Source organism: Carassius gibelio, chromosome A2 (assembly GCF_023724105.1).
Source record: "Carassius gibelio isolate Cgi1373 ecotype wild population from Czech Republic chromosome A2, carGib1.2-hapl.c, whole genome shotgun sequence".
Taxonomy (NCBI): domain Eukaryota; kingdom Metazoa; phylum Chordata; class Actinopteri; order Cypriniformes; family Cyprinidae; genus Carassius; species Carassius gibelio.
In genome coordinates this window covers 18,086,553-18,158,641 of record NC_068372.1, presented here as the reverse complement: position 1 = coordinate 18,158,641, position 72,089 = coordinate 18,086,553, and the positions used below count along the sequence as shown (strand labels likewise).

The 72,089-nt window shown below is 37.0% G+C and overlaps 1 protein-coding gene across 1 annotated transcript; it reads left to right on the top strand.

The window, feature by feature from the left end:
• Positions 1-13,885: 13,885 nt before the first annotated feature.
• On the top strand, positions 13,886-42,627 carry LOC128029378 (cadherin-6). The gene is made up of 12 exons (XM_052617140.1): positions 13,886-14,018; positions 27,371-27,703; positions 29,849-30,143; positions 30,723-30,842; positions 32,076-32,249; positions 32,934-33,121; positions 33,320-33,570; positions 34,899-35,035; positions 35,283-35,413; positions 38,297-38,414; positions 38,654-38,905; positions 40,353-42,627. The coding sequence occupies exons 2-12, from the start codon at positions 27,491-27,493 to the stop codon at positions 40,856-40,858; spliced, it is 2,385 nt and encodes a 794-aa protein (XP_052473100.1). The 5' UTR covers positions 13,886-14,018; positions 27,371-27,490; the 3' UTR covers positions 40,859-42,627.
• Positions 42,628-72,089: the final 29,462 nt, after the last annotated feature.

The following is a 72,089-nucleotide window of genomic DNA, read 5'->3' as shown; positions in this document are numbered from 1 at the left end:
TATAACTGTGCCCTGAAACATGGCATATTCTTTCACAGTCGTGTTCTCACTATAATTTTATGTACCTTATATGACAGCTTTGTTCTGCACATGATGCCCTTAATGGTACCTTTCTTTTCAAAGTGATTCAAGCAATTCAAGACCATCATGGGCGAACACATTTGAAGTGTCATCAATGGTAGGCCAAGAGAGTATCGCAGTGCATACAATGGGTGGTGTATCGTGGCTATTCGGTTCGGTTTGAATATCATTACACCCCTAATATTGAAAAATGTGTTCATCGTTTTTATGTGTGCGTGTGTGTTGGTAAATATTTTTATCCACATTATAATAAGATCTCTTCATTTATATGAATATTGTCAAGTCCGTTTCACAGTCAGCATTAATTTTGTCTTGAACCTGTTTTATTTATAAGATGGAACGTTAAATTAGAAGTAAAGCTGACATGAGAACAACAACAGTAACAACTGAAAAGGGGTGCAAATGAGTGCTGTTCCAAAGGGAACCCTCCAATCAGGAGCTTGCGCAACTTATTAATGCAAACATTAAAGCAGGAGTGAGAGGCAGAATTCATTTCATCCCTATGCTTCACCAAGACCCTGAGCAAAACCCTAGTGTTTGCACACATATCTGTCTCCACTAAATGACAGGAGACAGCTGACGTGCTCGCCGAATGTATCTATGCCTTTCGTGTACAGGAAGTAATGGCTCGGGCTGAGACAGGTTTCTTAACTTCACCTCCGCCTCCACCCACAAGCAGCACCACTGATCAATTCTGCTTATACTTCTACAAAATTGTTACCAGGCCTAATCCCATTTGAGGTTTTTGGGGGGAAATTGACGTTCGCTGTGGTGTTTTCATGGATGGAGGAGAATAGATGGACCTCACCTGTGGTTCTGGGCCACTGGTGCATACTGTGGATAATGGCACAATGTGCATGACTGGAACAATGGGATCAGAGAGTTGAGCACATGAGTCGACAGAAGGAAGTGTGATAATTCTCTCTTGCTCTCTTTCACTCTATATCCAGCTATGACGTGTCCTCTCTCTTTCTTTCGCACACACCTTTCCTTTGCATGTAGGTCAGTGTCTCATCTTCAGGAATTTGATATGTCCTGGGTAATGGATTATGGCTTAAATTGGGCCGGAACGATCTGGAATAGTGTACCAGCACCTTAGATTCAATTTGTTTGTCAATCAATTCCATTTCCCGTATGCTCCTGCACATTTTTTGTAGATTCATTATCGCTCCATTTAGTAAGTGTACTTGGTCAAAACCTTTAAAGTTTACTAGACTAAGCATTATGTTCCCTTTAAATCGGTAACTCTGACAGAGACAAGATTAATGTCAAGACACAGTTCTGTGATATATAGCAGCATGGGGCATCTCGCCCCTCTCTAAAACCCTATTCATAGAGCCAATGTCTTTGTCTCTGCATGTCACCAGTCTCAGTAGTGGTTGGTCATCTGTAGGCATTCTTAGTACTGGTTGCCCTAGAAACAGTAAAGGAGTAAGTTTATTCAGATCTCAAGTATGTTTTTTTCATGTGTCATTTTTTTTTTATTATTATTAAATTGGCTGACATAATTGTGTGAGGTTTATTGTTTTCTTTTTACATTGAATTTGTCTTTGCATAAATGTAGATATATTTTGTTGTTGGATATGCCCACATCGATTCACCAATGGTCTGTGCTACTCATGTCACTGCATCTCGCCAACGGTCATTGAAAATGAATGTAACAATAACAATGTAAACATATAAAGTTTACATGTCATATTATTTCACATTATTTGCACAACAAAATGATTCAGTAATCCCTAATTAAGGCTCCCAATGTTCACCTCATTAAGTAACTACATAAATATGCAACCTTTCATTGTAGGTAGTTACAGCTTGCTACATCAAGCTCAAGCAGCTGTTATCCATGCAACAGTGGAGCAGCTACTTTCAGCAATTAAACCACTATGGTTACTGTAATCCAAGAATAGACATGAAGAAATGTAAGAGAGGGGGGAAAAATCCAATCAATGTGCCATTTAGCACTTAGCTCCTCAGTGGTATATCATTATTTCATCAGAATTATCACTCTTTTACCATGCCTGATATGACAGCAGATTTGTGTTGAAGGTGTCATCATTGCAACTGTAGCTCCACAAATGATGAGCAGATAAGTGGAGGTTGGGAGGACATGTTCTCTGCGACTGTATGTCAGAACCTGCTTTGTGTGCAGCTTTATCAGCCACAATGTGATCCCTCTGGCAAGAGAAGACACACAATCACAGAGTACTGACAGTTCAATTTCACACTTCATTATTGGGCTGCAGAGTGGTTGGAGTCACTCAGAGAACTAGCATTGTTTTGCTTCAGTTCTGTGATGCTGTTCATTTTTCTCTCCAAATTGATCTGGAACACAGTATTATCCACAAGGCTTTGAAGAATATATTCTAAAAATAGAGCACCTGTGCTTTTATTTACGGTATATGCATTGTACACCTCAGTGACATTAATGGCATTGTATATATTTGCGCCAAAGAAACAAACACATTGTCATCTTTTCCCAGCTGGTGAAGTGGATTTAGTTATTGTACAGTTAACAAAAGTTATCCTGAGTACTGTAATGACTGAATTGAATATACATATATAATGAATATACATAACAAATGTCAGTAGACCAGAAAGATTTAAAAATGGCCTGATAATTCATAAATCCATACGATCTTACCTTCATGCTGTGGAAGTATTGGTGTTAGGACAAATCCAGAGGCCAGGCGAGGGGGCCCAGAATGTGATTTAAACACACACTTATATCAAACTATTAGTTTATTACTTTAACTATTAGTTTATTATTTTACTTCCATGCCAAACAATTTTACTTACATTAAGCTTTTAATTAATAATATATATATTTTTTATTTTATTTATTTTTTATGTGGGAAGACAAATTGTTTTGAAAATGTACACATATTTTCCTTAAATTTCATAAATCTGCATGTAGAATAAAAAAAGTTCCAAATTTTATGTCATTTACAAGTGAAAATTAACATTTCACAAATAAATACATGTTTAAAGACAAGGAAAGGGAACCCAATATATAGTCCAGTACACATGAGGATCAGGTGAAAACAAATCAAGCTGACAAAGGCTAAACAAGGGGGCGTGACCAGGGGTAACAAGGAGGTGGGACAAAAGGAGCATGTACTGTAGCAGAATATATATATATATATATATATATATATATATATATATATATATATATATATATATATATATATATATATATATATATAAAAGGGCTGTCAATCGATTAATCTAATTAATCACACCCTTTTTTTCTGTGATGAATCGCTATTAATCGCACAGTTCATGAAATTAAGAATAAACCAAATATCTTGTTTCAAATATTTATTTTGTCATAATTTGCCATATCCTGCGAATTAAACCAAAATATTTAATGGTGATTCTCAAAATTCAGCATTTTTGCTTTTTCAAAATGAATTCAGGATAAGGATATACTGTATGTTTTTTCAAAAAAGGACACTTAGAAACTCCAACAGGACACAAAAGAACCAGATGATATAAGGAGTCCATGTAAACAAATATGAAAAAAATTATGTGTATGTTTTATACTATGTGTACAGTGAGCAAAGAGCTTTTTTACATTTTTGAGAGGTCAAGTTGCAATACCGAACAGGACCACATGGAGATGGCAAAAAAAAAAAAAAAAAAAAAAAAAACTAAAGGCACTCTGCATATATCTATTATAGTATATGGACCCATTCAGAAAAAACTAAACACAGCAACATAAACAACAAATCAAAACATTATCGTGAATGTGTGTGGAAACAATGTGAATGTACAGAAATGTCTGTGCTGTGCATAAATACAATGTGCGATCAGTGCGTCAAGAGCACTCATGCATTATTATAACAAACTCGCACTTACTGTACGACTCCTTTACGCCACCGCAATCGTCTTTACCTTGATTGCAGTCTTCTCCATCAAAACTCTACTAGCGAGACTGGTTATCCAGTCGAGAAACTGTAGTTTGCGTCTCATCTGGCCATATACAATCCGTTCAGTCTGTACTTAACACGACGTGTGAGGCACAGCAATACGTGAGAGACAATCACAGAATATTACAGAACTCGTGTTTAAAAGCCAAACACACTGGAATGAATAATTCACTGAAATGCAATGCAAGTCTCTGCTCTCTCTGCAATCTCTGATGTAATCAGCCTGGTTTCCTTTATATTAGCACTGTTTTGGACAGATTAAAAAGAACTGATAACAAGCAGAGAAGCAAAATTTGGGTTAAATGGTTAGAATATAATTTGTTCATCAGTAATTTTGTGTTAACTGTGTTAAATTATTTAAATACATTAAGAATTGTAAAATTAATAACATGCGTTAAAGATGACAGCCCTGATATATACATATACATATACAGTAAGAGTGAAATACTTAATTGTAACCAATTTATTTATTTTGTATTAATAATATCACATTAAATTTTCTTAGTAAAATGTGCCTAGGACAATGGGCGCCTCTTTTAACATATTATGCTAATACTAATTTTGTGCTACTGCTATTACTGCCACTAATACTTTTAGAATTACCTCTTTTTGCCACAAAATCTTGTTAGTTTTAATGGGCATCTGATGTAAAATATTGACATAAAATTAACATCAGTAAAGTTTATCTCCTGACAAACTGCTTCCTAAGAGATGTGCTTGATTAAAGCAAACTCTCATTGAACTGTCTTTTTGAAGTTCCTTAAAAGTGCCGGCTCCATTTCTGATGCTGTTGGTGATTGGCCAGAGAACCCAGCTTAGATCTACCAGGACCAGCTAAATCAAACTTGCTGCAGTGAATACTTTGACAGAAAAAATCTGAGACATTGCTCCAAAAATCTGCTGCTGGCTATTTGCATTCATCTCTAAAGGATTTATTAGAGTTAAAGGTTTATTTGGTACAAATGTATAATCATAAGTCAGAGCTAGAAACATGAATTGCTTTTAACATTAGGGGATATCTGGTTGTTTGTTTTTACTAGTAAGTAATGCTAAACTAGCTTTTTTTTTTTGGGCCTAAATGGCTAATAAAGTAGCATTGCATAGCTAATGTTTAAGTCTTCTAGAAGAGTTACTCTTTAAACCATACCAAACAGTTAAATTTAGCTTAGGATTCATTTAGATAGTGGAGAACCCCCTGTAGTCCTAACTGTGTTCCCCATTTTAGGGCCCTATTGTTTAGTCATCAAGTGAAGATAAGTGAAACAATGCTAATCACCTGTCAGAGAACAAAAGTACACAGACATCAGAAAGCCACTACTGATAATGGTAGACATCAGACACGTAGTGTCCTCACCCAGCCTGTCTCCTGGCCTCCATATCTACATGTGTGCAGGTGGAGGGAAACAAGAGAATCTTTATCTGGCTTTTCCTAAACCACATAACAGCAGATTAATCAACCTGTCTCAACCTGGTAAACAGAAGAAAAAACAAGTTCAGGTTCCAAGGTAACATCAAGAAAAAAAGAATACTGTTGTCAACAAAGGGAAGGTCCATTGCATTTCAATTTATGTAAAGCACAGTCTGTACAGGAGAGAAAAACTTTGAACTGTTGAGCAGTAAATGTGTTGAACCATATACAAAGAATTACTGTAAAATGTTACCAAATTATTAATGCACAGGTTATCAAGTTATACTAGTTATATGTTTGAATGTTTTAAAATACAGTAAAACCTGTAATGTTTTAAGTAATGTTTAATAATGCTTAATACTATTTCAATTTTAAACAATGTTTCTATTGTAATGTGTTTTAAATAAATTGTAATTCTGTGATGGCAAAGTTGAATTGAATTGTTTTATTAAATTATTTTACATTTTTTATATGTATTTATTATTATTATTATTATTATTATTATTATTATTATTATTATTATTATTATTATATTTTGAATTGTGATGTGTTTTTGTCATTTTTGATGAATACAAAGTTCAAAAAACCATCATTCATTTAAAATAGGAATATTTTGTAGCATTATAAATGACAACCATTTGATGTTAATTTAATGTGTCATTGCTAAATAAAAAGAATATACATTTCTTTAAAAAAATAAATAAATAAATAAAATCTTGCAGAGCCTAAACTTTGGAACAGCAGTGTATATGTTTATTTTCCACATTATATTGCCTTTTCTTAAGAAAATACCTCTACAAAACTCTAAATCACTCGAGTTTAAATCATGAATACTGTAGTGAGACTTTTTACATCGCCATCCTCATAAATGCCTGCCAGAAACAGATATCAACAGATGTTACAAAGTGGTATGAAGAAATCAATCCTCAGATGTCTTAAATTTTTTATGTTTATATGTCTTTTCCATCTTAGGCGGTTTTCTGCTATCTTTTGCATATAATGAAAGCCCTACATCTCACAATCCCCTCTTGTCTTTTTTCAGGCCCTAAAGCCCTTTTCAACAGAGAGGCACATGAGAGCGATTGTCTGCAGTGTGGTAACTGCTCCTAAACTAGTGCTCATTTGTAAGATGGTTGGCTCGGTATTGTTGATCACACTCCCACTAATGAGCAGAGCCACAAGGAAACTGTGGACTTACTTTGTATTTTCCATGTTGATTTGAGTGGTTGATTGGGGGGGAGGGGGGGTCATGGGGTGTATTTAAACATGGTAAAATCTGTTAAACAGTTGAGAATATTAGACATGTTTTGCTAGCTCCAAGCATAATCAAATTAGCCAAACTCGTTCATAAACAAACAGGGACGTGAAGAGCTTTGTGTACGCCGGCTTTCCACATCTACAGATATTTTTGTGGAGTTCTGCACGATCACATTCCTGCCGGCCTGCTAATGAGGTACCATTCAAAGGAGAAATCCTTCAAACAGAATCAAACTTCTGTATTATTTAAAATCAGACTATAACATGAAATTAAAATTGAGTCAAATATATACACATATGTGTGTGTATATCACAGTATTAACAAAAATATTAAGCAGTTTTCTGTTTTCAACTTTGATAATAGTATGTTTCTTTAGCATAAAATTAGCATATTCAAATGATTTCATGAACTCTCTCTCTCTCTCTCTCTCTCTCTCTCTCTCATATGGGTTATAATAATGAGAAATAAAGGAGAACCCACAGAATATAGCCTCAAAAGACTAAATCACTCAGCATGAGAGAATATAGCTCTTAGACAAAATCATCTTTCGATGAAGCAATCTATAGTTCAAGGAACAGAAAATACTGTAAATGAATTAGCTAAAGCTACTTTTCCTCTTAAGAGACTGCATGTAGCATTGTTTAAATGCTCATCTTTGTATAAATTGAATGTGTTGTAGATATGAGTTGTGTGCTACAAATTGCATGGACAAGTGTGGTTAGTTTGTATAAAAGCATTACTGCTGAAGGTCTAGTCAGAGGCAGCTGCTGAAGTGCGGTGGCAAAAGAATTGCAGGGTCGAGTGCACTCTCCAACCAAAGGTTGCAACAAAGTTAATTACCGTAGACTGAAGTTATTTTGTGTTCCCCATGGGATTTCCTCAGAGCAAAAATAAAGTAGTTACTTGTGAATTCATGCCATTTCCTGGAGCCTTCCGCCTCATTTTAAGAGGAACAACCTCCAGTGAATGTTACCTCGGGTTTTCAGCAGTCCCTGCTCCTGCTTATTGTAGTCCTATACCTGAACAGTATTTTTGACTAATCCTTTTATTATGTTCTCTTCTGTCAAGACAAAGGCTCTGTGGGTCATCATAACCCTTTGGCTCTTTTAAACCTCAGACCTGGTCTTTACCAGTTGGAAAAAGCAGATTCCGGGGCACTTAAAAAAAAAAGAGGATTACGTCCATTGGCTTTGTAAACCACCAGCACCTGGTAAAGCCTTTTAATGGGCCACACTCAAGTTTTCCTAGATTTTCTCATTTTTGCCTTGCTAATTTGAAGATGGATTTAAACAGACTTCTTGGATTAATCGACTGAACAGTCTCTAAAGCCTTAAAAATGCCAAGTGCTTAAGGGTAGTCTTCAGACAGCCGGAACCACACAAGTGTGAAAAGTGATTTTCCTGAGGGACGGAACGGAAATATCCTTATTTGCATTTAGAGAATGCATCAACTTTATGAAATGTTTAGCAACTGTGAAGCAGAGCTTGTGTTGATGTCACAGCACTATTTGGCTTTTAATAGGACCAGAGGCTTAAGCGCGGCATTACATCTTTCCTTCCTCTTGAAATTGTCACTCTGTAATCCCTTGGCAAAGAGTAATGCAGCTAGATTAGTGGGCCAACCCCAGATTTCTGAGCGATCGTCAGAGAACCCACAAAGAGATCACTGGACCATCTAGCTCACAGTATATATGTTGCTCTGTGTTTTTCCATTTGACATCAACAGAATGCATTGTGATGCTATATGTATGTGATCTGATGACGATGGGGGTTTTGAAATGTGTTCATGATTTGAGCACAAAACACTCCGGATTTAATAAGAGTGAACAGGCTCTGTCCATCTGGGCCAGCGAGGGGCGAGGTGGGGGGGTTGATTAATCCATAGCTCTGTGCAGTATGAGGGATATTAATAATGGACAGTTGAAAAAGTACCTGTCTAAATACAATGAAAGCCGAGAGAACTGTTTCTATTTCACGTGAAACAGCTTACATCTTAAAATATGATGGATTTGATTGCCTTCCGCCCTTCAAATGGTAATTTCCTCAACCCTCCTGAGATGCCTTTTCAGAATATAAACAAGATTAGATTAGCTCAACACCTCAGAAGAAAATCTCATTCAAATACTAATGTAATTGTCTGTTAATTCGCTTTTCAGCAGCTTTTATCACCTGTCAGCATCTTTAACAGCGTAAGGCAATCAAGGGGTAATTGACACTAATGTTACATAGAAATCCAACATATTAAATGAACAATGAGAATCATTTTGACTGTGATCAGCACTAATCGTCATAAGAACTGTTTATATATTTATATTGCTTTGTGATGTATGCGAGCTGAAAATTATGATATGTAAATTAATCTTTGTGAACTTCATTTTACTCTTACTCTTTAGGTAAAACTTTGAAATAAGGATTAATTCATTAATATTAGTTAATGCATTATGTAAAAAAAATAACTATCGCTTCACCATAATAGTTCAAATATTCGCCATTTAAATACTTATTTGTAATATATATATATATATATATATATATATATATATATATATATATATATATATATGTTTTTTTTTATGATTATACATTTAATTATTATTGATTTATGTTTGGTTATAATACATTTTAGTTTTTTTATACATTATATTTTATACATCTTGAAAAGTGAAAAAAAAAATGTAAAAAAAAAATGCATTAGTATGTAGATACCTTGAACCTAAAATGCTGTAAAATACTGTTCGTTTTATTATACAATGAAAAAGAAAACAAAAAATGGTGTAGAAACAATTTCACTTAAAAATTGCTAGAATTATTTCATGAGGAATTGCATATAGCACATTGAATTAAACATGAAAAAGATGTGTTCTAGTAAAGCATACTATTATAATCTTTGTTTTATTTACAACTTAGAAAAAAATAATTTTATAGTGTGCCCAATGTATTAATTAATGTTAGGGAATTGTACATTATTGCAAAGTTACTCTCTTTTTTGTAGTTTTACTTAAAAGCGCACACACATGATTGTATGTTCTCCTAGAATTCTTTAGGCCAGTGTTTGTCTCTTTCAGTCTTGTTTCCCCATGACAGTAGCCCTACAAATGCAACATGACAAAGTCTATTGAGAAGCACGTCTAATAAATGTTTCCCCCTGCTGTAGTGATGTTGCCCTGGGTCCTTGGGATCTGCTCTCTTGCTGAGGGGTGGAAATCACATTCCAGTGGCGGAGACGACGGGTCAACCCCTGCGATTTTCCATGCTCAGCAAGAGTGCACGGGACTACTCTCTTAGGCCCCAATGACTCACATTTGAATCCTCAGGGAATAGATACTTTACAGCACACCACACACCAGCCTACAGGTCATGAAAATACAGTAGGATGCCCTTGAAGTTTCCACATTCAATAAGAGAAAATCAAACATTTGCATTAAGAAGCATGGAGATAGGAAGACTCGGATGTGACAAGAAGTCATCAGCATAATTACGTATGTAATACAAACTGACATTTGCTCCATGCACTTTTTCCCCCTTTGAAATATTGAAGGCTTTGCGTGACATATTTGGGCTGCTTATTATTTTACATTGCACCCATTGCTCCTTGACTCTGTCTTGGGTAGTGTAAGGTATAAGCCTGAGCCAATATGCTGTTACTGATTTAAAGCGGATTATCGTTTGCTGTCCTAAGCCTCAGTGAAATCCTTTAAAATATTCATATTGGCAGACCTGGATTAGAAAACGAAACAACATAGCCTTTTTTATTTTTTACAATTGTAGATGGGGTATATGTTTTTTTCAAAATTCATATGAACACAATAGTTTGGATTAATCTCAGCTTCTTTACATTCACCTTAATGGTATTTTCACAGTGTGATGGAGTGTGTGTTGTATCCATGTTAGTTTAGATAGACCTTAATGCAACATAAACATAAACATCTGCTGAGTGATTGGCTGTTAACATAAATCATGTGAGCTATCGTTCTGTACTCCGTCACCACATTTATACTCATTTCACATTACAAACATAATCTCTGCTAGCATGAGACTGGAGACAGCAAGGATGAGAATTTTCAGTATCACTTTTTTTAACTCACATGCTTGGCCTGCTTTATCAGTGTAGGACAACGTATATGCTTTTTTCCCATTTTTCCATTTTTTTTACACACATACTTGTAAAAGCATTTGTAGATTTATTCACGCTGACTTGAGCAAGACTTTCTGCTTTGTCAGCAGTCAAGTAGAATGTGCATCAGCCATGTCAAAGAATACATTTAGGTCATGTCAGGATTTCATCAGTTGGAATTCAGCTGGTGTGTCTAAACGCGTGGCATTTCCAGAGTTGAGCATCATGCCTGTGAGCACAATTGTCACACTCCTGGTAACTCGAATGCAATGTGGTTTTGGTGATTCCTTAAAAAAATAATAATAATAAAGTTGTGAAGACAATGTTTTAGAATTTGTTCTGATGTTGTGAAATGTCTCAGGGTCTTGTGAGCAAAGCAATACAAATTTCACAGCAGCCAAGACTGCTCCTCAATGCTGAGTCATATATCTGCTAAAACAATAGCTTTGTGCTCGCACTAACAGACCCACTAATGAGGCATCATCAGGTCTAAAGGAATTCCCATTGTGTTTAGGAGTAGTTGGATTTGACAGGAAGGGGGCTTGCTTAGTTAAAGTGTGACCAGATTTAATTAGGTGTCTGTCTGATAACTGAAAATGGCATGTGGCTTTTGACTTTAGGGCTTGACTTTTAATACATAGCTTACTATTTAAGTTATCACAACAAACTCAACTGACGAGTTCTATCTCATTCAAGAGTTTCAGGCTACTGGTCCCTTCAAGTTTTAATGGTTTATTACTCAATACAGCCTGCAAATCAGTTTTCACTCTGCATTTAAGTTTGCCATCTAATGTTATCGAAAGTTGTCTTAAGGTTTGTTAAGATGAAACCTATAGAAAATTTAAAGTAGAAGTCACAGTTACGTCACTTGCCACATGTTGTATTAGCCCTACAGTTAAAGCAGGAAATACTGTTTAAATCTATAACATTTTATATAGCATTTACCTATTTTATCTCACAATTGGGACTTTTCTTTTTTCTTGCAAATGCAAGTTTATCTCCTAGTTTGAATATAATAACTTAATTCAACTCAACAATTGAGAGTTTGTCAATTCTGAGGGAAAAAAAAAGTCGAAGGAAAAAAGAGAGAATGACGAGTTGATTTTTCTTTCCAGAATTGTGAGATGTAATCCGAAGAAGGAATTTGAAGAAAAAAAAAGACAGAATTTTGAAAAATAAACTTTTTAATTATTTTATTAAATGGTTTGCATAGACATGCTATGTTAAAACACTAAAATTGGTCTATGCCTCTGATCAGCAGTATACTGAAAAACAATGGTGTGTTTACTTTGGGGAAAAGAAAATCATTCAGAAATTGCTAGTAAATTTCACAAATAATTACAAAGATAAAAGTATAATTGAAATATCACAACATTTGGAGTAGACATACTCCAATAATCTTTGTTTTATTTACATCTTTGAAATGTTGTTTTCCAACATGTATTTATTCTATTGATAAATATCTATTATATCTATAAATGTTTACTTAGAACATAAAATCCAATATTTTCTGAACAGTGAATTTCAGATTACGTATACTGTATATGTGACTTTTACAGACTTAAAAATACATTGTGGCACCTGGAATCTAAAAAAAAAAAAAAAAAAACACTGTACCCAATAGGCCTATGACAGTTTGTAAGCTAAATGTATTGAGTCAGTAACTTTAGATACAATTCATGGTTGTGTAACATTAGTCTCCTGGTGGAGAACAGTATCCAGCTCTTTTGAGTTTGTGGCCCCTGATCCTTGATAGTTGTACTGATAGAGTAAACTGACTTGGCTTTCTGTCCATAATGGAGGGCTAAAGTGCTGTTTCCCTCTAAATAATGTAATTATCAGTAAAGTTACAACAAAATAAAAGATGCCGGAGAACAATTGTCATGGGAGTGAGCTGAGCAGCTGTTTATATATTCGTATGACTGACAGGAGTAGAAAAACATGCACCTCCTGAAATTTCATTTAGAGCTCCATGTAATGCAAGAATGCCAAGAACATGACATAATATTTAAATTGCTTCTGATGTAGGAGGCCTGATGCATTCCCCTTGGTTGTGGAGAATAACTGTACAGCAGCTTCTATAACCAGGTATCATACATCAGTAATTCTTTTATCACTAGTCAGAAAAGTGCTAAAGCATCATAGTGTAAAAGAAGTCAGACAGGGTTCTTGAGGGGGTTTTGATTCTTAGCAGAAAAATATGGACAGTAAAACTTCAGTGTGAAATAGTAGGCCTCATGTCCACAACAGCTACCGGGTCAATAGATTTACGACACCAAGTCTTTGAAAAATGAACTAAAAACCTTGTTCTCCATCTTGCATAACATGTTCAGGACTCTGAAGACTTAAAGGGGAAAGTTCACCCCCAAAAAAAGAAAGAAAGAAAGAAAGAAAGATAACCCTGTCTTGTGGGTCTACCCATCCTGATGTTATTCCAAACCCGTATTAGTGTCTTTCTTCAGTGGAACACAAAAGAAAATGTAAATATGACTGCTTCAGCAGGGGCGCTACTATGGTCTCTGGGCCCCCTGAACAGCATATTGACCCGGGCCCCCTCCGTGATTGTGTTTTTGTATTTTATTTTATTTTTTTACCCCCTTAAAAATCACTTTATGGGTCCCCTCTCCCTTGTCGGACCTTTGGATTTGTCCTAACCTTCCCCCAATTACAGCTTCACTTTCATTAAAAAGCTCCTCTAAAAAAAAAAAAAAAAGAAAAGAAAAGAAAGGTTTAAAATAACACGAATGTGGGTGAGTAAATTAATTGTCATTTGGTTTGAAATATCTCTTTAAAAGCCACATGAACACAAGTATTTATTATTTTATTTATATATTTTTATCTTATCTTCGCCTTTTCATCCCACGGCCAAAAATAGATGAATGATAAACTGAATCAAAGTAGAAGACCCAAATATAGGTGAATAGTAGTGACCCAAATATCTAAACAGACGCGACATATCATATAACGCAGGCTTAATTTTCAAACTACTTTCGCATCCCTTAATGTTGATGATCCCTCTCAGTCACCGCGCTACGAGTGACAGCCAATCAGCGGCTCTGTCGCTTAGACCGCATGAGATTTCAGAGAGAGAGAGAGAGAGAGAGAGAGCGGTGATGCTGCGCACAAGGGAGGGCAGAGAGAGAGTCCAAACAGTACAGTGTCTTCACAGCGCTCAGCGGATACACATCGAAAGCAGGACTACTCTCGACTCCTCAGCATTGAGGTGAGTGGGGGAAATTAACTACACTTATCTAATTTCTACGTTTAATTGAACAGATCTGCATTGAATGTGCACGCGCTATTTGACCCCTACAGACTTAAGCGGTAGACTGACTTTCGTGGATGCGCGTGGATGATGGTTGAAAAAATTGGCCCGGATACTTTTTTTTAACTATTAAGCAACATTTATTTATTTATTTATTTATTTATTTATTTATTTATTTATTTATTTATGTATCTATCTATCTATCTATCTATCTATCTATCTATGCGAAACATTTTTAGGCTATGTTATCTCTTACATCTACGCGTGAGTTTTCTTTGGCTCGTTATAATACTGCATGCGATAGTGTTGTTCATTATTGTTTTTTAATGCTTAACGTAATTTTCGAATTCAAGATGTTAATAAAATTTATTGAGGAATGTTTAAGTTTTGCAATTGCCATTTAAGCTGCAAAAACCTACTGTTAAAAAGTTTTAATCTGTTTCCATCTATACATATAACTTGCGAATATATATATATATATATATATATATGTGTGTGTGTGTGTGTGTGTGTGTGTGTGTGTGTGTGTGTGTGTGTGTGTGTGTGTGTGTGTGTGTGTGTGTGTGTGTGTGTTTCAGCTTAATTGTCTCCATCGGTAATTTAATTCAAATGAGTGAAAAGTGTAATGACCCCTTCACTGCAGGTTGTGATGTGGTGATTTTACATAATTTAAAGTAGCAATTATACTTAATTTTTCAGTTTAAGTAAGTTGACATTTTGTGCAGTGCTCACTGTCCATCTGTTTTGTGGAGTGGCTGAATGTCCTTAGTTATTTACATTTCAAGGCCTTTTTTTTCCAGAGATAACCCTGAACAAAGATTTCCAGCATGCATATGCAACATCTAATTTTAGCAGTACTTGTTATATCAGAGGTTATATGACGGAGACTTTCTTTGTTGCTTTGTTGCACCTTACCTTCGTACCTTTTTACAGAATCCACTGTATTTTGGTGTCAGGACTTTTAAAACTGAGATGTTAACTTTAATATTTGTGGATATAAACTGACCAGATCTGTAAAAGTCATGCAAGATAATAAAATCATTTTTTTTCAAGCTATGTATAAGAGAAAAATCTATTTTATATATATATATATATATATATATATATATATATATATATAATTTTTTTTTTTTTTTTTTTTTTTTTTTTTTTGTGAGCACAGTCTCTATAAAATTATTAATTAAATCCTTATCCAGTGATCAAGGATGACTGAAAAAGTAATGGAGAAGTCATGGAAATTCAATGATCAAAATGTGTGGGAACATGTTCAGACTGTGGCTCTGTGTGAGCCCTTTTTATGTCAGGCACCTGTAGATTTCTGAGTGGATTGATTAAAGTTGTTGTACATTATGTAAATTATTCAGACATTTTTGACTTTCACAATTGTTGTAAGGGTTTCTAAAATGAAATGTGTGAGATGGTATTTTATGTTCTTTGACTGTGTGTTCTTACCCGTCTTTGCAGTCTTTTCCAGGATATGCAGTTTTTAATCCAGAACATTTCTGTAATATATCGTAGTCTGGCAAATATTGGTTGAGCAGCTGTGGTCTTAGGTGTATGGATTGTCTTGTGGTGTTCTGCTTGTACTTTGATTGGAGTTTTAGGCCATATACATAACAAACAGTAGACCTCTTATGTGATCTTTTTTGAAAATTCTGATGTTAGGACCTTTTTTTTTTTTTTTTTTTTTTTTTTTGATAAATGAAACTGGAAGTTGGGTGTTTTCAAGTTTAAAGATTCAAGCAAAGATGTGCCATTTTCAGTTCTCCTTTTTAAAGGAATAACACTTTTTGTGGTTCACTATAGATTATACTGGATTCTGAACACTTGGGTTCATACATTACCCTCATCCATTGTCTCTAAACTATGGCGCAAAACATGGATTTTCCAAAAGGTAATTGAAGGAAATGGGTGCCCACCACTTACAACGTGTTTTAAAACACAAACATATCATTTAAATGTTTACATGTTGAGAAATATGTCGCCTCATAATCGGAGTAGTTTGCCAAAGTCTACATGATAGTAAGGCTTCATGACCTTTGACATGCTGAAATTCTTTGACCACAAGCCACATCACCATTGAATGGAGAATATGCCATTCATGTTGATGATTTTATCATGGGCATTTTAATTAAACTGGAGAGGCTGCCTGGGAGTTTTTTTTTTTTTTTTTTTAAACATAAAACAAAAAAAGCCTTTTAATGGCAGTTGTCATAGTTGTCTTGTTACATTCAAACAAACAGATCTGAGTGGATTGATTAAAGTTGTTGTGCATTATGTAAATTAGTCTGACATTTTTGACTTCTCCTTCAGATTTAATTCTGAGGAAGAACCACAATTGTTGTAAGGGTTTCTAAAATGAAATGTGTGAGATGGTATTTTATGTTCTTTGACTGTGTGTTCTTACCAGTCTTTATAGTCTTTTCCAGGATATGCAGTTTTTAATCCAGTACATTTCTGGATTTGACACACTGTAATATATCTTAGTCTGGCAAATATTGGGTGAGCAGCTGTGGTCTTCGCTGTATGGATTGTCTTGTGGTGTTCAGGAGTTTTAGGCCATATACATAACAAACAGTAGACCTCTTATGTGATCTTTTTTGACAATTCTGATGTTGTTGTTTTTTGTTTTGTTTTTTTTTCAAAAAATGAAACTGGAAGATGGATGTGTTCAAGTTTAAAGATTCAAGCAAAGATGTGCAATTTTCAGTTTTCCTTTTTAAAGGAATAACACTTTTTGTGGTTCACTATGGATTTATATTCTGAACACTTGGGTTCATACATTACCCTCATGCATTATCTCTAAACATGGATTTGATGCAAAACATGGATTTTCCAAAAGGTAATTGAAGGAAATGGGTGCCCACCGCTTATAATGTGTTTTAAAACACAAACATATCATTTAAATGTTAACATGTTGAGAAATATGTCGCCTCATAATCAGAGTAGTTTGCCAAAGTCTACATGATAGTAAGGCTTCATGACCTTTGACATGCTGAAATTCTTTGACCACAAGCCACATCACCATTGAATGGAGAATATGCCATTCATGTTGTTGATTTTATCATGGGCATTTTAATTAAACTGGAGAGGCTGCCTGGGAGTTTTTATTTTATTTTTTATTATTATTTATTTAAAAACATAAAACAATAAAAGCCTTTTAATGGCAGTTGTCATAGTTGTCTTGTTACATCCAAACAAACAGATTTTAAAATATGTTATAGCAAACAATAGACTTTCCTTTTTTTTATCAAAAGTTTCACACTTTTTAGACAGTTTTAATAGTTTGAGTTTTGAGTTCTCAGATCGAGGATGCCTTTATGCAAATGTTTCAGTAGGCTCTGTATGATAATTAGATCAGAGCTATCTGTCACCTGACACAACAATGGCCCAGTAAAAGATGTATTTGCTCGCAGGAGATAAAGCAGGATAACATTGATTAGCCCATGCATATGATTAATTTCACCCAAGAGTGATTTATGGAGCTCCATCTTGCTTTTACCTCAATAATGGAACCCCTCACAAATATCACCAACAATTAAGCACTTTCAGACAGTTGGAATGCAAAATAACTTAATCAAGGAAAGCGGAGATTATTATTCCAAGATTTTTCCAAGATATGGATCATGCGCTGTTCTGATGTGTAGAACACTTCCAAAATCAATAGAATGGTGTTTATCTACACCCGCTTTAGTCCAATTCGAGGCAATTGATTTTCTTTACCAATTCATCGTCCGCTATCTCTTTTCAGTTTCCTGGCTTGTTCGTGTTCGTTCTTGTTGTTTACTAATTCGTAAAGATGGGGATGGAGGGAGGCAAACGAATAAAACAGTGTCTCAAGTGAATCTTTAAATGGGCTCACAAAGGAAAATACATTCTCCTCGCTTGCTGTCTATGATAATAAGTTTACATCTTACAGCAGGTTATTGTTATTTTCTTTCATCCACACATCCCTATAGGAAATAGCCTTGGTGTATGAAAGCTCTGGATGTCCTCCATAGCATACTCCTCACATCTTTCAGTGTGTAAGATGACAGGGCAGATCACAGAGAGTGCGAGTTGGAGGGAATTTGGGGGAAAAAATAGCATTGATGATGAAAAACAAACTTGAAACAGAATTCGCTATACACAATGAATATTTCTATCATTAAGGCTGGTGCTTTAGAATAAATAAGGATCGCTTGCTCTCTTTGTGCTGAGTGTTAAATAAGAATGCTGATGACAGAGACAACATGCTGGCGGTCCTGGCATGGCTAAGTTTATGTAAGATGATTTATTCAGTCAGCATATGACTGCTCTGATCTGTGGCTCTCCTCCATCTTAATCATCGTGACCCTGGTGATTTCGGTAAAGTTCAGTTCAACTCAGATTCTGAGTGTGTACGGTTAGTCTAAAGGGTGGGCTATGGTTTGAATCGAATGTTTATGGTGTTTATGGATCCTTTAGCTATGGATGCTGAGATTTTAAGATGATTGCTTTTACAGAACTTTCACTCTAAAAAGAAATCTGTGAAATATGGTGGCAACATTTTGTGTTACACAGATTGAACTTAACTTTAAAGTTCAAAAAAGGTTATATTTAATTAATTTAAATACTGTTCATATCAAAATACAAAAATTTGCATTTACCTTTATAATATACTGACCACCTTCCATTGGTTAAGAGAAAGCCACTTGATGAATCATAAGAAAACTTTTTTCACAAGTTGAGGTAAATACTAATATATAGAAAGTGCTCAGTATCAAAGTTATTTATTATTATTATTATTATTATTATTATTATTATTATTATTATTATTTTGTTAAAAAAAAACACAAAAAAACAACACACATAAAACTGAGCACAAATGCCAAGTAAGAACAAGGAAACTAAACCAAGACTTTAACATAAAAGTCCTAAATGGGGAATATGTGACAGTAGCACGCTACACTTAAAAATGCTATTAACATTTATGAACATAAATTATAAGAAAAAAGCTAAAAAGCATAGTTGTTTCAATGAAAATCCATCAAATGTAAAACATTACAAAAATTGTGAACGTCAATTTTTGTTATTAGCACAGAAATGCCGCTCGAAACTGTTTTCGTGAGACTGGAGTCCCTTTAATCGAAAATCTTCCTCAAAGTTTTTGATTCGTGTTTGAAGGGACTTTTGATTCATGTTTGCAGTGACTTGCTCAGCTCAGCTGTCTCTGCTGATATGATCTGCTCTGGTTCATGTTGAAGCCAAGTTCTCCACCCATGTACGCAGGGATACACGAGTCCTCTCGATCAATTTTTCATAGTCATATATAAGACATCTCTAACTGTCTCCAGATGTCCACCATGTTACACTAGGAGAGTACAAGTCCCAGTTGCATGGAAAATTTGCGTGTGGCTAATTATCTGGTGGCTGTTGTTTGAAATATAGCCCATTGAACTCTAATGCATATGTATCTCCTTCAGCATAGCCTCTTGTAATACGCTCTAGATTTGCATAACTGAGGAGCTTCCTCCCTTTGTAAGTTGAAACTGTGTCCACAATGTGTGGCGGTGGCACCTAATTACTCACCAGCGCCGAATCGTCAGAAATTTGCTATCTGTGCAGGCAGCATCCAATCATGTAGTCCACTTTCAGGCACAATAATAGGCCTAATGTCATTAATGTTCCTCTCAGTTGTCATGGTTCTTTCAGTTGATTGCTTTCTCCTATTACGTACGAGTCAGTCCAAAATGAGGCAGAATGTGTTACAGCTCTCCAATTTTCAAACCTGTCCTGGACGTGTGCGATATAAATTACACCAGCATCCATTCTGTTAAAGAATCACGGTTGTCTCAAACATAGATTGGTCAGACAATCTAGCCTGGAAATTTCAGGCGTTGACATCTTGCACTGAAACTGTGATACTGATATATTTACCCTTGGAAAAACAAACTATCATACAAGCAGCATGCCCTAAAAGCAAATAGTTATTACCTGGAAGACGACACAGTCAGAATGTGGTCACAGAAAGGGCACAAGCCCTAAGAGCAAAGTGCAAGAAATACAAACCACATATAGATTACTGTATAGCTGATGTATTAAATGGTAAATGCGATGCAGTCTGTTATGGAAAAGATAAACAAATTTGTTTATATTAGTTGTTATTGCATATTTAATTGTAAATGCTCATTCATGCTGATTCTCATAGAGTATTTATAATCTCAGTTAAAATTATTTTAGTTTTTAGTTTAGCATATCATTTTTAGTTTATCAGTTCCATCATTTAACACTCACTTGAAGTTAATCTTAAAAAAATTTTAATATCTTGACAAAATTGTTAAATGTCTTCTTTAGCGAATCTAAAAGTGTATTTTCATTTTTCGTTGTAATATGCAATACTGATAAATTCACTTGTAGCATTACAACTATTTATTTTTGTTTATAATTTATTTTGACAATATGTGGTAGCATTTTTATTTTTATTTATTTATTTTTTTTGGTTTGTTTGCTTATTGTCCATGCCATATATATATATATATATATATATATATATATATATATATATATATATATATATATATATATATATATATATATATATATATATATATATATATATATTATTGGCTTATCTTATCGGCATTGAAAAATCCAGGGTCTTTTATAGCCAAGTGCAAAAAAATAAAATGAAAATGAAAAAAAAAGTAAGTTTTAATCAACAGCCTTTAACCTTTGCTCTTTGTTTGCCTTTGGCATATACAGTGTCTTTTAATGCGAATAATTTTCCAGTTGCCGCTCACAGGGTTTATTTATTTGTGGTCACAGAGCGTTGGGATTTTCAGTTGAATTGCTGCGCTTGTTAATGTCAATAAATGTCATTATCGATTATTTCCATTGATATATACTTTTTTCTTTCCTTGCCGTGTGGGGCCAGAACTGTAATATCAACAAAGGAGCAGAATCAAATGTCACAGTTTGTTGTGATCGCAATCAAGATGACTTCTTGTGACCTTTTGAAATGGAAGCATTGTTACCTTGATTGTAAAATCCTGTCTTTAAGGCTTCTTCTACAAAGCAAGGGTTAGAGGCATAAAACATCACAATGAATTACGACCTAAGCCAGGAACGGTTCCATTTAGATACCTTCATGTAAATCCCAGCCGTAAGTCTGGAGGTTAAACAACCATGTCACAGTTTGTCTGGAACACAAGTCTTGTGTTTACCAAGGTAAAGGTGCCATACTTACAAGATATCGAGAGTCTGAGGATGAATTAATGGCATTTTCAAATTGTAAAAGGGCCTTTAGGGTAGAACACGCAATAAATATCAACTGTGGTGTGAGAAACAGTCTTTGACTTTGACAGCCTCTGCAAACTCTGTTAGCACAGTGTTTGTGATTTGCGTATTTGACGGCCGTGGAAGTGACAAGTAAACAAGCACGCACGTAAACGCGCGAGCACAAAACAACCAGACTTGGAGACATTTGCATTGCAATGGGAGCTGCATTCCAGGGCTCAATCACAATGCTGAAGGGAGACTGCTGTCTCACAGGCTCCCGCGGAGCTCTTTACACAGGCCGTAAAACTGCGGTTCCCACGGCTTCTCCTGTGCCTCATGAGAGGAACCCTAAACAAACACCCCACAATGCTGTTATGGGATTACAGGGAAACCTTTCCAGCTCCATTGTAAATGCTAGGGCCACACTGACACAAAGGTTAACAGGTGTTTTGTGCTATATATTTGAACAGTCTCCACAAATCGACAAAGCAAGGGCAAGCTGCAGTCTATCATGCGACGCTCTCGTGAGCAAATGAATGGCATGCAGCTAAATGGCGATTTGAGGAACATTTGATTTTAGCGGGTTTGGCTAAATTGCTTTAATTCACCACACAGTGCGGGCTGCTCCAGGCAGTTTGTGTGGCAAAAGCACACGCTTTCACCATCATTATGGCTGACCAGGAAAAGCAGATTCGAAAGTCAGTGGCACAACATTGCTTCCAGATCACATTATGGCCTCTTTCGTTACGTAATTAAGAGGACCCATCTGGTACGGGCAGCACTCCCTGACACTAATTGTGTTGGTGTGCACATGGCCGTCCCATTGAGCAAAAAAAGACCTTCAACATTTGAAACCATTATCTCCTGCTGTTCAGATTAAGGCACACATGTTGCCGGGGAGATTATGAGGGACGCTTGTATCTTGTAGGGTCGAGGCTTGAGGATTAAGTCTGTGGTTCGTTAACCACATTGGTTAAGTACTTCCAGCAATATAGTCACATGCCGGGTGTGCTGTGTCTTAACAAGTGACTCTTTATGTGTAGAGACTTTATGTGTAAAACTAATCGGTTTTGACCGATACTTATACTTTTCATACTTTTTAACTTTCTTTAACAATGGATCTATTTGGCAAGAATAGCACCCAACAGTAGGTAAAGAATTAGAATTTATTATTTGGATAATTGATCACATTTTTTTCAAATAACAGCCATTAATTCTTCAAGTATTTGCAAGTATTTGCCAAGTTAGAAATATCCCAGTGAATAATATCAATGAAAAATTAAATAAAATATAAATGTATAATAATAAATCTAAATATTAAAATGGATTATAACTATCCTTTTTAACAATTATTATCACCAAAAAAAAAAAAATATATATATATATAATATATATATATATATATATATATATATATGTATATATATATATATATATATATATATATATATATATATATATATATATTATAGCAAATTTATATTTTATTATATTAATATCATTAATGATAATAATAATAGTGCATATGTTGCAATTGTGTCAAATAGCTGAAATAAAACAATAATTTACATTTAGTTTTGAATTTCAGTTATTTGATACTTTATTCTTAACATTAAAATAATCCCTCACTATTGATCATAAAAACATTATATCAATCGATTGTGTGCTGTAATATTATACTCCACTTCTTTTGGTTGCGTCAGCTGCAAAAACAGCACAGTATTATACCTTCTCAGAACCGATTTATTCCACATCTTAGCCTTCTTGCTGTCAGGTAAGTGTGTTATTGCATTTAAACCTCAAGTGATGTGTATAAATAGCCCTGGCAAAATGTAGGGTAGGTCAGAGTTGGGAAAAAAATGTATGTCTAAAATGAATAAATCAATCATCGCTTACAGCCAAGCTAGAGTGTTGCAGGAAAAGTGATACCTTAGCATTCGAAAACCCAGCTGTCTAGACAGCCCTTTTCCCCCCAAACAGACAAATCAATATATATTGATTACCCACAATGCCCTCGGGAATGACACGGATATGCTGCTTGGCAGGCAAGTGCACCCGGACGGACCGAAGAGGAGCTCGATTCTGTTCAAGTGTGCCACCCTGACTGAATTTGTGTTCACCTGATCTCGACTTTGCCTCTCAAGCACTGTTGCTCAGTGGTAGGAAGAGAACCCACAATCAAACATGGCACATGTCTCCTACCATTTGCTCGAGCGAGATGAGTACTAGCTGGAGAGTTTTCTCTTAGTGTTTTCACTAAGATGTGATGTAGCCAGAAGCAACACGAAAATTTCTTAGCGGAGGCAAAAAAAAATAAATAAGTGATTCGCACAGCTCCGAAAATTCAAACATTTATGCTATCGATATCTTGAGACGCTATATCATGTACCTTGGCTTTGCAAACAAGAATGACCTATTTAAGAGCTGTGGCGTCTAGTCTTTGCTGGTCTGTGTTCCTGCAGCAAGACATGTTACCTGTCGGCTCCCTCCTCGATGCCCGTGGCTGACATTCTCCTTCTCTCTCTCCTAATTGCCCCTGTGGGACTTATCAGGGCTGCTGTGGCTGTCTGCAGTGTGGCAGAGCTTTCAGCGGGGGCCACTCTCGAGGACCCGCCTCTCTCTTTCTTTCTTTTCCCCGTTTCTTGCCGCCTGGCTGACTCCCCAAGTCCTCCACAGGTGTCGCCGGTCTTCCTCTTCCTCCCTCACCTGTCAGCACCCACCTTGCTCACATTCCCGAAGGGCTTCTGAGGGGACTGTGTCTTTGAAAGGAAAACAAAACAAAAATAGGACATCTGATGTCTCAAGGTCAGACTGGTATGGTAAATTGCCTGATCTGAAAATAAAAGCAGATAACATTCAGCCAGACGTAAGTGAGGTGCTGTTGAGGTTAATTTGTTTTGTCTGTGTTTCGGATAGCAGACGACTATGGCCCTATTTATGGCAGGGACACTGTGAGTTAATTACTTTATCGTTGCACTGATTGAAACATGAAAAATGTAAACATGCTAGTGTAACAAGAGTCAGTTTAAAGGTGTTGTGTGTAATTTATTCTACAGTATGTAGGTTGATTTCTCTGCAACTCTGTGGCCTGTGGTGCTTTCAAAACATTGGTTGTTTGAGCTTATACACCAGCCTGACACATCAACAGTGGCTCAACCAGTGGTGTTTGGGGCAGTTTGGGACAGGACTTTTGACCAATTGCTGACAGGTAGAATTTTTTAGGAAAACTGTCAGTATTTTTGCAGTTCAGTTTTAGTGTTACTAACATAACAAAGTGTTCTACACACTCGCATGTTTCCTTCTTTTTTTCCCTGGTGTTGTTCATTTTGGGGGTCACGCTTGTGTTATTCGAATTCAACAGTGACTGAACACCTGAAATGTAACTATTTTTATTTTAATTCTTTCAGTAAAATCAATGTAATATATTTTTGTTCAATATTTTGTTTTCAGATAATTTCATAGTAATTAATATTTATGTTATATTTATGATTGTTTTCCCCCCCATTCCATTACTTTTCAATTAAGGCAGTATTTCACGTTAAAACAAGAGACAATGCCTTAAAATTCAATTTTTGAAGGCAAATTAGGGACATGTGGTTGGAGTTAAATAAGAAAAAAATATTTTATCCATGAAATGAAATTATCTAGTTGTTTTTAAGCACAAATGCTTGTTTTTATTAAGTTGTGGATTGGGATTTATATTTAGACATTCTCAAAGACAACTTTTTGTAAAATGTTAGATTTTTTATTATTAGTAGTATTATTATTATAAAAAAAGTCAATTTTTCATTTTACTAGTCAAAAGTGAACACAGAGAAAGACAGTTTATTACACATAAAAATCTAGAAAAAAATAAAAAATAAAATAATGTCTTCTGGCTCAATTTTGCCAAATTGTTACAGCCACACCAGTTCATTTGTGTGTGTGTGTGTGTGTGTGCGCGTGTGTCACTGAATTATTTATTTTATTTCATGCATTTGTAAAAACATGCTTTGTGAAGTGTCTATTTTGTACTCAATATTTTTAAGTGTCACCCCTTCACTGCTGTGCACTTTTTGTGGAAGTATTTCCCATCCATTCCAATGGTGTGGTTCCATTTCTTTCTTTCTTTCTTTTTTTCTTTCTTTCTTTTTTGTGGTCACATAACAGCTACCATAAAAAGACAGTGTTTCGTACCATTCTGATGAAGCAGCAATTTTTAAAAGCTCAAAATATATTTGTGTTTCATCTAAAATGACTAAACAACACCAGAGGGTTAAAATATACATTAAAAATTAGTCTTATTTTTTGCATTTATTTTCACCATGCTATGTCATGCAAAGCATGCCTAAAAATGTAAGTTGTTCCAATGCAAACAATTAAATGATGACAGATTTTGAATTTTTGTCTAAATTATCCTTTTAAGGTACTCAATCATGACTTAAATAGTATACGACTGACATAAAGAGTCTGTAGAGTCTGTAGATCCGCATATGTGCCAAAATGACACAACAGTGAGCCTGTAAAATGAAGTGCTGTGTGAAACCATAGTGTCCCATTGAGTTCTCCTAGGTTTGTGCTTATATTTAAGGACAGCAGGGGAATTTTCATCCTGCACTATCCATCTCCCTCTCAGCAGGATGGACTTGTAAATGAACAAGCAGACATTTTGTGCTGGAAACTGTGTCTGTTCACTCTGACACACCATGTAACAAAACCGCTTTAGATCCAGCTGAGTTCCCCCGGCAGGACTGTGTCAAGGGATTTGCCAGGTCACAGAGCTGAGCAAAATGGCTGCCTGAGTTTGACTAATGTGCTCCAGGAGGTAGCTCTCATTGCCCAAGAGTTTTGGGTGGCTGAAATTCATTAAAGAGTAGAATCCATAAACTACAGCTGTTTGACATAACAGAGCCCACATTTCCCATCCCGCTTTCCTGTTTGTACTGAAATACACAGATAAAATCATGTGCACACCTATATTTATATATACGTAGAGCTCCCATGACAATTTCTAGCTCATTGACTTTGACAGCAAATCAATATTCTGCGCTATCTATTGTTAGCTAATTCAATTAGTCCAATTCATAAAGCAGAACATAATGGAGCTAATGGAAAGTGCTATTAGGGGAATAGCGGCACCATTTAAGTCACGCACGGAACTACGAAAGTCAATTCGGCATTGCAATTGTGCATTTCCATCTGAATTGCTGGCCCTCAACCGTCGCTCTTCCCGGATGAAGAGCGATGTTGACCTGATGCATTTTTACACTGACGGAGGGAGTGAGCGAATGTCGCAAGCAATATTGTAAATAAAAAATAACAAAAACAGAGGTACTTAAATGCGATTCATTGAGAGGCCTTCATCTCCCCTTCAGCACTGGGTACAATCGCATTTGCAATCTGCTTGATAAAGTGTGAGAGGGAGCGAGGGCAGTCGTTCAGTCGCAGACAAAGCCGTAGATTGATGTAGAAACAGGAAACGTGCTGATTGCTGATTATTATGTGGTGGCAGGATGCTTTTGTCTCTGAGACTGTCATTCCAGCAGGTCAGTTCTGAGCCAGAAGGCTATTGTGACCACGCATGCTGATAAAACCCAACACACATTGGTTGTTATGGTTTTTTTGAGGGGCAGCTCAATTCAATAGCGCCGCAAGTGTTTAGATCTTTAAAGCGGGGCATTTAGAGAGCATGCGTATTGATTCATTGATTACAGATTTGTGAGAGCTCACCCATTGGCCTGCGCTGCAGTATTTTAAGAGTCGTAGGTCAATGGCTAAGTGAAAAAAAAGCCTTTCTGCCTTTTATAGTGACGGCTGCAGCACTTTGAATGGTCTATGGTTTTATACTTCATAAATGTGGGATGCCAATTATATACATATCAGAGCCTCGGCCACAAAACTTGCAGTGGAATTGGTGTCTTATGGAGAATGTTTCAAAGATATATTTAATAAGAGGATGGCTGTCGTTTGATACAGGAGCTCTAGTTGCCTTTAATTAGGAAGAGAAGCATTGCCAGCAGCCTTGGGATAACACTCTGAGACTTCACCCAATAGCTGATTGTTTTTCAATTTCTTTTTCTCTCTTATTACAGGTAGTGGCTCGCTGGCAGCAGGAAGGACTATGAGGGTGGCTTCCACCTGCACTGCAGAGCTCTGTAACTTTGGCAGATAGGATCATTATCCCACTGTAAGACACCATAAGAGCAGAAAAGATGAGGACTTGGATTGTACTTCTTCTGTGGGCGTGTGCACAACAGAGTGTGAATGCAGTTGCCCTTTCAGGGGGGCCAGTTCGAAGGAAAACCAAAGAAATTGAAGGACGGCAAGACAAAGAGTTGCTCAGACGTTCAAAAAGAGGGTGGATGTGGAGACAGTTTTTTCTGCAGGAGGAATACACAGGAACGGAGCACCAGTACATTGGCAAGGTATGAGATTGTGTTTCTTTTCCAGGGTATAAACATGGTGTGAGCAGTGCTGGAGTAACGTTGATGGAGTCGATTGCAGAGGTAGATCTGTATTCATCACTCCTTGTGATTCTGTCTTTTGAGGTTAATAAACAGAGAATGATCAAAAACCGTGCCTATGTCATATGTAGGGATCTCCAGCGTAGAGCCTGCTGGATTTGAGATAAGGAGCAGGGTGAAATCTGACCTCCCTGGTACCTCACACTTCATCTAAAGCTCAGAGCTGCTGAGGATCAAAGATTAGAATAAAATATAGCAGCTTGATACTGTTACTTATAGCAGAAGAGCTCAAACTGTGGCCCTGAGTTGGTAGGCAACACAACCTACAATTTGCAATACTAAAAAATATAAGGTAATCAGTTTAACTTGTTCATTCTTTCAAATATTATCATGTGCATCTAGTCAGTAAATCTGGTTCCGTGATTACCACCAAATCACCTTCATCTGCTTTTAAATGGAGCTGCATTTAATAGATCGAGCAATAAAGCTACGCAATATCGCGTTCATTATCGAAAGCATTTTGTCAGTGATCTATTGCTCTGTCTATTAAATGCCGCTCCATTTAAAAGCAGATGATGGCGATTTAGCTGTAATCATGGAACCAGATTTACTGACTGGATGCGCATGATCATATCGTTAGATATATCGCCCAGCCCTATTGTACAATATGAAAATTTGATATTAATAAGAATGCATTTAATTGTCATTAAATTATTTATTTTATTGTAGATTAGATGATGGCAAATGTAATATAAGTTTGCATTTCACAATAAATATCTAATATCAACATACCAAAATAAAAGTAATGGACAATAACCAATATAGTACAGATATATTATGCATCCCTAAATATACTAAATATATCCCTAAATAGACAAAAAGTGACTTAGTAGTAAAGACATGTTACAAAGGATTTTAATTTCAAATGCTCTTCTTTTGTTCTCTCTAAAATCACATTTCCACAATAATATTAAGCAGCACAACTTTTCTACATTGTTAATAAAAAAATTGATATAATTTGAGCACCAAATTTGCATATTAGAATGATTGGTATCTAAAGTATTAAAAACAGATATTTTATTATTATTATTATTATTATTGATACTAAACATGGTTTTAATTGAACTGTAAATGTTTTATTTTAAATGTTCTTCTGCCTAAGGCCTGTGAAGGAACTGATAAAAGATTTTACAAGAATATTGATATTAGTCAAAATACGGCACTGTCTTTTTTACACAGTCCTTAAGCTTGCACTCCAGTGAGGAGAATTTATTAGGTGGTACTCGATCAAAGGTGCTTCTTGGCCTGAAAAGTCTGAGAACCACTGACTTGGAGACTCGAAAGCTTTGCAAAGGATCACCAACCACTGGATTATTCATATGGGATGTTGAAAGCGCAGAATTCACAAAGCTCCCATTGTTGCTATGGACATTATGTGTCTGGATCATGTAGCAGTCAATGTGGAGTAGAAGCAGCTATTTCTAAAATGTTCAGATGGAAAATCACGAAGAGCAAAAGGGCCATTGTGTTTCATTGGTCTTTAGTATTTTACTACCCTATTTTATTGTAACAAAGCGGCTCATTCAAGTGGAAAGAAATGTCAAATCATTCACTCACTCCTCTATCAGATGTCATTGTCGAAGCTAATCACGTCACACCTTCAGCTCTGAAGTGTGATGTTCCTATCAGTCAATTCAGTCATTTCTTCCAATAGTCGATGTCACAAATTCAAAACAGTTAGACACATCTTTAAAAGACAAGAAGCAGAAAAGTTTGATTTGCCTTATGAATATCAGAGAAAAGTGGTTGCACCGACAGCATCACTGTTAGTAACAGACGTGCATTCACCTTGATTGCACATTCAGTACTTTCATCTGATATGCCATCAGAATTCAATTCCACATGGACTCATTTTCACATATTTACCATGGAGTACCTGTCTATTGCTGCATTCCCCTGTAGTATTTCTTCATTGTTTTATTCCTCCAAAATCAGCGGATGTTGAATGCATTCAGAATATTGAATGCCATCCATATTCATGAGCCCTATCAACAGCAGAACGAGCGGAGGTGCTAATGAAATGCTTGAATTGCTTCCTCTCAACAGCTTCACTCAGATATGGATAGAGGAGACGGCACGGTGATGTACGTTCTCACAGGTGAAGGTGCGGGGACGATCTTTGTGATAGATGCCAACTCAGGCGATCTGCATGCTACCAGGAGCCTGGACAGAGAGGAGAAGCCTTTCTACGCGCTCCGAGCCCAGGCTGTCAACAAGAAGACCGGCATCCCACTGGAGCCAGAGACCGAGTTTATTGTGAAACTGCATGACATCAATGACAATGAGCCCAAGTTTGACAAGGAGGTTTATACAGCATCTGTACCTGAAAGGTCACACATCGGTAAGATTCGGCAGCTTCAAAAACAAGCTTTGAAAGTTTTGTGAGCCCACATGAATTATAGTATATAAATATTCCAGAAGCAATACAAAACAATCTATTTTTTTCTATATTGTAGTACAAAACAATATTGTATCATCGTACTTTAGTATGTATACCATCATTTTAAGGAATAACAGAGTCTAAAGTAATACAAGTAGAGTCCATACAGTTCAATTTGTTGTGACTGGCGTTTTAAAGCTTAAAAAAGGGTGTAAATTTGGTCAATTTAGTTAATCTTAACGTGGAAAACTGTTAAATGCTGCAACTGGATTACTGAATCAGTGAGTTGAGCTTAAAAATGAATAATTCACATTTTGCACAAATTGGTTCAGTTTAACTTTGTAGTCTTTTTTATAGCTTGAAAGTTTCAGTCCGAATTCTGTGGCCATGGACAAGAGTTACAAGCACTTTCATATTTCCTCCTTTTGTTTTCCACTGAAGAACGAAAGTCATAACAAACATTATCTGAATAACAACATAGTGACAGATTTTTCGGGTTTATAGGTGAACCCTTCCTTGAACTGATTTCTTGTTTTTCAGGCACCTTTGTCACTCAAGTTACCGCCCAGGATGCAGATGATGAAATGTTTGGCAACAGTGCAAAGCTGGCCTACAGCATCAGCCAGGGTCATCCATACTTCTCAGTAGAGCCAAATACAGGTCAGTCCTGCTGAACTGTTATGTCATAGACAGAGATGCCGAGATGAACAGAGAGATGCTGAGAGAGTGTGTGTATCTGTATAATTTGATATAGTGCAAGGGTTGTACTGCGGCTCTGTCGTTTAAGCATTTCAGCCGAGCAAATTCACCCAGTGAGTTTAATCATCGCTAATGTGTGCCCTGGAACATTTCCCACAGAGGTCTTTGTTTAAACAAAAGAGAAATGGAAACACAAAAGCTCCCATGGCAGATTAGTGTCCAGCTTAACACTGATATGCTTTAGCCCAGATGGGACACGGACGATGATGTCCATGAGCACACAAAATCCTAAGATCGAAAAAAGGGATATTCATTAGAGGTGGGGGTTAATCTGGGTACATTTGTGCCATTCAAAGAAGCAGCAGGGCCTGGGTTCTTCTCTACATGATGGATTTGCCTTTTTTGGGTCTGACCGAGACATCAGGCGTATTCACGTTCAAAGTCAACGTGAATCACTGTCTGATGGACGTTTTACTTCCGTAATGTGACGTAACCGGAATTTCAATGGGAAAAAAACTAATTTAGAATGGGACTGAGGTCGTTTCAAACCAGAGAGTGAGATTAATAACAATCCTGCAATCATATAAAAATATATTTGGCTGTTGTTTAACAGTAGCTTGCATTTTCCCAGTAAAAAAAAAAAAAAAAAAACCTTGAAATAATGTGCAATGATCACAAACATTTAAATTAATAATAATAATAAAAAAAATTATAACATGTTTTAAATAATATAATTATGATAATTATAATTATTTAATTTTTTATTTTTTTTATTTTTACTTTTAATACTTGTATATTGTCTTGTATGAAATTGTATTTCTTGCTGTGAGAAAATTACATATTTTTATGACTTCACTTATTTTGGTTCAAAACTGTCAAGCACGTCCAAGGATGTCTTACTCTGAAATTCTTTGCCATCAAATTGGTTTAGCTTGTAAAATACCGCTTTTAATAATCCAAGGTCTTGTTTCTTCAGAAGCCGCAGCGAGCAACCCGCTCTCAGTCAGCAGCTGCTGCCTATAATAATCTCTGCGGCAAAATGTCAATCTCAATGCATGTACAGAATTAGTTCTGCACAGTTCAGACACTACCAAGACTCAGCTGCCACTGCGATCTAGTGTCGTCCATCTCCTAAAGTAAAGAACTAGGCTGGATCGGATGTCAAAGAATAAAAATAAACCATCTTTCCCTCAGGTATAATCCGGACAGCTTTGGGACCTTCCGATATGGACAGAGAGCAGAGGGAGCACTACCAGGTGGTGATCGAAGCCAAGGACATGGCCGGCCAGAAGGGAGGCTTAACAGGCTCCACCACAGTAAACATTAGCCTCACCGATGTCAACGATAACCCACCTCGTTTCACGCAGAGTAAGCATGCATTCACAAGATAGAAAAATATTTGTCAGTGCATAAATATCATCGGTCGGATATTTCCATAAAACATCTGTTCCATAATTCTAAAGCTTCTTGATAGGATTCATGCAAATAACAAGAAATACAATGCAGAAACTCAACTCAAAAAAACAAAGACGGATACACTTTTTTTTTATCTTGCGTTTTATGTGAGGGAAAATGGTTAGTGGCAAAGCTTTAGCAACTGCGTGAGGTCTGTGTGTTAATCCTGATTAAATGGACAGGGTGGACTCAGCTCACTTACTCTTTTGTGTTTCTCTTAATATAATCTATTCTTTTAGCCTGCATGCAAATAGAAAATGCTTGGAATTTCTGTCATGTTAATCAGAGAAAAGCAGGGTATGAGCACAAAGCGGATTTATAGCAGGCAGCACAATATCTGTCACGTTCGCCATTTATTACAGTAAAGAGAACACCAAGACTATGCTTTAGAATACACTTTAATTGGCTAAAGTGTTATATGCAGGGATCAGATTTTTGAATGTAATTTGTCAAGCGCGATTTGTTCCTCCGAACCCTTCTTTTGGTTTCACGATAGTTGGATTTTATATTATAGATCTTCTCTCAAGAAGACAAAAAAGGAAGACTCTTGAGAATTCAGCTTTAAGCACAACCTGACGTTAGCATTATGTTCCCCAGGTATATATCAGTTCAGCGTTCCAGAACTCACCAAGGTAGGATCATCAGTTGGCAGGATCAGGGCTGTGGATGCCGACGTCGGCAGAAATGCGGAGATGGACTACACAGTTGTTGGCGGAGACGGTCTGGATGTGTTCGACATCAGCACTGACAGAAACACCCAAGAAGGCATACTTAGTCTTAAGAAGGTACAGAGGATTTTTCATTTCTCTCGTGCGAAAAAGAGAAAAAAGTTTGAAAAGCTTTTTGTTTGTTTGTTTGTTTTTTATTTTCTTTTTGAATTAAATGTGTTCAACTGGATGGTTTGTGAATAAAATGCAGGTTTATGTACTGAACATTTGACCCTGAGGGGGTTGTTTATTCCTGTGGATATGTTTACGTTGCAGCCTCTGGACTATGAAAAGAAGAAATCGTACATGCTTCAGATCCAGGTCCAAAACACACATCCGGACCCACACTTTCTGAGCTTGGATGCCAAGGACATGGCGACCGTCAGGGTCAGTGTTGAGGATGTGGATGAGCCCCCTCAGTTTGAGAAAATCAGCTATATTTTGGAGGTGAAAGAGGATGCGGCAGTGGGCACTGTGATAGGATCGGTCAGCGCTGCGGATCCTGACATACGCCGCAGTCCGGTCAAGTAAGGGCTTTGCGTTAATATCATCCCACATTGTCTCCATCATTTTAATTTATAAGAACTGTGTGAATCTCTTTAAATGCACATTTCCCAACACACAACAGCTTGACAGTAGCTTGCAAGCCTTTTAAACATCTGCCCATTTCTTCCGGTAACCTTTTGATAATCGCAAAACCCTGATTAATCTGTATGAAGCTAGGGCAATATGAGGTTAGATGGACTGCTTCCTCGAAGCGTGCTTATTAAATTCTCATTTAATTCAAGAGGTCCTTCAATCGCGGCATCTTTATGAGATAATTGTAATAAACTACAATTATGAGAATAAATGAGGATATTATCACTGTCCAATGGGCCCTAATGATAAGGCTGATGCAGAAGGCTCAGGAGGGCTGTATAAATGGATGTTTTTGTTTTTTTTCCTCCGGAGACCACAGTAAATAAGAATGGAGAATGGAAGCACAATTAAAAGGCCCTCTGCAGCACAGAACAGGACTTCAGGGCTGGTAATTATCAGGGACATCAGAAGCACGAGCAAGGCTGTCGCTCGGAACATCAGGAGGCTAATTAGGAAATTGAACAATCCCACTGATTGATTGCATTTGAAAGAGCAATATTGTGATCTTCTGGCGAAAGATGAATAAATGGGAACTGGGCATGTGTTGTGGGCTAAGGGCATGCAGTTATAGCGTGGTGTGCATCAAGCCTTTTCAAGTGTCTCCCGTTCTAAAGGATCAGTCTTGTTAATGTTTGTGCAAACCTGTGTTGTGCTTGTTTTGCCGAGTTACAAGCTAATTAGAATCTCAAGTGGTCAAACTAGTTAGTGCACCCTTTAAAAATGTTTTTATTTTAAAAAAGTAGTTAGCGGCACTACAAGCAACTGACTAAAAGAAGCTCACTACATGAAGTCTTCTTAAGGTGCAGTATCTTGACCTAATAATATATAAATATCTGAATAAATAATCTAATAATATCCTTTATAATTAGGTCAGAGCTGTATTTTTCTAATACAAAAAACCTTGAGGATTTTTAATAAATTGCACAGACTTTTTGATCAGTTAATTTCCACCAATGTACTTTTATTGTATAAGCATTTTAAAATCATTTAATAGAGATTCTATTCGCAAAGAACAACTCCATTCAAATGAAATGATCATAGCTGATCAAAACCAGTATTGTTATTTCTATTACTTTGTATTTTACTTTTTTTCATCAATTTCTAGTCATGGAAACACATGGAAACACAAAAGGCAGTTTAAAAGTAGTTAACCTGTACCAGTTCACACTATTGAAAACATATTGCTGAGAGTTGAGCTAAATGGTATGAATTACAGGTACTCCATTGACCGGCACACAGATGTGGACCGTATTTTTGGTGTCTATGCTGGGAATGGATCTATATTCCTGCAGAGGCCTCTGGATCGGGAGGAATTAGCTTGGCACAACATCTCAGTGATCGCAACAGAGTTCAGTAAGTAACTCCACACGGCTCACAGACGCAGTTCATTTGGAATGAATTTAGACTGATAAGCTCAAGTCATCCAGCATTAAATTTCTCCAATAAGATTTACGCATTTTCATTTACCATGACAGCTTATATTGACTAAATATATTAGTTTACTTTTTTAAATTAGAACTCCAGTTTCCTCCTGTGACTCCAGTAGCGTGAGTTTCTATCCTCTCAAACAGTCAACCATCATCTGCCACATCTTTTTAAGGGCACTTAGACAACCCCGAACAGACCAGCCGAGTTCCTGTTTACATCCGTGTACTGGACGTCAATGATAACCCCCCCATGTTGGCATCCTTCTACGAGACCTTTGTCTGTGAAAACGCCAAAGCCGGTCAGGTAAAGAGCATTTTAGTATACGTTTCCCATTTTATCTGCCACATTGTCAATTTCTATGTAAGATAAGGGGTCGGGGGGGGTCAACCTCTCCTGTCCGGCCAGTGAGTGGATGTGTCGATTTAAAGCAGGGGCGTCTGTTAAACAGTGTGTGACCTCTACAGAACTCACACCTCCAGAGCGAGATAGAGATCAGTGATGAGCATTTCTCCTTCATGGATTAGACGGCAGAGCATTTTTCTGTCAGGCTTGATGAGATTATATGTCATGGTGGATGACAGGGGCTGTCACATATCACAGTCACTTCATAATAACTGTCCACCTCTCCTCCATTTCCTGACTCTTCCTGTATCCCTCGTTGTCCGTCATCACCCACCTCACTGACCCTCCCACAGCTTGTGTGTCACGGTTTAGTTATTACTGGGTACAGAAAGACTGGTTTTTGAACATACCTTGAGTAGGGTAAAGCCAATAAAAAAAAATATATATATTTTTTTTTTAAGTTTATATAGTTATATATATAAAAAGTGAATGGATGGATGGATGATAATAATCATATATCTATTCTCTAAAAAAGTGTATTTTTTTACAGAAACAAGCACATATGCTTTAAACTACATACTGTATACCAATACTGTATATATTTATACTTTTGATATAAGTATCATACAGTATTATAGTATAGAGGTTTGCAAACGCATCGGCACGCTCAGTTGCAGTTTTGTTTTCCTGATAACAGCAGAAAGAAGTGACAATGCTCTGTCATTTTAGGGAGTACAGTAAGAGTAATACATCATTAAACAATGTGTGTCTACCATTTAAGTACATATAGGTAAAAGAGAGTTAAAAAAACAGCAGACTTGTGTAGCAGTGCTGTTATTTGCATGATGAAACTAAACATATATTAATTATTATGGTGTTTTTTTAACTGTATTTAAGCAACGGCAGTGTGAGATAAGGCTAGGATTTTGGTTCTGTTCAGCAGTTATATTCTAAAAGACTGCAGTAAAACCCAGAGGAAAGGGGAGCCAGCCAGCAACACAAGAAATCTGGCCAGTACTTGAGCCTGGTAGAGAAAAAACACAAAGCACACAATGGATGATTACATTTTTGTCACAGCGTGTTGCCAGTGCACCCTTGAGAGATGCATTTAAACTAAAATTGCCCTTGGTGACAACTAAAGATAACCATAAGCCTCTATCACTGAGCCAACATCTTTCCTCACTGTAAACATGCTTGTAGTGTTTACATGTAAACGCTTGTAAGGTCTGGAAGATGACATTGTGAATGGGCCATTCCTGTTATGCAGTACCTTTCTAGCTCTGTACCTTAAATTATATATATATATATATATATATATATATATATATATATATATATATATATATATATATATATATATATATATATATATTAAATTATATTATATATATATAAATATATATATTTTTTATTTTTATTTTTATTTTTTATACAGAATTTTGTGATGGCCAAGCCCGAACATTTAAATTGTATTTTAAATTGTAACTTAACACAATTTGCATAATGTCAAGAGAAATTGGCTGGATGGATCTTAACTGGATGGAAATACAGAGCAAAAGTTAGCTAAAAGGAGACCAGGATGGAAATGAAAAACAAAACAAAACAATATCCGCAGAAAGCATGGTTTTATTGAAATAAAAAATTATTATGGAAAAATAATAATAACTAAAATTATACTTTTTTTCATTTATTTATTTAAAAACATAAAAAAAACATTTGTTTTTCTGCTACGTTTATTAATTAAACATTCATATCGTCATGTAACTTAACAGCATGTGTAATTGATTAATTTCATAATTGTATTTTTTATAATACATTTGAATTAAGATTACATTTATTAAGATTTAGCTTTATGTATATCATTATTTAAGTTGTGAAAGTGAAATTAAGTTGCCAAAGATGGTAATAACATATTTTAGGTAAATAAACCAGATTAGTTAAACAGATAACATTGATAATTGAAACAAATACTGTATGTTTTTTTATCTTTAATGGAAAGACACCTCAGGTGAATAGGATTGTAACTAAACTATTAACTAATAAATATAATTGTACTTCCCCAGTTGATAACATTTAGATTTGCAGACGTTTTGTATTGTGTGTGTGTGTGCTCTTGTTTTTGTGACATATCAGGACACAACTCTGTATAATGACATGGGTATGACACAGGTATTACAAGGAGAGGGTGACTTATGAGGACATACTTTAACCTATGTCCCCATTTTTCAAAACACTTATAAATCATACAGAATTAGTTTTTTTTTTTTTTTTTTGAGAAAGTAAAAATGCACAAAGTTTCTTGTGAGGGTTAGATGTAGTGTTGGTGTAGGGCCATAGAAAATACAGTTTGTACAGTATAAAAACCATTACGCCTATGGGATGTCCCCAATTTTCACAAAAACAAACGTGTGTGTGCGTGTTTGTGTGTTTTCACTATCATACAGTATGAATAAAATGTTATATCCAGTCAACCAAATGATATATGAACAAACACCTCTTTATGCACTTCAGAATATAAATAATGGTTGGTCTATGTAAGTTCTGAACTAGAGATTTATGGCTCAGTGCAGGAGAAACATCTAATTTTGAGAAAATGGCTTTTTAAATATATGTAATGTAACTGAAATCTACATATACAAACAGATAAAGTGCATAAAAGACACACTTAAAAATGTATTTTGTATGTTTTTTTTAATTGAATGAATGAATCCCTACTTTATGAAAAGGCAAAAAGCTCAAAATATATCAAATTGACCAATGCATGAAAAACAAAAGCAATTTGTAAAGTGTGTTCCTTAAATTTTGTTGAATATGTGATTGTCACCATGACCTTCTTTGTCACAGAAAATCCAGACAATAAGCGCAGTGGATCCAGATGACCCAGTTGGTGGACATCGCTTTTTGTTCTCCTTAGCACCAGAGAGCTCAGTGCGAGCAAACTTCTCTGTCCGAGATAATGGAGGTGGGTGCCCTCTCACATTGTCTGGCCTTCTAGCTAGCTCACTGTCTCTCTTCATGACAACACAGACCGATCAAACAGGAGAAATATTTAGGATACATGGCCTCTCCATATCTAGCTGTTTAAATTGGGGCAGCTCTTTCTGCAGTAGCCATAACATGAGGTCAGTCTGGGCCTGCTGTGGTCTGCAGAGTGGGCCGATCCTTCGTTTCTTAATGAACTAAGCACTCAACTCTCCACAGATAACACAGCTGGGATCTTCACACGACGCACCGGATTTGGCCGAATGCACAAGAGCACCCATCTAATTTATGTGGTAATCTCAGATGGACACGATCCCAGGCAGACCAGCACGGGCACGCTCACAATTCGGGTGTGCACGTGCAACCGAGACGGCAACATGGTGATGTGCAATGCAGAGGCTCTGACAAGCTCCGCGGGGCTCAGCACAGGGGCGCTGGTGGCCATCCTGCTCTGCCTCCTCATCCTGCTCCGTAAGTCGCCTTCACTGCTCTCTTTTGACTTTAACAGTCAGAACACTTCTACATCCATCTGTCTGATGGCCACTTCCTCCATCCGTCTGTCTGCTGTGAATCTGACTGTTCATCTTTCAAGCCATTTGTTAGTGAGACTTTACAGTTCATTTTCCCACCTGTCTTCTTGTCAGTTAGCGCTTTTGTCTGCGCTGCCATTTGATTAATTACGATTCCAGTGGTCTGAAGTGTGTATGCCTGATCTGCATGCAAAATAATTAGCAATTATGTGGAAAAAAAGAAAACAAAGAAAAACTGTTTCTGACATGCCTCAGATGGCTGAACTGATAAAACTCGCTGGCTGGTTATTTAATCAGGAAACGTGGTAACAAGGGCTAGATTTCAATTAAACTCACATTAATCCAGTTTTGATTTAATTCAACAAAACAGGAATATCACATCTGAGTTTATGACTTAACTTAGATTTAATAACGTGTTTGTTTGTTTTTTTCATAATTATTTGATAAATAGAACATTCAGAACTGCATTTAATGAATATAAATATTTTGTAACATTATAAATGTTCGGTTGCACTTTATTTTACAGTACGTGTTATAACATGTACTTATAGTGTACTTACAGTGTATTTATCTAAGAAAGTTCTGGTAATACAAGGTAAATACATGGGGTAGGGTTAGGGTTAGGTTTAGGGGTAGGTTTAGGGTTAGTACCTAGTTATTACATAGTTATTGTAATTACTATAATAAGTACATAGTATGTACATCAGGAATAGGACTGTAAAATAAAGTGCTACCAAATGTTCTGTCATTTTGGTCAATTGAATGTGTCGTTACTGCATATAAGCATTAATTTATATATTTATATACACAATATTCGGTAGCACTTTATTTTACAGTCCTGTTCCTCATGTACATACTATGTACTTATTATAGTAATTACAATAACTATGTAATAACTAGGTACTAACCCTGAACCTACCCCTAAACCTAACCTTACCCCATTGTAGTTACCTTGTGTTACCAGAACGTTCTTAGATAAATACACTGTAAGTACACTATAAGTACACGTACTGTAAAATAAAGTGCAACCCAATATTCTGATGCCAAATGCAAAACTTTTAATAAATATATAAGTATATATAATATTTGGGTTAACTTTATTTTACAGTACGTGTACTAACATGTACTTATAGTGTACTTACATAGTATTTATCTAAAAAAAAAAAAGTTCTGGTAACACAAGGTAACTACATGGGGTAGGGTTAGGTTTAGGGGTAGGTTCAGGGTTAGTACCTAGTTATTAGATAGTTATTGTAATTACTATAATAAGTACATAGTATGTACATGAGGAACAGGACTGTAAAATAAAATGCTGGCAATATTTGCCAAGGTAATTCTGGTGCATCACTAATAACTAATAATTACATCGTTCCTATCTTGTTCTGTAGTGATCGTGGTGTTGTTTGCTGCCATGAAACGTCAGAAGAAGAAAGAGCCCCTGATCATCTCCAAGGAGGACGTGAGGGACAATGTGGTCAGCTACAATGACGAGGGTGGCGGCGAGGAGGACACACAGGCCTTTGACATTGGAGCTCTTCGCCATCCGGATGTAATGGAGGAGGGCAAACTGCGGCGGGACATCCTGCCCTCTGAGTCACTCTACCCGCCACCGCCACTTCGCAGGACCATGGCGCCATCCCGAGAGAACGCAGATGTACGGGACTTTATCAACCAGCGTGTGCTGGATAACGACGGCAACCCTACGGCTCCTCCTTACGACTCACTGGCCACCTACGCGTACGAAGGTAACGGATCGGTGGCAGAGTCGCTCAGCTCGCTGGGGTCCATGTCCTCTGAAGGGGATCAGGACTATAACTACCTCAGCGAGTGGGGGCCACGCTTCAGGAAGCTAGCAGACATGTACGGTGGTGAGGACAGCGACTGGGACTCCTAACGGACAGACTGAGGAGCGAGACTCATTTGCTGATCTGCCTCTACATGAAGACTAGAGTGGCAGAATGAGGCAGCCTAATTTCTTTTACAAAGTGCCCTTTTATTCTTCTCTTTGTCCTACAATCAGGCAGCCGGTTTCTCTGTCCTGATTGGCTGTGCATTTTCTCAAATGAGGAAACGAACTTCACGCTCTGTTGAGGAGGACTTATCTGGATGTGGACTTCTCATCAGAAAGTTCATCTGCGGTGACATCTTCCGGCATAATCCCAGATAGTTCTGGAGATGTCTGCAGTTTTTCATATCTGCAACCATCGCTGAAAAGGTTCTTTTGAAAAAGCCAAGCATCTGATGCAGAATTGCTCTTCAAATCCTGCTGCAAAGAACAGTTAATCGGTTGACTGTGAGCCTGTAAAACACTTGAAGTGAAACTCGAGCAGGTCATTGACTGGATAATGGCCGAGGCTGAGGAATTTATGAAAGTAACGAAACCACCGCCAAACTCGAGCCTGTGAATTCACCATCAGACCTCAACGTGTAGCGGGCAGCTCGGTATTAAACAGTCAACATCATAGGAGTTGTCTAATAGCTGGGAGGAATTTTCAAACCCTTACTATTAACCATTTGCATAATGTTACTAATCTACTTACGACCTCAAGAAAAGATGTTTTGTCATGTAACCAGAATCAAGACGGATTGTATTAAGCCCATCTAGAAAATGGGTCAGAAGATGTTTCATGCTTGGCACTGGTTTTCATCATCCACATGAAAAAAAAAAAAAAGCTAGAAGCTTAAAATTATCTGCCATGTCATTGGAACTAAGTGTGTTTTGCTTCCTTTAGCAGTCTGACAAACATTTAATTGAACTCAGAACTGCTTAGTATGATTTTCTCCTTGTGAGAAACAGACTTCCACACGGTCCCTTAATGACGTGCAGCATAATTTACATTCCATACTATAACTGTTTGTTATTTTTACTTCTCTCTATTATTCCAGATGAGACCTTGACATAGATCACATTAGAGTCCAAAAGAGAATTAAACATTAATATCTATACATAGAATTATGGCTTTGTGGACCAAAAGATTGAAAGCAAAGTTGTTAATTAATCACAGTTTGAAGCTGCAATTCTCACCTTTCCTCTGACAACCTTCTGCTTTTAATAGCAAGCGTCAAATAACCAAGGAAGTAATAAAAGCTCAACTGATTTATTCCTCAGCTGAATGTTAACCACAACAGTGTTGTATTGAAGTGTGAATCAAATCTTAAAGTAAATCACTCCGCAATGATTGCGCCCTCTCTTCAAACCACAAAATGAGCCTGAGATTGCCTTCACCTCTTCGGTTAGGAGGGGGTGAGTCGGCTCTGAATGGTGCTTCAGCAGGTAAATATGTGTGTTTTAGAAGCAGAATTTCCATTCTTTGTCATTGATATGCTGTAAAAAGAAGAAAAAAAAAGAGAAAAAAGATGGTTACTCATGCTGTAAAAACTTGGTTAAATGAACAGTGCTTTGTACCAGTGGCTTGGGAGAGTATATAATGTCCATGTACAACTTTACTTTATATCTTGTGAAATTTTGTACCAAATATTTATATACCACGATGATGTCTAAATATTCTTGAAATATGTACATTCAGTATTATTGTTTCCGTGTCTTGAAAGTGTTAAACTGTAAATGTGAGCTGTTTGCAGTTCATTCGATGATGTGCAAATGGAATCAAACTTTCATTCAAATAAATGTTCTCTTTTACAGAAAACCTGAGCAATTCTCTGCACACACAGAGACACTTATAAATGCATTACGTTAAGCTTTTGACTTATCACAAGCAATTTGTATTTATTTATTTATTCTGCAAATGAAAGTTGGGCTGTTGCCCATTTTGTGAGCAGAGATAAGTTCAATCATAGAACCTGAAATGAATGTATTTAAATGTATTTAATATGTAAATGTAATAATATTATATATTTGATTTATGTTGCACATGTGTGTGGTGTGTGTTAATACAAAAAGAATATATATATATATATATATATATATATATATATATATATATATATATATATATATATATATATATATTATTTTTGTATTTACACACATTGTTAAACATAATATATAGAACATGTAAATATACAAATTAAAAGCATATTATTTTTAAACATATATTTGTATATATATTTAGATATATTTCAGTATTGAGAATGAGAAGTCACGTGCCGATTTGGGTTGATTTGGGAGGGGTCTGAGCCGGTCGGCCCTGATGGCAGGATACGCTATCTGTTGCCAGGGGCAATGCCTTCAGAACTTCACAGAGACGCGACTAAACATTTCAGAGCGCTTTCATTTTTGCGCATTTATTTTGTCGGCGGAACAGATTGAGACGGATCTACGAATACGCGAAAGAAAAGAAAGTAAAGCAATGCAAAAACATAAGGCGAAAGAAAGGGGACCTTACAGGAACAAGCTCACACCAAGCGCAAAACAGCGGTGTTTGGAGAAGCTCTCAGGCAGCTCCCTGCAGCGGCACAGAGACCTGAACAATTTACCTCAGTGCACACATATGGACATTGGGAATTATATTGTTTACGATGCAAGTCACTTTGCATTCACGCTGTTAATGGCTTAATCTAACCCGGACATTTACATCTAGCAATCACATATTTAACTACCCTAGCTAACCCAGAACTGGTTTGTCCACTTTGCAGCCCCCAACAAAAAAAACTGGTACAGTATGTGTCATTGGGTTAAAATCAAATTATAACTAAACATACACAGCTTTAGCCTACATCAAAATATGTTGGAAACGTTCGTATACATTGAACATCTCGTTACAATCTAGTGTTCATTCGCAGTTAATTACTTTGCCATTTTGGTCAAGAAGTGCATTCTAAATGCAATGTAATTACAATACACTAAAACGCATGTGAATAAACTTACTTTGGCCAGTACAACACTGTTGTCATCACCTGCTGTAGATGGACCCAGCCACAGCAGAAAGCCTCGTAACTTTCCAAAGACTTGTGACTTTTAAACTCCTGCATTGTGTAGTAACTTAAACCAAAAAAAGATATAATTCCCAATTTCCATATGTGTGCATCGAGGTAAATGGTCCAGGTCTCTGTGCTGCTGCAGGGAGCTCGTATGGGTCGATATTTTGTATGCTTGAGAGCTTCTCCAAATACCGCTGTTTTGCGCTTGGTGTAACCTAAAAAAACTGTATTCCATTGTTTCTATGTTTTCCATATGTATCGTGTGAGGTACTGCAGCAGTTTTTAACGCAGCAGTAACTTACAGGCATGGTAAAACAGTGCAGAATTGTGAGAGCCTCCTCTTAACAACACATGTAAACAATCCTTTTTCACCGCCGGTATCCTTCCAACGTGGCAGAGACTGTGATATCAAGGGAGGGGCTTTGTGCTATGACGACAACTTCTCATTCTCAATAGATATATCCTACATACAGTATTGCTTAGTATTATTTCCTTTGATGCTCAATATACAGCCATGACTTTAAACGATTCTTACAGGACAAATGTCATGATCGTTATCGGAAAATGTCCAGTTTCTGTCCCAGATCGTCAGCTCATTAGGCCAATCTATAATGAAGATCTCAGAGCTCGCCACTGGATTTGGAGGGAGAGGAAACAGTTTTCATTTTAAATTGATTGGGGATCAAGAGTTGTGAGGCAGATGGTGACATTTCAAACAAGGCCCATGTTAACTCAATCACCCTGCCATCCAGCGCTCTCTGCAAATATGTACGTACTGTAGACACTAGTCTCATCCAATCTCTCTGTGTGTCTGTACAAGGCCATTAAGGGCTTTAATATAAAGCAGCACTTCAGGATTCAGGTGCACTAACCTCATTTAGAAGGGTCAGTATGCATGTATTAGAAAGAAAATGGGAAATAAAAGTACTACAGCAGAAGTGCTTTTGCTTCTAAGAGAATAGGCTGAGATCTATTTATAACTATATGATTGCTTATATCTATCTATCTATCTATCTATCTATCTATCTATCTATCTATCTATCTATCTATCTATATATATATATATATATATATATATATATATATATATATATATATATATATATATATATATATATATATATATACCCACATGTCAATTCAAACCCATATGCTATTGCATATGCATTGGCCGGTCTTAGCTGGTTAAAGATGGGAGTAGCTAGCGGAAGTAGCCAGACCTGCTAAAGAAAGCAGTCAAAATCCCTCAAAACCAGCCTGGAAACCAGCTATGACCAACCATGTTATAGGCTGGTTTCAGATTTTTTTTTTCTTCTTTTTCTATCTTCTCCAACAGGGGATGGGTGAACTTTAACAATATGAGCTTATTTTTCAGGTTCAGGTTCAGGTATTTTTTTTTTTTTTTTTTTTTCGTATAATGAAAAAGGCTGAGCAAAACTTAACCAGCTTTTACCTGATATGCATAAGACATGAAGTTATGCTGCACTAAAATGTTGCGATCTCCCTCTAGACTTGAGTTCATTACAAGCGTATATCTTGAATCAAATACGGCTGGTAATCATAGGATAAGCCCCAAAGAAAAGATTACATGAACTTCGCTGTAACGAAAGCAAGGGCGGCACAAAGCCGAGGAAAAATGTACACTCAAGTGTGTTTTAATCTCTGTAATATTAAGCTGACTAAAGGTTGCTGTGCTTGAGGCCCGCGCTGGCTGTACGCTGGGGATCCACTGCTCTCACAGCCGACTCTGAGAATGAGCCTCCTGTATCAAGGGCAGTCAACATGTCACCAAAGCATTGCGGCTGCTGAGGGTTGTAACTCATCATGGCTGAGGCTTAAAACGCTGCGTCGCTTCCCATTAGCCTCGCCTGTCTCTTTAGCCTTAATCTTTAATGGGCATGTCATGTTAGGGGAAATGCTAAACACCAATCTACCTCATCTCGGGCTTTGATTTCCTTCTCTTTCTACCAAATGCTTTCACAGGGTGCAGTATGATCCGCTGTTGCCATCATCGCTGACAGGTGAAGTTTTCATTGTAATTTACAAAATCATGTAAAAGTTGTTGGATTAAACTTTACACCAGAGAGTTCTAAAGCACCATTCCCGCTTTCTTTAGTGACAAAAAAATGATGTTTATATTCAATCTGTCAAGCTGTGAATGTTGTAAAGTGCACTGAAAGGTCTGTTGTCTGTGTTATCTAAGAGCTCCTGATGTTGTTTCGAATGCGCTGTGTCATGGCCTATTTTCCAGTCATTCACCAAATGAGTTCCATTCACTTCTACACTCATTTTGTTTACTTGTTGTAGTTCTGACTCATTTAACAAGCAATAGACTGTTTATTGGCCATACAAAAGACATTTAGCTATGGCTCAAAATAATCTCCCGAACAGCATGTTTAGCGATACGTACACTGTCGTTCAACAGTTTAAGCAACAGTGACTGTTATAACTGTTTAAAAAAATCCGTAGCCATCATTAGACTCTGATACAGTGAGTGCTTTTGATGGATCATTCCAATTAATATGGGCTCTTGAGCTTTTCTTGGAATGGGACTGATGGGAAGTTTCTAATCTCAGAGTCCAATATATCTGGTGTTTCAAAAGTGTCCAAACTTTCTTAACTTCTCAGTATAATATAAGCCTACATTGATTACATTTAAACAAAAAAATATGCACTGGAGTAATATTTTTTATGGTTTATCTTTACTTTTTGTGTACTGCAAACCAAAAGTCCTAGTACCAGACAGTGCTGTGGCATTAGTCACATCACAGGGCCTTCGATTTTTGTCCTTTCACCCTGCTTATCTGGGTACATGACAGGTATTTGGCAATCACTGTCTGCCCATCAGAACAACACAGCGCATTGAAGAGTGAGTGGTCTGGAAGACAGCTGATGTCAAAAAGGCCAGCAAAAATTCATTAGAGCTTGAAATATTGAACCTGTAAGGCACCAAGTAACAATCTCCCACCGGGTTTCATGTCTAGTTTTTCATGTCTGTAGCGAATGTGAAGCCATGCACAGAGAATCCAAATCTGTAAGGACACCCCCTGTATATGCACTGAAGGAGTCACACTGCTTTTCTTTTTGAACTTCTGAACCTTTGCAGCCACATCAGGCAAACACTGTTTTCTGTTAGAAAGGACATGAAGGTTTGCTTAAAAACAATGCACATCTGAGGTGCTAACATCTCTCTCCAATGGGCCGGAAAATGCAGCCTTTAACGCACACCAGTGGAAAGAAGGAACATTTATTGGCCACACAATGTCCGTCATCACAGACCAATTCGTGAAAGCAAAGACAGCATTATATTTTTAACCCCAAATTCCAATTTTCCCGCAGTTTAGCATTTACCTGCCTTCAAAAAGCATGGCTATTTCTTTGTCATCAGATGGTGGATTATTGGTGGAAATGTGAAGCTGTTGTCAACGGGATATTTTCTAATATGCCTCTATCTGCCAAGTCTATGACGTTAATGTTTACTCGGCGGGGGGATGGAAGGGTCCGGAGGAGAAGAAATGAAAGATCACCGGGTCTGCCGCATCTCATCCGCCTCTCTACATTTCATTTCACCCTTAGTATTCATTTTCCTGCCCCTAAAATGATCAGAATTATTCATGTGCTCCTGTGTTGCCTGTAGAATGTGATTTCCACTTCTCGGCCCTCTCAGCTGAACAACCCCACAGAGGCTTTGGACTTTGAGGTCACTCAGCTCCAGCATAGATGATGCCCGTATCTATAATTCAATGGACAGAAAAAGGGGATGAGTACAGATCACAGACTACTTAGAAGACATACGATGGTGTGGAATCTCCCTCGTGCCCGCAAGATTGGACCCACATTCCGATGGGGGCATCTAAAAGCAAAGTCCATTAGCAGGAATCCTGTCTTTAAAATATTCCTGCCCTCTGAAATATTTGTTTTGGCCCTTTTAACTGAACTTTTAGTTTTAGACTATTTTAGGGTCTTATGCATTTGTAGATGCACCTCTTTTTTCAAATGTAAGTGTATTTCCGTTCTCAGTTCGATCGCCCAGATGTCACTGAATCCACTTTAGTTGCTAACACATGGCAATATGAAAATGGTTCCATTTTCGTCTTAGATGCACTTAGTCTAAAACTCCTGTGTACTAAATAGGCCTTTTGCTCAGAAATGGGAGACGTAAAAATTGCACTAGTTCAAACAGGATTACAGACCTTTTCATGTGGAGTGCTAGTCCTTTCAAGTTCGATCACAAGTGGCAATTAAGTCTTCTTGCATAGCTTCTCTCTCAAGCACTTCATTGATTTGGCTCAAGGGCCTCCCTTAACCAGTCCAGTTACCTATTAATAATCCTCGGTGTAAACAAAAAATGACAAGGGAATTTCTGTCACTTTTGTAAGGAAATGGACAAAACTGAGAAATTTAATACTGTGGGATATTGCCAATCATACTTGCCCTCGAGATGGAAATGAATAAGGTTTATTAAAAAGAGATGCCTTCATAAAACAAACATTATTCTTTATTGTGGATCTGAAGCAAGATTGAGTCCTTGATTCGATCTTTGCGCTATACATTTCATATGCATCATGTGGTTGAGAATTGAAGAAAATTGTTAAATTATTGGTTTGTTTAACTGTTTTAAACCAATTTTCTGCACTTTGCAACCACATGATGCCTATAAAATGTCAATTAAATGGTTAAAAATGCAACAGAATGAACCAGTAAAAGCTTTTACTTTGGTCACATTATATCCAGTAGTCAATGTAATGTCATTTTCTGGAACGATGCACCATGTAAGCACATTTGTGTTGCTCTCAGAAAAGTATTTTTATTGATTTTACTCATTTTAAAGTACATTTTTATGTAATGATTAACTATAGCTGTGTTAATGGTGGAGTGGATGCAGTTATTTTTATCTATGTTTTTTATGAATTATAATAAAAGTTGCAATTAATTTTTTAATTTTTTTGTATTCTCAAATTAAAAATGTATTAAATTTCAAGTCGCTCTCTTTCACTATAAATAATTATTTAAATAATCACACCAGGGCAAGATACCTTTTTGATTCTCAGAAAATTAATTAAATTACATATGAAATAAATACATACTTACATACATACAAACATAAGTAAATAAATAAAATGTACAAAAGCTATCATGGTACTCTTTTGAAAGGTACTACTATGCACCTTTTAAGGGTAAATAAGTTAAATGTACCTTGAAAAGGTATTGTCCCAGTTATATGTAGTTTTTGTACCTTTTTTGTCTGAGAATCCATGATGAATAAGTAAGTAAACAAACAAACAAATTGGATGGATGGATGTGGTATGGTGCTTTTTGTTTTTACTAGGGCTGTAGTACTCGAGTCCGGTCTTGGACTCGAGTCCGGACTCGAGACATTTTTCTGTCGTCTCGGTCTTGTCTCGGACTCGTTGAATTTGCACTCGGACTTGTCTCGGACTTGGCCATTGAACTCGCCAAGTCTTCTAGTTGGTCTCGACCGAGTCCAGCAAAAAAATAAAATAAAAAATTTCTCCTTCAAAACAAAACCACATTTGCATGATGTCGCGAGTGAAAACGTGTGGAAAACGCTTGGCGCGCCGCTCTCCTTATTTCCAAAGCACTCTGTAGCCTGCGCTTGCGCTCCAGTGGCGTCTGCTGTTGCTGGGCAACCATGACCCGCTCTCCATGATGACGCAGAAGTTTCAGCAAAGAATAAATGGAATTCCAGCACTTAAAATCACTTGCAGTAGCTCTGCTAATAGATTCATTTAAAAAATGGCTATCCTTGTACAACTATGATCATCTGTTTCTCCATCTTGCCTTAGCTTTCAGTATTGTTCCGGGAAAGGAAATGCATGACCAGTGGTGCACTTACTGCGACCTGAAAAGTTTAGATGTTTCTAATTTAATTTTCTACCTGCTAGATTGTGTTTTATTTACGTCTACACCTAGATAGCCTTTGATAGCCTCTTTTTTTTTATCAATAAACGCGTATTAATGTATAGCCTTATGCAACAATTACATATGTAAATTTTTAAAACTTTATATATGACATTACATATTTACATTTTCATGTAACAGCCAGAATTTGTATCTGTAACAATCACAATTTTTTTCCTATCTGCATTCGGATACAACATCGTACAGTTACTTGATAAGACTGTTATGACTTTTTATATTTTTCGTAGTTATCACTGAACAAGTATGTCGTGTTAAACTGAAATAATGATGAATTTCTAAAATAATATTTATCATGCAAGCAGAGAGATGTCATGACATATGTTTAGTGATCATTTGAACACGACTGAATCCATTCAATGCACACATTCTCATTACGCAATACACTTTGAGCGAGTCTTAATGTTAATGAACTTCACTAAACAGATGTGTGTGTTCCGCGCAAACCAGCAAAAGGTAAATATGCAAACATGTAGGACAAGTAGACAATGTATCCGTATCGAAGCTGATTATTAGCCTACTCTTGAGAGAGAACTGATTTGGTTTTTGAGAGACTGAGACGCGCAGCGCGGCTGTTTGATTGGTGAGCGCGCTGTGCTCATTCATTCGTATCAAGGTAGCCTAAGCTTTCAATATTTGCCTTTTAAATATATACAAATAATATAATGTGTAGCTATGATGTATTATTATAGGTAAAATTACTCTTGCAACGCTCTGATTTCTGAGAGATGCACAGAGAGGCGACAACAATGCGGTGTTTGATTTGCGCTCTTTTCACTCATAAAGTTTACATTCATTCACTTCTGGCGCTGATGCCCTGGCTCAACTGTTATCTAGCAAACACCAGACTCTGTCAGCTTTAGCCGAGTATTCAGGCAGAATTATTCCTTGAGCGTTATTCGTTTTTTAAGTCATTATCCGTGCCATTCCGAATAAGGTATTCGGCTTCAGGCACAACCCTAATTATTACATTACATATTTTATTTTTACATGCAACATAGATAAGGTCATATAGTAACAGCTCAACGCAATATTGTAGTTCTAAAATTCACGTCGTACTTGCAAACACTTTGTATGCATTATGGTTAATGCATGCTGGAGTAGTCGATTGTTTCCGACAGAGCTCGCCTAGTCTAAGCAAGCCCTAGTACAGTATGACAAAAATTTCGCTGTATTTATGTGCGCATGTCCAGTAGAGCCAAACGTATCCATTCTAGCCTTGCTGCACGCATTTGTCATATCCCGAGCTTTGCGTGTGTCTGTGCACTGTGCCAATTAGGCATAGTCATATACATTTTTGACCACAGATATAATGTCAACAAAAAATAAAGTACATAAAAATTATTTGACCTTACAGTTCCAAACTTTGTTTGTTTATCCAAGTTTAGCTCCCAGGGTCGGACTGGGGGTAAAACCAGTACTCATTAGCAAGGCCCCAAAGGAAGAGAGGGCCCTTAAAAAGTATGAATCTGAAATATATATTTTTTACCTGGATATTTTCATGGGTGGGGGCCATGGGGGCCCATCAGGACTGCCTATGCATAGGGCCCAGGATCTTGTTTAAGGCCCCTGTTAGCTTTAACCCTAATTATACACACTCAAGCTCTTACTAGACACACTAATCTTCCAGGTGTTTTAAGGCCAGTTGGAGCTAAACTTTTCAGGACATTGGCCATCCAGGATGTAGTTTGGAGACCCCTGTCCTACAGAGTTGTTACTTTGCACATGCTTTTTGATCATTACAAATAATAATGTAAAATGATTTTCTTAGAATAGGAGATATGCTTTCTCTCGCATCACAAACATTATCAGTAGTCTTGAAGAGGACCCTTTTTTCTTTCATTTGGACTCGGTCTTGGACTTGGACTCGAAACTTTTGGACTTGGACTTGACTTGGACTCGAACCTCTTTGGACTCGGTCTTGACTCGGTCTCGACTAGTCCTGGACTTGGACTTGACTTGGACTCGACAAAGCCGGACTTGACTACAGCTCTAGTTTTTACCCAACAAAACTACAAAACAAAATGGTGACCACCATATTGTTAAAACTATACAAAACGGTTGTGTTTTAGATTTCGAATAAAAGCGTAACCTTACATTTAGATCCAGCATCAGTGCCACGATATACGCTATTCATATACTTATGAGCACATGATATACGCTATTCATATACTTATGAGCACATACGCTATTCATATACTTGGCTTCCCATAGCAACAGAGTCTGGGTCAAATCTGGTTTACATTCACTTCTGGCTTCAGTGCTGTTGTTGTCTGATTGCAAATGTTTTTTTTTTTTTTTGTTGTTGTTGTTGACAAACACCCAGTTCACATCAAACTTGGCTATATGTTATTAAACTGTACATAATATCAGATTATTTTATTTAAAAGTTTCGTGCTTGTGTTTATTCCATTGCATCTGACAAATACTTTCAGAAACAACCCAACCAACCCCACCCCCACCAAAAAAAAAACACGGCCCTCCAAAAATTGCACCTGCCCCCTCACTTTGTGTGCTCTGGCGCCGACCCTTTTTAAGATCTATGGTTCATTTTAAGCATCAGCGATCTAATCACTGATGCTCTCCACGCTCTCCTTCATTCATGGTAATTTCAAATATTGAGGGCCCTTTAAATCATCCATGGTACTTCAGCCACCTCTGCTTTGGTCTGGAGGAGAGGTGTCCCTTCTCATCTTCTCTACACCTCTCATTCTCAGAGGCTCTAAGACACTCGCCTCCCACATAACTTTAAATGAGACCACCATTCTCTGTCATAAGGGCTTTTAAGAAAGAAAGAGCACGTTTTGCTCTGTATTCAATGAGTGCTGCCTAAAATGTATTGTTTCAAGGGTTAAGTTGCACGTGTTGAGACTACCCTATCTACGTTTTATCTATGTTTGTCAAATTTAATAAAATATCAGTTATAAAAAAAGGCTTTCATTTATCAGCAATGACTTCGAGGAAGCGTAATAAAGTAGTCTGCTTCATATGCGTATCACATCCCATCAGGAAAGGCCATAAGTGGAAAGTACATTGAAATTGGCTGCCATAAAGCACGCCTGTCCCACTTTCTTGGGCACATTGTGCTAGGCTCCACATTTGAATTTTCAACTCTCAAAAGACACACACCTCATTAGGCATGATGTGATGCCAAGAAAAGGAATGAATGGAATAAGTCCGCTAATACATGAAAACTCCCCTGATAAAAAGTCGTCATTAGATAGCTTACAAAAATACTTTATTTTAGAGGACTTGTATGATTATTTAAGCGAGCAAGCAGCATCCCCACTCTATATTTATTGATGGAAATGAACAAAAGAGCACCATGATTTTCATATGGATTATTGTGCTCTGGAGAACATGTACATCCATCTAAACAGACTGGCAGCTGCTGCTATGAGCTGTTAACCTAGCTAGCTGAGATAATAAATATAAAAGGTTTTCTGTTTCAGAGTGGTCCTATATCATAAATCCAGGGCAACTGATAAAATCCCAGCTGTTTTTGATGAGTTGATGTACTGTTAAGAGACAGCGAAAGTCCTGAAGGGAAATCGGGCTTAAATCAAGTTTACCTGCCTCTAGTTACAGTAAATCAAGGACAATTCATGAAACTGTCAGCAATGTGACATCAAAGAGACCTGCATGCCATGCCTGTCATTGCAGACTGCATTTGAGTAAAAGTTCAGTTGTATTTATGTCAGACAAGTCAGCTTGCTTTTTGTCTGCATGTGGACAGTGTATGGTACAGGCATGGGATCAGCTGATTCTTTTTTATCAGCAGGTTTATATATATATATATATGTATATATATATATATATATATATATATATATAATTCTGTTTATATATGTTTGACAACAAAGACAATAATAATTCTTATTATAAGTCTTATTATTTCTAAATCTTTTTATTTTATTAAACATATCAATAATATATTACTATTTTGCTACTATTTATATTATTATGCTTTAAATAAATGTATTTGAAATGTATTTAAAAACGCACCATCTTTTTTTCATTTGATTTATGCAATTCTGCTTTTCAGAATGTAATATATGTATAAATACGGAAAAATGACATGACTGATTAATAATTTTAAAAGCTGTTTTTCACTAAAACTAGCAGTTTTAAACTGGGAGTCATGCAACATGTAACTGTGATGAAGAGTTTGTGCCACATTGAATTCAGTTCTTGAATTTAGTTAACAAGTCTGTAGGTGTAGATTTGGCATATACTTACTGTACATGTTTCTGAAATGACGATGGCATATTGCACATCATGGCTGTGTTTTCAGCAAAGTATTTTCTGTGGCGGAAGCGCAAACAGCAGTGTCCGATTCTCATGCAGTTCTCTCTTATGAGCATTATAGTATATGTGTGGTATGAATGTACTTTCATTGAGCTGAATCCGTCAAAGTGGCTAGTACTGTATCAAATATTCACTGAAACGGGAGCTGCACTGGGACCTGTGTAATCAAATGACTCAGTTCTTTTAATGAATCCTCACACAGTGAGGAGCTACCTAAGGAGTTACCCATCTGAATCAGTCTAACAACTCCTTAAGACACACCAAATCCATGGTGAGTTCAGCTACATAATCAACACATATTCACTGAACTGAATTTCCATGTCAATACAGCCGCCACAAAGAAAGCAAAAACATAGAGTACTCACTCTTCATTTGTATTCGAACTCATGTATTCTCATTTGATTGCTTACCATGAGCCTCCATGCAATGAAACTGATAACTAGGCCTATAGCGACCCAATGTAAAAATATGACAAGGGGGAAGAAAAGAGAAGGAAAGCATACTTTTTCCTATATATATATATATATATATATATATATATATATATATATATATATATATATATATCACTACAAAAAAAAGTTAGGGAGCTATTATTCAACTGCATTAGTGCTTTCAAAAGTAGTAAATTATTAATGCAATTGGTGTGTAATGTGGGAAGAAATATAAAATGTTAGTAATGATAATATACAATGTGGATACTGATATTAATATCATTATATTACTTGGTATATATATGCTATATATATATTGTACAATGCTACGATACAATGAAGATATCTGAGTGACTTAATTATGCTTTTTCAAAATACACGCATTTGTCCACTACTAACCTTCAACACTGCAGTTCACTCCTTTCCGTATAAACGTACACAGTATTGCCAGAGTTTTATTTACATCCTTGCTGCCATCACTGAATTCAATTTGAGTTCAGATACCAGTAATGGATAGCTTAATAAACCTGCTCCTCTCCCAGTGCATCGCTGCAATGGGCCCATACGAGCAGAAGAGGTGAATGGAGAAAAAATCCTCTCGCTATTACCCCGGAGGACCACTTAAAACATCTCCTATAGTAGAGGAAATAAATGAGGGCCCCAATCTCTCATCGCCACAAAAGCTCAATGCACAGGCAGGGCTACGGAGCCTGGGGTAAAAAGGGGTTGGCGAGGTGGAGGCTCAAAGAGAGCAGAGGAGCACCTATCAATCTAGTCTGACAACCTGTCCTGTTTTCTTCCTTTATGCCAAGCCAGAGAGCATCCCTCATCCGTGTCCACTCCACCCCGGCTCCTATACTTTTACTTCCCTCCTCTATGCCGTTCAATCTCTTTCTCTCCCCCAGAAGGGATTCTGTCATCTACTATCGGCTCTGTCGTTAACAAGAAGGGAACACATCAAAGTGAGGCTGAAACCCCAGGAGAGGAGAGATCAAAGTTTGGCTCTAATCTCATCAGGAATGAGGCAGATTGATGAAGATTTGAGGAAAGGTGGTGGTCTGCTCAAAGACAGGAGCGCGGTGGGAGGAGGCCGAGGCGGGGAACCCGAGATCTTTCTTTCAATCAAGCAGATGCTTTATGTGGACACCGAATGCTGTCAGGAAACGAGACTGGGTCCTGAAGTTTTCCTGCTCTTTGATTATTTTATTACCATTTCAAAAGAATGTATGAATGACTACAGGTGAACGGGGAAGCAGAAAGTCAAATTAACCTGTATCACCTTTTATATCACAATCTTTATACTCCTCCAGAAGCTGCGATCTTGATTTCCATCTTCTTGCAAAACAGTTTCCTGACATTTGTGAGGGTTAGCAAAGCTCAGTTTTGACTACGCCGCTCTCAAAGCATCTGTGTGCCTCTTTTGCTGCAATCAACGGAATGATATCTCTATATGATTGTAGCACACTCTGCTGGTTACTGCCGCAACATGTTGACACACAAGCAAGTGTGAGATGCAGCTTAACAGCTTTCAGTCAATAGAAGAAATGCAAAAGCAGAATATGCAGATCTTGGGCTGCATGTTTTCTTATATAATCACAGATAATGTGGCGAACCATGACTGCATATGACATTTAGTCTTAAGCAGTCATGAATAAACCTGTGCATCTTCTCTGAAGCTGTTTAAAGTCAACATAGAGGCGCTGAACTGTAAGGAAGGGGTTAACGTAATGTCAGGGGTAAAGGGTTTGTGCCAACAGGCAAATTCAAAGGCTTGTTGTTGTCCTAGCAACAGATGCAAGACCTCAAAATGCAGGGGAACATGAGTGACATACAGTATCTTTTCAATGTACTAAAAAATCAGCAATATCAAACATGCCTTTCTCAATGAACACTGAAGTGGTTCCTGCACATCATGTACAAAGAAATCCAGAAAGGAATGATCATGTTGTGATCTGTGGAATTGAAATCTATTCTTTCACTCTAGTCTTCATTGGAATTTATTTCTAATGTAAGTCAAATCTTTATTTGGACTTTGCATATATTCCTGAACATATACCCTTCGGTCCTGCAGCTCCATTGTTAGAGCACTAGCTGGAAACTGGTAAATACTGTACAAGCTGAATGTACTGTAGGTCACTTAAGAAAAAAGAGTTTCATACATGCTTTGTATTGTTTGTTTTACATGTTTTCAATTTCATTAAATGGTGCTTGGAGTAAAAACTCAATTGCAGCTGATTTTATTGCTGACATTTTATTGCATTCATATAACTAAATAAACATTTTAAAAACAATAAATTCTGCATTTTAACTTTCAGAAAATAATATTTTTATAACCCATTGAGAATATTATGTCAACATAGAAATTGTTTGCTTGAATGCAATTTAATGATGAACCATTTCTGGATGACAATCAATAGCCGATATAAAAAAATTCTAGTTCACTCAAAAATAATAATTTACTCAACAATGACGTTTTAATGCGGACCTTCTGTATGAATTTCTTCTGCTGAACACAGACAAATATATTCTGATGATTGTTGGTAACCAAACTGTTAAAGGTAGCCAAAGAGTTCCACAATATATAGTAATAATAATAAAATAGTATGGAAGTCATGGCCTCTATCAATTGTTTGGTATTTTCATTTACAAAATTTTGCCAAATCATATTTAATGGTGTATAAAATGGAAAATGAACACAGAATATATTCAATCTGAGATTTTCTATGGATACATTTAACAATTATTATATTGTTCATGTTTTAAAGTTTTTATAAATTCATCATTAGATGTTAGCAAAGGTAAACGGAATGTAAAAATAGGGGAATTGAACATTAAAAAATATATATAAATAATTAAAATAAATTAAAAAAATACTCATACATTAATCAAATCTATATTATTGACCAATATTCAATATAGTACTAATGCATCAATGTATTTTCCATGTTTTAACTTCATCTATTGATAACATCCCCTTACTATTATAATGAGAAACAGACCACAGACTATCGCTGAGCCACTGCATGTGGCACTCATTTGTCATCCGTTGATTTGTGCACAGCCCTCAATAAAAGGCTTTGACTTCTGGGATTAGATAAAGAGGGGTGAGCATGGTTGGTCGCCGGAAGATGACCATGGCAAACACAAACACCCCTCATTGCTCTCCCTTTGTACATTGCTACCTGAACCTGCTGTGGGTCGCATCTCCTCCTCCATCACTGTCCTGATGTTGGTCCACCCCCAAAGCCTCATCCATCACGACCATCGCATATCCTCCCCTAGTCCTCTGGGCTAAATGTGCTCTTGGCATCATGCTCAGCTTGCGTGTTTTTATCATCCCCACAATCTATCATCGGCAGCCCAGTACAGTTCAGATGCCCTTTGTTCTTGCTGGGATAAAGCAAGGCTTGGACAAAAGGATGTGTAGCACTTTGGGAGACTCACATGGTTTGAGTCACCCATCGCCTGGATTCATGCATCCACTCCAGGTGAAACAAAATAAAGTGTGTCCTTATGGATAGCCTTGAGTGACATAACAGCATCTTTCAATAGAAGAACCCCCATCAAATAAACAACCCGTATAGCCACTGAGTGTGAAATGTCCACTCAGTGGCAGAGCTTCACCAACAACACAAAAGGCTAAAGTCTACAGCAGAGTTCATTCTTAAATTGAGCAGTTTTGCAGAGAAAAAATATATAACTGCACTGCTGCAGATTGCCATGGGTGATCCACGCAAAGGCTAAACAGCTGTTTGAAAGGCCATGGCCCCTATAATCTTACCCAAGGCATTGCAGAACAATATTGCAAATATCACCACTGCCATATGGAGCATCATTCTTCCGCAAGTGTGGGCTTATCTCTGGCATTAACATTCATCCAAAAGCATTTCCTATTCTCATTTTTTCCAACAACACAACTCTTCTAGTTTCTAATAAGTTCTTTTATAAAACTATGTAATTTCCATCATTCATTTTAATGGCATTTTGACTTATGCAGGTCAACGGATTGGTGCAGTTAATTGAACTGACCCTGCAGCTTTACTTTTGTAATGTTTTAGAAAGTACAAGGATCGTAATTAAGCCTAAGCTTTAATACATTGTACAAAAATGTTCTGTGGATGAGTTCCATATTGTCTCCTCCAAACACAGCTGAGGATTTTCTTGAATATATGAGTGCAAGCCGGAGTGGAACCATCTTTCTCGGGTCATCTTTGGCCAACCACTTTCTATGGGCCAGTATAAAAGCATCTTTACAGTGTAATATAAAGAAGAAATCTTTATTTAAGACTTTTTACAATATTTAAGAAGTAAATGCATGTGTAAAGTCTTGTATACGATTGTTATAGTCTAATTATTATGAATTTACTTTTTATTTTATTTTTATTTTCCACTTTTTCATTTTTAAATCTAAAAAATAGTTTTAGTAATTTTGGTTTTGTCATTTTTAGTATTCTGACATTTCTGTTTAGCTTCAGTATTTTTATTTTGTTCAGTTTCAGTTTAAGTAATTATATTACTTCAAGTAAAACTTTTAATTTTAATGTAAAGTTTTTTTTTTTTTTTTATCATCATGAAATTATGATTCACCCCATCTGTTTTCTAAATGCATTATATTGATTCTATTGTGAATAATTAATCTGTGCATATGTTTATTTATTGTTTGTTTGTTTAAAAAAGGTTTGACCTCATAATGTTTAAGCAAAATGTCCTAAATGGACCTTCTGGTAAAAATTATAAAACTTCACTCTGGTGAGTTATACAGGACTTCTCCAATCATTTTGTCACTTAAACCCAGTCCCACGTTCTTCTCTCTTCACTTTTCCAATCAAATCCAAACTATAACTGACTGATAAGTCCCACCCTAAATGATTCATTTTTTTCACCTACAATCTGTTATACCCAAATATACTGATTATGAATGACAAAATAATTTATATATAAATCATACATTATATGGTTGAGCACATAGTGCATATGTAACTGCAAAATGTATAAGTGCATAGTGTTAAGTGCGTCATTTGGGATGCAGCTAATGTATTTTTCATTCCATTTATTGTACTGCATGAACATTATGGTTCATAAATGTTTCTTTTAATTTTGCCTTGCTTTTGTTCAGAGTATAAATGCAAACAAATGACCAATCTAGGTAATAAATCAATACTGTGAATTTATGTATATATTTATATATATATATATATATATATATATATATATTTATATATTTATATATATATATATATATATATATATATATATATATATATATATATAGTTTGGTTATATGGTTGTTTATGTGTGCATTGGGAAATTGACGTGAACAAATGATATTAAAAGACTTTCTACACAGGCCTTCTAATAGGGCAGGCATTATCCACCAGGGGGCAAAAGACATGTTAACTATACACAAAAGTGTTTTGCAAAAGTATTGATTATGTAAATGAAGGCCTTAGAGGCCTTAGAAAGCAAAAGCTATTAAATATAATAAATATGGCTTAATAGGTTTGAAATACAATACCTGTAATCCCAAAGCAAAATGCAGGCCCTATTTGTTACCTTATGTACTTTCTTCACTTATATTTCTTGTACTTTTCTGATGGATTCCTCTATTGGTCTTGGGTCCATCTGTGCTGCTTAAATTCAGAATATACCTTGTATTCCTGTGAGTGCGAGCATGAGTGATACTTTAATACTTCCCTTCACTTTCCACTCAGAATGTTTCCACCTCATTGGTGCTCATCGGCTCTGAATTAGTGACAGTGAATTTAAAAGAGAACATTTATGGGAACCTTCTCACCGTTCACGTCTTGTCTTTCAAACTAATTTCCTTATTTTATTTATTTATTTCATTATTTCGGAAACCTCTCCATCTGGAAGTGCATCCCTATGATCACAGAAGTCCCTTTGGCTATTGCATTAGATCCAGGGTTTCTTACCAGGGGTCCCTGAAGGCACTCTAGAAGGGCCATGGAGAAGATATATATATATATATAAAACTTGTTAAATTTATAATATAATTAATGATCCAGTAAGAATTATATAATGTAGTAATGGTAGCTGATATTCTGAATGAAAGTTATTATATTCAGCTGGGTGCTGAGCTCTTTGGGTTTATAAAGGTTGCAAATTTCCCCATTAGACAGATGAATAACAAAGAGATTGAGAGCCTATCTAAAAAAAAAAAAAAAAAAAAAAAAAAAAAAGTCATATATCATAACAATATTCAGTACTATGGTGGTAATACTGTATTCTGGTCTTTGTAATAGGAAGAGCTTAGAAAGAAATACAAAACCGCACCATCTGCTCTGCAATGGCGGGTGGCTCCACTAGACTATAATCCACAGATCAGCTGCACACAGAAATTAGGGGCATAAAGAACAGCCGAACAGACTTCTCTCTCGCTGCGTTTGATGGAAATGAAGCTGAGAGCTTATCAGCTGGAGAGGCTCCTTAAGTGAAGATAGCACTGAAAAAAAGTCGAGCGAAGTTCTCCAAGGAGTTCAGCGGTCCACTTACACAGTCTGTGAGAGTGGAATCTTTTTAATTGGAGATTGGGAGATGGTGACCCCCCACCATGAAATCCATCGAGCCTTGACAAGATGATGAATAAAGTTCTGTGCGTTCACACTGGTGGGCTTTGAAATTCGGATGAAGTCTGGGTAGGTACTGATGATGTCACGCGCTGACTCTACGAGAAGGCTAGACGGATCTCCGTTGTGTGCTTAAAACCAGTGGTGGAATTATTAGTTCTCCCGAGTCAAATAGTGGCAGTGATTTTCCAATCTCTGCAAAATAATTTGGAATGCATGGGAGTTGTAATGTCATAATGATCACCATGGGAAACCAAGCTGAGGGGAAAAATCAACATAATCACTTTCAGTGCTTCTGTACCTCATGCAAACGGCTCAAAAACCAGGTGTTGTTTTGAAGAGTGAGCTCTGTTCTGAATCCCATCATCGTCCAGACGGTTTCTTTCAAATCCCAACAGCATTTGTAAAAGCGCAGCAAGACACCAGAGCTCTGTTTAACTGATCCGAGTGTGACGTTGATAGAACGCTGCGGAGTGGTAATGTGCCCACTGCCTAGCCGTTGAGCGATGGCTGCTCCTGTTGTCAGCGCTCTCTGTGCCGGCCTGATAGATGCATTCTCACAGGGCAAGAAGAAAGCCTTATCTGCTCCGATAAAGCCTGCTTTCTCTGGGGGCTCTTAGTTTAAAGGTCGCATTACGTCGACAACAGCAAGACCGGGGTCTTTGGAGTGTACGCGGCATATCTGAGGTATCTGTATATGAGTCACAAGCGTGGCGGGAGACAGCAAAGGCACCCTTTGTGGCCAGCCCTGAATAGCATTTCAATATCAACCTGTGCCTGCAGGCTGTGCTCAACCCCTTTGGTGTCAACAGAACATCATATTAGCTTATCATGCGCAGCTTGGGTTCAGAGATGGAGAGATGGGCTGACACTGTTTGCTACCAAAACTGTTCCTCACAGTCAGGGAGGATGACAAAAGTGTCAGGGAAGAGTGAGGCGGAAGGGTGGGAGGTATCGGAACGCCACATCTTCCCCTCGGTCATGGATGCGCGGCCCACGGTAAGCCACCGCTATCGGGAAAGCTATTCCAAGTCAGTCCTCCATAGGATGACTTATCTGCTTATTATTCATAGAGGCTGAAGGTGGAGAGATAAAGTGTGCATTGCTGCTACTGTGTCCTGTTAGCATGGGTAGCTGCTATGAAGAAAGGCCAACTGTGGAGATGAATATGAAAGAGCATGAGGAAAGGTGCACACACGCTCTCACGCTGGGTATAGCCTTCACTGCCAAATGCCAACTTGTTATGATACAAAATATGGTGGCCGTGGCCAAAAAAAATACAAATAATGAAAGAAAAGGGTTTGTTTTTGAAGGAAGCGCTAACACCCGCTGGCGTGCACACAAATGATAGATCTTATCATCTGCTTCTTGAACAGATTGGAGTGTCGAGTAAGAGGTGTGATGCCATTGTAAACTGATGTGACACAAATAAATAAATATCAAGTTCTGCGGGAAGAATGTTAAAGCAGTGGTTGCGCCTTTTCCCATGTGCATTACATTCCATCTGGTCCATACAGCCGACAGATGAAAGTGCTCTCGCAGCTCAGCTTGGGCCTCACCAAGCAGATGTTTCACCCTCTGTCTAGCTATAAACACAGTTAGCCAATGCACACAAAAATGTTTTCTGTCTGGCCCACGTAAACGTCTAGACTACTAAAGGACAAGCACAGCCTAAAGACTCTGAGACTGCAGGAACATGTCAGAGCGAGTAATGAGTAATGCTGGGCCATGCAGCTCAGGGAACTCTACTGCTTCCCTTTTACAATGTTATTGTGGTTTTGGATTTTCAATTTCGTGTTCATTATTAATATCATTTTAAGATTTAATTTCATTGTCAGTTAATTTCTGATTTTATTTAAAAAATAGTAAGAATTGGTTCCCAAACTAAAGTGTGTCCGGTTTTGTCAGTGTCAAGTCGAACCAGTGTATTGATGATAAAGTGAATTTCGGCATTCCACATTATTAGAATAAAAATATGAATAAATATTCATTTTGAGATTAAGAACCTATAAAGGCATCACCTTTTGTTATAGGCTCTTAAAGAGTTACATATTTGTCATAATTCAGTGCTGACCCTTTAAGTTAGCACTAGATGACAGCAAAGGTATTTTTTAAATATACAACTAAATATACAAAAAAATGCAAAAATGTGCATCCACTATTAAATATCCAACCTCTATCAGCTGATTAATATCCAATATTGTACATCCCTGAAAGAAACTAAGAATCAACATGACATAAACCGGGTTATGTACAAGTAAATTCCACTGAATTAAGTCTTGAGTCTTTGAATAGAATAATAATCATTCAAAATAGATCATAATTTTTGCAAACAAGCTATTTTCAAAACATCTGACCTATTTCTCTTCTGTCTAGATATATCTAGCCCTGTACAATGACTGCACTGATATGGAAATTCTGAAACCATAAGAAGAGATTTGGAGTGAGTTGGACCACAGCCTGGTCTCCCCTTGTGTGGTTGAACCCCCATCTGTTTGAAGCTCTGTTGGAGAGCTCATTAAAAAATATGATGGACACTGTCCTCTACTGGTGAGACTGGTGATTTTATAACTAGCATACTACACTCTGATCTGTAAGTGTGCTACAAAACCAAAAATATGATCTATAGTACATCAGCCATAATCATCATGCACCTCTTCCTCAAAATCAGTTGGCAAATTAGTGTTAGTAATTATGTTGCCTTGGCAAACATGATGAGTTTTACAAAAGACTACAAGTTTGAGGTAAAATTCAGTCCTCAGATACCCATAGCTCTGAGGCAAACCTTACGACTGTCACGTCATAGAGTTTGTAACTGACATGGGAAGAGTTTGATATACCCACCACCATCAAAGCTCAACGGATACACACACACACACACACACACACACACACACACACACACACACACACACACACACACACTCTATGATAACTGCTTTATTAAATCCGGAACAGAAGGGATAAAAAGGACAAAGAAAGAATGGAGATTAAGATGTTCTTGAAATGAAACAACTGGTCTAATTCCTTACCCTGTGGCCAAATCCAAAGGATCACAACAATAGCTGCCCTCAAATGACTCTTTGAATCCTACCTATACTCTTACATTTATCATCATCTCATACTTTCCTCTTTTTAATCTTTTTAAGGTGGTTTTTGCATTAAAATGACTGCTAACAACGCCATACATATATTTATTAATGCATACTGATACAGTAAATATAACAGTCTATTTTCCCAAAAGCTGGGCATTGCATTAATGAGAGATTACCATCAAGAGACTTGTCAATTATATGTTTAAAGGTGCCATATAATGCATTGATATAATATTTTAATTGTTCTCTTATGTCCCCAGAGTGTATATGCAAAGTTTTATCTCAAAATACCCCAAAGATAATTTTTTTTATAGCTTCTTTAAATTGCCACTTTAAGGGTGTGAGCCAAAACGATCTGTTTATTTGTATGTCCTCTTTAAATGAAAATGAGCTGGTGCTCCCGCCTCCATTCCAGTGTTGCCAAGGCTACTTTAACACTGTTACCATGGGTTGCTTTTAACACTGTTGCTGCGGGAGGGTTTTGTTGTGAAAACCTGGCAACCCTAATCCCTTCTCAGAATCGTGCGGAGCTACAAGAGCTCATGCTTCCGGGCATACCAGTGTTACGGTGACCATGTTACTGACCTCACACATTGCTTCCAAATGCAATTTTTAACTACCACATTCCTATTCACCATCATTCTGCTAGCATATGAAGGCAGCATTAGTGAAAACAGATTTAGCAACATTAGCCTTACAGAGAGCCACGGATCTCTTTTGGAAAACAAGATATGATGCGTAATGCTTACTTTGTCTGTAATCTGGATGTTTACGCACAAAGCATTGGTATCAATCCCTCTTTCAGAAGCAATCTTTGCACAACTCCAGCGATGAACTGACCCTCGTTTGTGAGGCAGTTGAGTCCGGTGTAAAATGTTAGCACAAAGTATAGGACTTTTCCATTTTTATCCTTCGAAAATGAAATGTATCCACTGTGTCCTCAGTGGTCTATGGAGACTCCTATGTTCATTGGTGCATCCCAACACATGAACAACACACTTTTAATGATTCTTTGGCGCTGACATTGTATCTACAGCAGCTACAGCACGAGAACAGTAATGGCGGACCCCAGCTTCTCACTCAGGTCTGTTTATATACTAATAGGGTAAAGAGCATCACAAATGGCGGGACTTTCACCGACTATGCCATAATAGTCTGGAACTGTTAGTGTGGAGAGACTGTTTACTATTTTTTATAAAACAATGAGTGAGTGGATTTTTTATAGGCTGGTTGCTTTCACACACTGCGGCCACACAACTGTTTTCAAACACCTTAAAAAAGTGATTTTTTTTTTTTTTTCATTCTATGGCACCTTTTAACATTATAGATTTAGGCAATACATGGTCCTTTAAGGTGGTTGGAGGAGTTTTTGTGGAATAAATGGCAACATTGTTGACTTGACTGCACAGAAACTGTTGGAAGAGAACTGAACTGAGCTGGACAATGACATCATTGAATCAACAATGAACGTACTTTAACTGATGAACTGACTGTTTTCTATAGTCTTCTTGCATTATCAACTCACATTTCACTGTAAAGCTGCTGTGACAGTTTATGTTGTATAAAGTGCTATATATAACTAAAAGGTTTTATTTTCCATGTGTCATCCATCTGCTCAAAAGAGAGTCATTTAATACCACAAAACAATTTTATGATATCTATACAATCAAGCATAAATCACAATGACATATCAGTCAATTACATATTTTGTGCATGCACTAACATGTGCATGCAACCACCTTAAAGGACCGTGTATTGCCTAAATCTATAATGTTAAAAGGTGCCATAGAATGAAAAAAAAAAAAAATCACTTTTTTAAGGTGTTTGAAAACAGTTGTGTGGCCGCAGTGTGTGAAAACAACCAGCCTATTAAAAATCCACTCACTCATTGTTTTAAATAGTAGATATTCTGATTTGTTTCAGCTGAACAGATTATTTCAGCAAGGACAGATATCAAACTGCCATGTCTTCGAGCAGCTGACTATGGGATTTCCAAATCTATCTGCAACCAAAATATGAAAAGATCCTCTTCACTTGATAAAACTGTACAGCTGAATTATTCAAGATCTCTGGGACGTCTCAACTCCTATCTAAGAAGAAACAGAACTACAAGCTAAAACGAAAAAGAAAACAAGCACTAATCTTGGCATAAGATTTCCTTTTTTTAATGACTCATCACACAATGATACTGTCAAGTCTGTTTACGTCAAATGATGAAGAAAGTACGTAAACAGGAAAATTCGCAGACTGGATCGAAACTAGCAGAATCTATATGAGAACCATGTATTTTCTCCAAATACACTATCATGCACTAAAATACATCAAAACAAATAAGCTAGCCATCATTAGCCTCCATATACAATGTGTATGTGGGTAATGGGCTCCAGGAAGACAGATTTGACAGGACTGAGGTTACCATAATGAAACAAGAATCACTGTGATTACTGTGGCTCGGGAAGAGAAAAAGTGTTGAAGCCCACTTCAAAAACTCTCTTGGACTCAGTCTTGGAGCACCAACATTTGAGCACAGTCTCGATGCTGTCTGCCGCACTCCCTCCAGTCAAAGCGCCACCCACTCACCTACACTGGACTCTTTGAAACTTCAGCCAATCAGAATGCCCCAGAAGGCATGTGTCCTCAGTGGTGGCGAATGTGACAGGGGCATTCATGCGATATGGGAAGAGCTGTACAGCAGAAAATAGACAGAGGGAGAGAAAGACACAGAATAGAAAGAGAGGGAGATATAGCATAAAAAGAAAATGCAAAAAAAGGCAGTTAAAGAAAGGATAGAGCATGACTGAAAAAGGGAGAGAGAGCGATGAGAAAGGGGGAGGGATTGGAGATAGACAGAGAGAAAGAATGGGAACATTCTTCCTTCAACACCTCACTGTGTTTCTAAAAATAGAACACACCTGCAAAGATTGTGGGACCTTCTTGACATTGATAAATTTTCTCTGCTCTTTAAAAGGGCACAATTTGCCCGTGCAGTGGCCCATGATGCAGTCTGCTCCACACAAAGGCTATAGCAAGGGGCCATTAAAATGAACAGAATCTCTTTTGTTCATAAAACAAATGTTCTACAATTATCAGCAAGATCGATGAGACCCACAGAATACAGAATGCTCATAATGAACATGTTGTAAACTACAGGGCGGAGGTTTGCAAATTAGGTTTGAACCTCGCAAAATTCCAGAACCGGTAATATTTCTTTGTTTTCAAACATTGCATTAGCCGTAAAGGTTTGATAACAAGTTAGCAAATATTTCCAAGTAATGGAAATTACTTTTGACAAATCAGTACTTACTATTTCCAACTTCTTGATAAATTTACAAATGAAAGTGACATGACATACAGCCATGTCACAAGCCTTGGGACAGTTGAGGGTGGAGAATATATATATATCATATTTATATAAGATTAGACTAGATTCAACTTTATTGTCATTGCACATGTGGGTAACGAAATACAGCAGAGGGGAAGGATACAGCATAACATTAGGGACCCATACTCAGAATTTGAGTATGGTGACCCATACTCAGAATTTGTGCTCTGCATTTAACCCATACCCCCCCCCCCCCCCCCCCCCACACACACACACACACACACACACACACACACACACACACACACACACACACACACACACAGAGCAGTGGGCATCCAGGGAGCAGTTGGGGGTTCAGGGGAAGGATACAGCATAACATTAGGGAAGCAAGGAGAGCAAAAAACACTGCCCAGACTATGCTCCTTTGGGAGTACAGTGTGAGAACAGGAAAAACACCTCAGCAACAAAAGCACATAATCAATACAGCATAAACACACGACTTTGCAACAGGGGAGGGGAAAAAGAGGGGTTGAGGTAATCCAGCACAGGCAAGCAGCCATCCAGTCCATAATGTGACCAAAATTAATAAGGTGATCATTTTGTTTTCATGCTATAGCTTTTAATCAATTAATGGCCAATATTATATATGCTTTTGTCAAAATATTAAAAAAATAATAAAATCTCAGCAACTCCCAGTTATTATAAATGAATCATGGCTGACTGCAAATAGTGCATTTTTTCAAAGGTATCCTTAACTAAATGTTTGTTTTTACAAAATGCTACATCTATCCCACTAGATGTCAGTATAAACCCAAGATGACAGCTGTATAAACGGGCATAAAATAAACCGGAGCATTACTAAATGCACCTTTTTACCCTTTGACCTACAAGAAAGTCATTTTAATAAACAATGTTCTGCAGAAGATGACACAATAGCAAAATGAATCCTTTGGCGAGAAAACAGGAAGATGCTGGAAAAATGCCTCAAGGATCAGCTCACATGCAATGTATAGTGAGAGAGAGAGGCTGAGGAGAGAGAGAGAGAGAGAGATAAGAAAGAATAAGGGAGAGGCCATGAGAGACAGCAGGAATGAACAGGAAGAGAACATGGAAATCCATCAGCCCTTCATTATTTATTCAGCAGAGCCCTGACAGAGAGTCGGAGCTAATAATCCAGCTGAAGTGAATTGAGCACCGTGTGTCCTAAAGAGCAGCGAGCAGCACTGCTTCACTCGGCGAATCCGAGTGGCACGGACCATGCTGCTGAGTTGCAGATGAACAGACTGACTGACAGACTGACTGACTGCACACAGTTTCCACCTTCTTCTCTGCACCTGCCTCACCTACTGTGAACTTCCTGGCAAAAGTTTGAGTGAAAGGGCCTGGAAGCCATATAACCCGAGGAATAATTCAACAAAAGAGATATCCACAGCGCCTTCCGCTCCATTGTGAGCTTTCCACTAACAAACCCTCAGCAGCTGACGTGAACCCAGGGCCACCAGCCCAACAGGCTGCCCCCGGAAATGGGGAGGGATGAGTGGCGGCGGGCCCAGCATGCGAGATGTGTGGCCTTCATCATTAGATTGGGTCAAAGCCAAAGGCCTCTGCATTAATCATGCAGGAGATGGAGCACTGCATCTCAGAACACATGCTCATCTGTATATTCCAGTGACGTGAGCCCTACAGCATCCCTCACAGCTTCTAATTGGAGTCAGTTTGGTGTCGTACCATAAGAGACATGTAGAACATGTGCAAACAGGTTACAGTCTAATTACAGAGTCAAGGCTAGCATCACAGCTTATGAATAATTTCTAAGAAAGAGAAGCTAACTTCCCCAACATGGTGACTGAAAAAAAATCCACAATACATAGTAGAAAGTATTGGAGTACTTATTATGACATTTGCAATTAAAATACAAAATAAATAAAATATATAAAACAACTGCAACGATTCATAATTGTCTAAATCATTTTTAATAAATGTAGCTCTTTTTTTTTTTTTTTTTTTAGGAAAGTCAGAACCCAACCTTCTGGTGAAAGGACAGATTGCTCTTTGGTCATGTAAGCTGGACTTTTCCAATCATTTAGTCTGCTTAAATCATTTACCCTGCCCTTTTTTATACAATATCCAATGTATACAATGTCCAATTTTATGTTAATATTCAATGTAACAATATTTGTTTCCATCTGTGCGTGTCTAAATGTAAATTTAACGTGACTATAAGTAATTCTAGAGCTGTTTTGCACTCAGGCGATGTCAAGGATATACCGCATTAAAAAAAGCGTAAATTAATATACACAGTGAGCCTCTCGCTGACTCATTTTGTGAAACACCCAAGGCTTGTTTTATGGGCACATAATTTAACATAATGAGCATCAATCTTCAGTATTTCCTGAAGAAGAAAAGAAGAAGAGAAAGAAAACCATGAGCAAGTTTATTCAACAAACTTCAAGGAGCATATGAACTGGTTTTAACCTTTCCAAGTGCCTAAATCGCAGCCTATATGATTGCAAAGACTTTAAATGACCAGGTAGCAACAGTAGGCCACAGGCACACAGGCTTTCCCCTCCTGTATTCACTTAATACAAATAACCATGCTTCCTATAATGCATCAGTGAAATTGCTAGAGTGGAATTTCAGATGAAGCCTCCCTGAGCTTATCTCTGGGGTGATGATGCAATAGGACCTAGAGACGCGAGCATTGCAGCTTTGGTAATTTACTTCAGCACACATCCCTTATCATTCCCCTCCCTGGAAATAAAAGATCACTCGTCAACAAGGTCACATGTGTTCCAGTTGCTGGCCATTTCCAAAGCTCTTAAATGGCACAATAAACAACTTTTCTATTGCTCGACAGAGAAAAGAGGGAAGGCACCTAAGAATATTTCACATTCTTAGACACAATTGTCCTCTTTAAACACAATCAATTTAAATCCTTATTAATCACTGTCTTGTATTGGGCTGTACCTGCCCCGTTCCAAGAGCAAACTGCAGTCTTTTAAAACGTGAAATGCATTTTAAATTCAACTTGTAATAGTTAAAAAAGTGCACTTTTTAAAAGTTTAATACAGTGTGTTAAATCTGCTCCTTTACGTACATTTAAGTGGCCCTTTATTTTATAATATTATCTGTTATCTGTTGTAAATACAGTTAGTTCTGAAGTACACTACAAGGGCACTTTCCATAAAGTATATTTCTCCACGTACATTGATTTTGATATTGATTTTAAGCAAACAAATCTAAGTTTCTTTGCAAGCATTTTGCTAATCAGAGATACTGATCAATAACTAAACTCATTCACAACACAATGTTTTGCATTATCTGACAGCTTCCCTAAAATCAGGCATATCAGCTGGGTGGAGGAAAAACAGCTTGACATTGTCACCGAGTCTGAGATTTACTTACTGCCTTAAGATTTAGTTCACACCACTGATTGCTTCTTGTTTTTTTTTTTTTTTTTTTTTTGCTGTTAAAGCATTTGTAAGTTGGATTTCTTTCACTCCTGTAAAACTACAAAATACAAAAACAAAACAATAGTAGAAACTTTTTATTTTTTGGATTGCACTGATATGCATTTACGAGACAAGATATGTCTGTGTTTAATTGTTTGATTGCATAATAAATATCACTTCATGTGCTTAATTGCATAATAAATTTCACTTTATCACAATATGTCTTTTCAAACACACAACTTAAAATAAATAAGATCAGTGCAGTCTGCCTGTCAGGAATTTTCCTGTGGAAAATAAGCAACTAGAAAATAAGTGCAATTAACACAGAAGTGACAACACTAGCCTTTAATAAAGACCAACATAAGTCATGTCTGGAGTCTGCTAGAAGCCATGAGAATGAAGGGGTCAATTTAAATTATGTAACTGTGATAGTTGTTTTCCTATTGGTTTTTTTCCCCCCTTTAATTTTCTGTCTTGTAGCTTATGTATCTCTCAAGACATTTCCTGATTGGGTAATTGTGTCCCTACCCTCCACATTACTGACTGCTTTTCTGAAATATGATTATGAAGTCTCACAGTAGTCAATATTAAGGTCAGAAGTTATTAAATGCAAATACTGTACACTCTAAAAAAAAAAAAAGGGTACAAATGTTGTCACTGGGGCAATACCTTTTCAAAAGATTCACTTTTGTACCTTTTAAGTACTAATACCTTTAAGGTACCAATATGGACTCTTTAGGTACACAGGTGTGCCTTCTGATAGATACTGCACCAGTGACAGTTTTTGTACTTTTTGTGACTATATATATATATATATATATATATATATATATATATATATATATATATATATATATATATATATATATATATATATATATATATATATATAAAATGTTGTTCCTTTAAAAGTTATTACATGTCCTAGAAGATCTTCCTAGAAGATGTGCTAGAAGATATGTGCTCTCTCAAGGTAAACCATAAAAACCTTGGAACAGAAGGACAGTTCTGGATTTGTTGCATCATAGATAAGATATAACTGGCGTCTGGTGAAAGAGAGCGTGATTCAAGGTGATTTGCAGCATCTATTTGTCTTGGCATAC

What these genes read in the sequence shown, in the direction of transcription:
- LOC128029378 (XM_052617140.1), top strand. Translation starts at nt 27,491, where the DNA reads ATGAGGACTTGGATTGTACTTCTTCTGTGGGCGTGTGCACAACAGAGT. An exon ending in ACCTGAAAGGTCACACATCG is followed by an intron (nt 30,144 to 30,722) that starts GTAAGATTCGGC and finishes CTTGTTTTTCAG; the next exon opens with GCACCTTTGTCACTCAAGTT. An exon ending in AAAACGCCAAAGCCGGTCAG is followed by an intron (nt 35,414 to 38,296) that starts GTAAAGAGCATT and finishes TCTTTGTCACAG; the next exon opens with AAAATCCAGACAATAAGCGC.